The sequence below is a fragment of the Mustela lutreola genome, chromosome 5 (assembly GCF_030435805.1).
Source record: "Mustela lutreola isolate mMusLut2 chromosome 5, mMusLut2.pri, whole genome shotgun sequence".
Classification (NCBI taxonomy): domain Eukaryota; kingdom Metazoa; phylum Chordata; class Mammalia; order Carnivora; family Mustelidae; genus Mustela; species Mustela lutreola.
This window is the reverse complement of record NC_081294.1, coordinates 79454783-79525269: the sequence shown is the minus strand read 5'-3', so window position 1 is coordinate 79525269 and position 70487 is coordinate 79454783. Positions and strand designations below refer to the sequence as shown.

The window sequence follows — 70487 nt, the reverse complement described above, 5'->3', positions numbered from 1 at the left end:
CAAAGGCAAACAAATTAAATGTCCAAAGGAATAACCACATGGGAAAGAGCCACTTAATGGCATAATATTTAGTTCTTAAAAACTTATGAAATGGCTACAACTCAATTAAAACACTCATTACAGAATCCAGAAGGAATATTTAGGTTGTAAGTAGGTAAAAATGACACAAGTACAAATGACAAAGAACATAAAAGAAAGCTCCAGCTAGAGAAGTTGGACTTGGACAAGGTATCAGAATAAGAGGTCATCTTTTTTGTTGGTTCTGACTTATTAATATTGGCACGTTTGTGCAACTAGTAGCACAGTTTAAAAATGACATAGCTAAAAGACACAAAGGTGGAAAGAGACACTGATTCTCCACAAAGTCAGCATCATTCATCATATGACAATAACAAGCCCTACCAAATAAACAAAAGCATCTTTGGCTCAAGAGCAAAGACTGTTCAGTTCTGTAAGTTAAAAAAAAAAAGTCAGTGACTAAAATTTGCCACCCACAGGTACTGCCAAGTTCCTCCTGTCAACCCTTCCCCTGATATTCTTCAATCTCATGGTACTGTTCCATCGCTTAGCTCGGATGGAACGGGCAGCCATTCTCAAGGGCTTTACTTGGGGACAGAGGCTTTTGTTCACATTCTGTTAACTTAATTTTTCAACACCATTAATTGAAGACCTCTCTCAACACTGTCCTAGTTATTTTATTAGTTTACTCTCCTTGTATGAATTAGATGTCTGACTCCCTTTTTACGCTGTGGATCTTCTGTGGAAGATATCTTTGCACGGTGCACTTCCATGTTCCATCACCTCTACTTAGATGGAGCGGACATGTACCTTTTTATCCTGTCATTTTTATCGCTCTAAAAATTCAAAGCATGTTTGTGTCTCCAGATTTCTTAAGAACAAAGATTACTGCTCCAGCGTTCTCAAAATAATTGTTAGTATTTCATATACTTTATATAGTATCTAATATGTACATATATATATATACAGATATAGATATAGAAAGCAAGTTTTAATCTTGCTGAAGCCCCTAAGCTTCTTTGATTTCTTCCATAAATGCTATGAAACACGTGAGACGTACTTCAGCTTCTCAAGGGTAAGGTTATAGAAGTCTAAAGCAAAGACTTCTATTTTACCCTGGTGAATTCTCCACCCCATCTGACCATACCCACTACAAGACTCTGCTCTAGGCAACTGGAAGAATCTAGTTGTTCTCCTCTTAGGGTCACTTTGTTGGAGGTAATAACACTCTGCTAATGGGAACAATTAGCAACCATCCTAATAATGGCATTAATGGTTACCATTTTGCATTTTCCATAGATAAGCCCTTTGTTCTCAAACTATCCATGGTAAAGGACCAGTTTTTTCCCCCACCACTCTGTCAAAAACCAAAACTTCTGCAAAATACAATCAAATGAATTATTAGAAAAATTATAAAAAGACAAGAAACATAAGCTTTAATTTTTATTAGTTCACACATAAAATTACTGTGAAATCGCTGCAACTTTCTAGCCCTGTCTCTCCATTTCTTTATTTCTCTTGTCACAAATCAGTGTAACAAGGATATGAGCTCCGAGTAAGCACTAGATAGTTTACCTGAACCTTAAAACAACCCTATGAAATAGCTATTATCATTACCCCCTTAGTGTAAGAAGACTAAGCTATCAAAGTCCAGTAAAACTGAGGTCAGAGGCCTGATTTCTCAATCCTTATTTAGATCAGAGTTACGAACAGATTTCACCTCCTGTGCCTGCCTCAATAAATGGTGGCTTTCTGAAGCCCTGAGGGTGAAGGAAGATTCTGAGGCTTTCCTTGACCCAATGATAAAGAATTTGATGACTAATCAGACATACGTGCCATGAAAACAAGAGTGACAGCTAAGATGGTCTGCACTGGCCAAGTAGGAGCAGCATTATCCTAGGTTCCTAGACAGAAATTACCTTGCCATTCCTTCTTTGTCATGTCCCCCCTCCCCCAAGCTATCTCCATGGCTTGTTTCCTTAGTTCTTCCACGTCTTTATTGAAACCACTTTACCACTGAGGTCTTCCCCCTTTACTTCCCTAAGTAAAATCCTAAGCCACTTCCCCAACACAACATTTCATATCCTGTCCCCATTTTTTTTTTCCTCCATAGCTCTTATGACCATCTAATCTTGTTATGTTGTTTGCCTGTCTCTGCCATTAAAATTTAAGTTCCATGGGGGTATTTGGTCACTCCCGTATCTCCAGAGCCTAGCTAGGATAGTAACTGAAACAAAAAAGTATCTGTTAGACGAACACTTCCAAATAGCACGATTCAAGTGTTTAAGCTTTTTCTTGGGGCAGTGTGTGTGTGTGTGTGTGTGTATAAGTGTTTAAGCTTTTTCTTGGGGTGGGGTATGTGTGTGTGCGTGCAAAGGTACATGCGTGCAGAGGACAGGAGTATTGCGTTCACACAGTTACAACTCACCTGCAGTCACCTTACATGGAGAGACCCCGTGGTAAGTCAATCTGCACAAGGTACAAAAGGCAAAATTGCAACTGGAGCAGATGCCCATGGTGCAGCCAGGCTCCTGCATCACAGGCAGCTGGCAGCACGGGCGGGGGCAGTACACCACATCCGCCATCAGGTCCAAGGTGGACTGGAGGAGAAGACGGTCGTAACGGGCAAATAACTCTGTTTCCACTAGCTCTTTGACCTGAAGGGAAATAGAAAATACATAAATGTGAGGATTTCCCAACCAGTTCTGATTCTGAGGCGATCCTTAAAATGCCGGTGCTAACTAGACGCACCCAAACTCAAACTCTTTTACTTCAAAACCAAACCGAATGTGGCCAAGTCTATACCCTGACTGAGATGCGGGCTACATGGGTTTACACATGTGTCAAAGCTAAGTAAACTGTACACTTTAAATGGGTACATTTATGGGTTAATAAAGTCGATTTTAAAAAAAAAGGTCAAAGCGAGGATGTTGTCCCTGCTTCAGTTAACCATGCCAAGGAATGTGCTCTTCAGATCTCAACCTCACACAGAGGGAGGCTAGTGATTATGCAAGGTTGATGGGATCCCAGCAGATAAAGTAAATCACCAAAATGCTTCATAATTACTTTTATGACACTCATCCCTGCCAAGAATTGCCAAGAACTAGCCTAGGCCAGCAGAGGAAGCATTTACATTCACTTCAACAGCTGAGTAAGTTGAGGAAGATCAAGGCATTCCTGACAGATACATTGAAAGAACTTGAACCTGGCACCAAGGCCTCAGCCTGCCCAGAGGAGCCCCATCAAGGAAGTTCCTGAGAAGATGTCCCCCCTTGGTGAAAGAGAATCAGGAGGCAGCTCTCAGCAGAGTAGAGGATTACCTGACCAGGAGTGGCCACGGAAGGGCACTTGGGTTCTGGGCAGTTGAGGCACTGAACTTGGCCATCTCTGATCTGGATTTCAAAGTAGTCCTTTAGACAGGCTTTGCAGTACACATGCCTACATTCCAAGAAGTACATGCATTCACTCCCCAGCTTCTCACAGAAACAGATATTGCACAGGAACAATTTACTGTTAAAGCATTTTATCTGCTGAGCTTGATCAAAGTCCAAGATTTCCTGGATGAGACTCGACAAGGATTCCACATCCTGCACAGCTCTCTCATCCACAGCCTCCTCTTGCTCTGCATCTGATCCAGCAGCTCCTCCAAACTCTAGCTCCATGCTGGGAGAGGCCTGAGCCGTCCTTCTCTGCACCTTTTTCTGAGAACCCATCTTGAGCTCAAAAGGAGAGACAATATTCAGGTATGCTAGCGTTTCTTCCTTAAGAAACTGCATCCAAGCGAACAGGACCACGTTGCCACGGTGTTCTTCCCACAGGTTGTCTAAGTGCTTGCAGAGAGCAGAGAGCTAGAAGAGAGCACAGGAGGGTGCTGGTGAGTGTGGGAAGATGAGGATACCGTCAACTCCTCATTTCCCTTGAAATCTTTTTAACTTCTGAGTTAAGCCCTTACAATTCCTAACACGATCTTAGTGGAGCACTTCTTACACTATTCAACAATGTGAGTCACAGCAGAACACACAGTCAGAAGCTAAAAGAAGCTGAAAACGAGAGAAATGGCAAGACTACAGGTTTATGTATGAGCCACTGAAATGGAGGATCTTGTCTGTATTTGTTTTTTTAGTATTGCTACATATCTCATGTAGGAGAATGAAATGGAACTCTAAAATGCACTACTTCTATTCTTCTGGGGTCCTTGTCCTATAGGTACCCTGCATAATGGTAAGAAGGAGAGCAGTTTAAAAATATCATCCAAGTTATTAATTCTAACTTTTTCAGTCCCATCAAAAAGTCAACTCATGGGAAAGAATCACTAACAGAATCCAACCTCAGAAGCCTCCTTAGTCAGGTTTATAAGCCGGTTTTAACTAAGCGATCTGGGCTTACACGAGATCCTGATTAACGGAGGGAGACAGACTGATATGGAACCTGGACATGATTATAAGCCCTCAACATGGTTTCACACTTCCTAAGCTAAGCAACCAAAGTTTAAACTACTTTGACTTTTCCTCTTTAAAGGTGGTTTGTTCAATTTGAAAGGGAAATATAAGAGGATTTTCCATTAGAAATGTAGAATATTAGTAAGTAGAGCTCAGAATTATAAGCAGCTTTTCTTTTTAGCCAAACACAAAAAATAAGCCTTCCAGATGCAGACAAATTGTGTAAATTTAAATAACAAATGAAAAAGGGCCACATTTTCTATTCCTTGTTCTACATGATGCCATTCACTAAACCCTCCATAGGCACAAACATAAACACTTCCTGAACTTGAAAACTTATTATGTTAAATACCATGCAAAATGTTTTTTCACATTTACATGAATATGCCTCTAAGATAAATCATACTTCTGAGAAACCTGCTGAAATGTGTAAAATGTTATTAAATACTAAAAGGGGAGCTCTGAGTGCTATTTGAGCCACCAAGTCCAATGAAGAAGACATTCTCCTTCATCTTCTTTTCTTTTCCAGCCCCTTCTCAAAAGAGGCAGCTGGAATGCACATAAATGTGAGGTGGGGGGAACTGAGAGAGGAAAAGAGTAAGAGAGACTGTGTTTTTGTACATCTAGTGGGAGAAGCATAATGGAAAATACCATGAGGCTAAATTCATTTCCCTTCTCTGTACCAACCAATCCAGGGAAAGCCAGGACCATGTGTCAACTTCTCTATCAACAGGTGAGATTCACAATCACAAGAAATCAGGGCCCAGCAGGGGCGCCTGGGTGGCTCAGTGGGATAGGCCTCTGCCTTCAACTCAGGTCGTGATTCCAGGGTCCCAGGATCGAGCCCCACATCAGGCTTTCTGCTCAGAGGGAGCCTGCTTCCCCCCTCTCCCTGCCTGCCTCTCTGCCTACTTGTGATCTCACTCTGTCAAATAAATAAATAAAATCTTAAAAAAAAAAATCAATTAAAAAAAAAGAAATCAGGGCCCAGCAAACAAGAATTGAACCAAGAAGGGATATGAGGCCAATTAAAACATCAATCATATGCACAAGAATTTATCTGATAGAGAATCCTGATGTAATTTCAGCTGTAACACATTAAATAATGAACAACTCTCCTCTCCCCACACTCCCAAAAGCCAGAAGAAAAAGTAGATGCTAGTTGGATGGAATCTGAAACTGCAACCACACACTCACTGAATCCGTCCTTGTTTCCTACCTGTGTGTACGCATGTGCACACATGCATGGATATGAAATATCATGAGCTCTCTGGAGGAATGAGATTATTGGTATCTAAAGAATTCAGTCAACTCTCTGTGATCTAAATGTCAAACAGCCTTGATATTCTTGGGCAAATTATCCACTGTCTTGCATATATTGCCTCTGCCACAGATATCAGGATGTTAGGTAATATCCTTTTTTTATTCGACATGTATTACCCTTTTTTAAAACAGTTTTAAAATCATAAGCTCAATTTTACAAAAGCATTCTCATCTGAAAGATTAGACTAGTCCGTGGGGTGGAATGAAAACTCCATGGATCAAAAGAGAGAAACTGACAAGCTGTTCCTTGAGGTCAAGTAATTCTGACAGCTTTTGTCTCAATATACATCAGCCTATCAATCTTCATCACGAGTTCTAGAAAAGTAGCTGCTATTGATCCATTATCTATCCAGAGTACTTTATATTAGCTTCCAGTCCTATTTACATCTCAATCAAGAGCCAAGGTTGTTACTAGGAAAGGATATGTAAGCCCGAGGAAATGAAGATTTCACAATACGAGGTTCATGAGAAAGGAGATGTAGGAATCATACACATTTCTACTTGCGTGCATTTATATCCATGGCAGACCAGTCAACAAATATCTGTTATTAATACACAGATCTCTAAAAATAAAAGCACTTACTATGTTTACTTAGGAAATGTGTTTATTCTAAGTACATCAGCTCAATTTTAGTCCTCCTAATTACAGTTAAATCTTTTATTTAAGGACTGGATAAAAGTAAAGTAATACCAACATCTAAGGAAAAGGAGGAGGACCCTATTGTCTCTATTACAATGCAGATTAAATGCGTAAATAGCAAGATACAGAAAAATATATATATACTTGATTAAAAATTATTCTTACTGCAATTCAAAATGATTAGTCATCCTAATCATTGCCATTCCTTTCTAATACCCAACATTTTCAATTCATTAACATTAGGATTCATGAAGTCAAGGGGAAAAAATTACAAAATCAAAGCCATTTGTTCTTCATGCACTGAATCAAGATCATCAAGGTAGTCTTCAATTAAAGATGTTTTTTTAAGTTTCTAAAAATGGATAGGAGAAATTAAGTTTCGGGTCTAACCTGAGTTGGTGACAGCCATTTGCCACTAAGTGTGAATGAAGGTGGGGAGGAGGATGGATAATCTGGTGGCAGTTCAAAGTTCAGCACAAGTGGAGGCAGAAAGCAAATGGTGTATTCAAAGCCACCATTCTGGAGACACTCATTTGAATTGCCTGAACCAAAAACAAAGATTAGAAAGAATCAGTTGGTCAACACTTGAGTGTCCATCACTGTTGAGCGGTGCTCAAGAAAGACTAATGCTTTAGCTGAGGGGATAAAGACCCTCCCCCAAAGCATTTTCTATCGTAGCCACCACCTTAAAAAAAAGATCTTGTAAGCCCTTGAGAAATCTACTAAGCACCATGAAATTTCTAATGAAGGCACATAACTTATTATCACATATACTTTTGAGTACAAATTCCTAACACTAACTGAAAGCAAGTAATATACAATGTTTTCTTTTGTTGTTGTTTTACAGTAGATGATTACGGACACCATCTAGAGAAAAGGATGTTTATTTCTATTAAGAGCCATGACCTACTTAGAGCAGCACGTGCCAACTATCCATGAATCATAGCTAGGAGAATTTATGCCAATACAATGATCTCAGGCTCGAGGGCAAGATACAGCACACAACACTCTCACAATCAAAGTTTCATTTTAAATTATCACACTTACTTTCTTTACTCAATGCCTTTATAGTAGAAACTTTTTGAGAAAGTGTGCACCAAAGTCTTCTGTGAACGTTTCTATCAAAAGCAGCAGTTTTTTGTTTTTTTCTGAAGCAAAAGGTCACAGAGTAACAGCATATATCACAGGTTTATGGTAGTTGAAATGATTCTGGAAACCAAATAATATTAACAACCACCACGGTATTTTAAAGCTTTCCACGCATTTTCACATACATTATGTCATTTTCTCTTTTATTATCCCTATTTAACAGCCAATGACTCATAGCTGATAAACTGCTAGCTAGACGATTAGAACACACGAAATATGTAGGATAATATCCCAATTCAGTGGTCAAAAGGCGAATCAAATTGAGAACTATTTACCCTCTGTCCAATTTTCAATTAAAAGAGAAACATGCGTTCAATCTGTAATACTATCATTTACTACTAATGCCTGTGAACACAAGATGTCAAATAATTTAGGGTACACTAAGAAACTGAGAATAACCTTTATTTAGAAAAATCTGTTTAAGAGAATATTATTAACTAACCGCTCACAAATATCTTGAAATTTTGTGGCAAGTCCAAATAGATCCTGGTTTCTCCACCTTGGACAGACTCTGCTTTTCTAAATTCATCTCCATCATAAATACTCGCCAGGGCCAGCAATTCATCCTCCTGAGCTTCTCGATCTTCTGACGACATTTAATTTTCTGAGAAGCTGAAGACAATTATTCCAATTAGTTAAGAATAGAAAAGGCACAGAGTTTGGCACCAAAGAAAAAAAAAGTAAAGTTCCTCACAAACAACTGCAAAGAATCAATATTCTCACTTTTCTGCTCAACTAGAAATGATAAGAGATATCTAATACCCTAGTAACTTTGCAATAATAACAGCTTTTCTTTTTTAAACAGTGTATTTTTTTCTGAGATTTTATTTATTTATTTGACAGAGAGAGACACAGCAAGAGAGGGAACACAAGCAGGGGGAATGGGAGAGGGAGAAGCAGGATCCCTGCTGAGCAGGTAACCCGATTCGGGGCTCGATCCCAGGACCCTGGGATCATGACGAGAGCTGAGGGCAGCCGCTTAATGACTGAGCCACCCAGATGCCTCAATAATAACAGTTTTTTCAAAAATGATGGTTGTGGTGCTTCTTTTTTTTAAAGATTTATTTATTTATTTATTTATTTGACAGAGAGGGAAATCACAAGTAGGCAGCGAGGCAGGCAGATAGAGAGGGAGAAGCAGGCTCCCTACTGAGCAGAAAGCCTGATGTGGGGCTCAATCCCAGGACCCTGGGATCATGACCTGAGACAAAGGCAGAGGCTTAACCCACTGAAGCTTCCAGGAGCCCCAGCTGTGGTGCTTCTAATTGCCGACTTCATCAGCTATAGGTATCACTGATTTAGGGGGGAAAAAGCATGAATTTTAAAAAAAATTTTTAAAAAGGACAAATCATTAGGGCACCTGGGTGGCACAGTTGGTTAAGCTTCTGATTCTTTGTTTTGGGTCAGGTAGTGATCCCAGGATTGTGGGACTGAGCCCCGCATCAGGTCCAACGTCAGCGTGGAGTCAGCTTCAGTTTCTCCCTCCCTCACCCTCTGCCCCTCCTGCTCAAGCTCTCTCTCTAAAATAAATCTTAAAAAAAAAAAAAGAACAAATCACAAATTATTTTGACTTGCCACCCAAAACAAGCAAAGTGCCTTGCTCACAGAAAGATTAAAGTATATGTGATACACTTCCTAAAAATCAATAAATTTTTTTTTTTTAATGCATAGAAATCTCTAGGGCAGGTTTTCTCAACCTCAGTACTACTGACACTTTGGAACAAGTAATTCTTTGTGGTGGGAGGCTGTCCTGTGCCCTACAGGATGTACCAACATCCCTGGCTTCAACCTACTAGATGCCAACAGCATACCTCCCCCTCAACATAGCCAAATGTGCCCCCCCACAGGGGTGCAGCAGAGGGACTGCTCCCAGTTGAGAACACTCTGTTCTCAAGAATGTTACAGAGACAGATACTATAGGAGAGGTTAGATAACTTAGAGGCCAGCAAAGGAACACTAAATTTTTCAAGTACAACACTCTGTCACAACAATTATAAAATTCACCATTATTTTAGGCAAAACTAAGAATGAAAATACACTACAATTACAATGTAAAATCAAGGCTTTTCAAGTGCATCAGCTGAAAGATGCACAGTTTCAGGTAATGTATATGTGGAAAAATGTGTAATGAGAATCTAAGGAAATTACTTTATTAAGGCAACAATAAAAAATTACCATTCCATCAATTAAAATGTTGGACTATAACTGGATTTGCAAATATGCACCCTCTCAACTAAAAAAAAAATTTTAATTGAAATGTACACAACCAAAAAATTAGGACATTATAAAAAGTAACACTACAAAACCTGAACAAGTTCATTTAAAATGACTCTGTTTTCAAAAAATATTTTTTTGCCAGATGATGATCTCGGTTCTGCTTAAGCAGCATCCCTACCCCAAACAGAATAACAGTGACATGTTCCAGTTGAGGTGAGTTGGTACCTGTTGATAACAACCAGAAGAAAAGGATATTAGCAATGCAGCCTGTTTTCAGTTCAGAATTTAGAATTTATGCAAATCCCATTTATCCTCCAGAAGGTGGAGATGTGACTGTTGAAGTTGGATAAAAGGCCAAGATCTGGAACTCATACTAGATATACCATAGAAATCCTGCCATCTGCAGAAAAAAAAAAAATACAAAAGATGGTGTTAAGACACTCTCCAAATTTAAATTCTGAATTTCTGTTATTACCATTTAAGTCAAACACATCCTAACATAGTTGATGCCAATCTACAGCTGCATATTACTTTCCCTAGGAGAGCCTAACTGAGCCAAGTGGTTAAAGGGGTATTTGCATGTCCCCAGGGAGGAGACAAGCCTTATCTGACTGCCTTCAGCCCTGGGAGGAGCCAAGGTGGACTACCAAGGTCACACGTGACAGGAGCGCACTAAGTCCCATAACAAGCATCTAAACATCCTCTTGGGTTTTTGTTTTTGTTTCTTCTTTCCTCTTCAGCTTCTCCTCTTCTTCATTTCCTATCCCCCTCCAGTTTTTCCTCTCACCTACTAATGAATTACTCCTGCTAGGGACATTCAACATTAGGTCAATTTAACCATGACAGCAAGATATTTAAAACAAAACAACAAAAGCGTGCACATGCATGCACACATACACACTTCTAAGTTCAATTCTGGAAATTTGAGAGCCAGACTTCTTAACTACGAGTAAGGGGGAAGGAGAGGGTCGTTACAGAGAAACCTAAGAACACCATGAAGTTATGTGCAAAAATATTATATGAAGCAGAATTTTTAAACCAGATTCTCAGATGTGACTCCCAAATAAGAATGAAATTCAGAAATCAATTTGCATTTATTGAGCACCTTCTTTATGTTGTATTACGTCCTTTCACACTATCTTATTTAATCTTAAACAATTTTACCAGACATAGTGCGTGGGGATAACATAATTACGTTTCTGTTTGAACATTTATAAATAAGGTGAAAGATGAATTTATAATGATTCTGGTTTTAGGTTAGTGTTCTCCAGCTTGTCTGCACATTAGAATCACCTGGAGAACTGTGTTCTCTCAATAACCAGGCCATATTCTACAGCAATTAAATCAGCATTAGTAGTTATCCAACCTCTCCAGGTGATGAAGTGCAGCTAGGACTGAGAAGCTCTACTCCAAACACTGGCTCCCATAAACAGCTCCCAATAACCTATCCCACCTGACCCCACCATCTAAAGCTGCCACCTGGTCCCAGTCCCTTAACTCACAAGGCAGACCCACAGTTTCATTTTATCCACTCAGCTCTCAAGAGCCACGTCCAAAGTCCCTATTCTATGTAAAAATGTTCCAATTACATGTTAAGTCTTTAAAGATCCAGACAACATTTTTTTACTCTAACTTTCCCACATTACCACATCAACCCTTGGCACTATCGTAGTTTCTGAACTTGTATCATCAGACTGCATTAGCTCCTTAAGGGCAAATATCAGATCTTTTCCATCTGTGTGTTGTCCTCGCCATCTAGTAGTGCCCTGTGTCTGGCACTGGGGGAAAAAGTGTAACTGAACGGGTGTGAGATGCAGTGTGGTGAACTGGGGACCAGAACCTTAAGGTTGAATGACCGCTCTGTCACATCCCACTCGTAGCAGGATTCACAATAACACCAAGAAAGTAACACTGGGCTCTTAAGCGTGTATCAGGCGTTGTGCTAAGCCCTTTAAATGCATTACCTCCTGTTAGATTCCCACAACTCCATGAAACAAGTCCTCTTACCGCTTCCATTACACAAATGAGAAAAATGACCGTTTAAGTCCCTTTAGGGCCCAAGGTCACACCGCTAGTAGATAACTAAATCTGGGTTCAGACCACTCTGTTTCTTCATCTGGAACCCAGGAACTAGAATAAACCCTTGCGCCATCCGATGAGAGATGAACAGCAAGTTTAATATTAGCCTTGGCAACTACACCATGGAGGGAAGCCCTCCTCCGCCGGGTTTCCCTTCGGCCTGGGAAAATCCTACTCATTCTCCCAGGCCACACGGTGCAAACTGCAGAGCTGGGGTCAGCCCTGGCTCCGGAATCAGCACGCCGCCAAGGCACCACCAGGCGTGCTGAGTCGTTGTCTGTGCGACTCACCTACAACCAGGGAGCAAGCCCCAGCCTCGCCGCCGGCCCTAGCCCTTGGACACGGAGGGCGCTGTACGAACGTGGGAGGTGGGAGCCGGTCCCAGGCGTCCCCAACCAGCAGGGCCTGGACCTTCCCCTACCTCTTCGGAGCGCCCGGGGGTGGGTGGGATGTCAGCCGGCCCCGGCTGGGGACGCCCCGTCCGGGATTTCGGGGGCTCGGGCCCACTGTGCAGTCCCGGCCCGGCCGCTCTTCTCGGCCTCACGCGCCCGGAGCGCGGTCCACACCGTACGTTCCGGCCACCCCGCCGTTCCGGGCCCGAAAGTTCCGCCCTCCGCCCTAGCCCTGGTCTCCTCACCACCACCGCCGCGCCGGCCTACAGACGCCCGGCTCAACCAGCGCTCGGCACCGCCTCTTCCGTGTTTGGAGCTGTCAGCTGAGCCCGGCGGATCCGGCTGGGGCGGCCCGGCGAGGGGAGGGCTTTGCGCAGCCGCCATGACCGCCCCGGGCCCTCGGCCGCCCCCTGAAGGCTAACGGCGGCGCTGCCGGCGCGATCTGTGTCACCACCTCCGCATCCCCGCCTGGAAATTAAGTGTGCTTCTGGACGAGTTGACATATATACAGATTTTGTGCCCCGGGGGCTTCTTGCCGTAGTTCTGGGATGGGCCCGGGAATTAAAATTTTTGCCAGTCCCAAGAGGTGAACGAAAGGCAGTGGTCTATCCAAAACAGACACTCCAGTAACAATCCCACACCTGCTCCTTCAGGTAGACTAAGCAAGTCTCCCGCATCCCAATTTCTTTCTCAGAGATGCTGCCCATCTTTATGGTACCTCCTCCATGAAAGCATTTACTCATTGTTCATATTATAACAGTAATAACTACCACGTTTATGGAACGGTTAGGATGCTTCAAGGACTTTGCTAAGGGCTTTATGTACATTTTCTCTTTATCTTCACCGTAACCTCGAGATTTTAGGTACTATTTGTTATTTCCACTTTATTAATGAGGAAATTGAAACCTAGGGATGTTCAGGAACTTACCAAAGGGTACATGATTATTGAGAGGCAGAGCGGGAATTAAAATTGCATGCCCTCTACCCTACATCGTATGTATAAATTAACTCAAAATGGATCAAAGACCTAAATGTAAGAGCTAAAACTGTTAAACTCTTAGAAGAAAATGTGGGAGTAAATCTTCATGAATCTGGATTAGGCAACAGTTTCTTAGATAAGAAACCAAAAGCACAAGCAAAATAAAAAGAAATAGATAAATTGAACTCAACACAATTCAAAACGTTTTGTGCTTCAAATGCACTATCAAGAAAGTGAAAAGACAACCTACGGAATAGGAATATTTGCAAATCATTTATCTAATATTCAGGATATATAAAGAACTCCTGTAACTCAACAATAAAAAAAAAGATTTAAAAATCCCAACTTTAAATGTTTTTAAGTTTTAGACTTGTTGTAGCATGGGCAAAGGCTCTGAATAAACATTTCTCCAAAGAAGATATACAAATGGTCCAGAAGCACATGAAAAGACACTCAACATCATTAGCCATCAGGGAAAAGCACATCAAAACCACAAGGAGAAACCACCCTCACTAGGATGGCTATAATAAAAAGACAGATAATAACAAGTATTGATGAGACTGGGAGAAATTGGAACACTCATACATTTCTGGGAACATAAAATGGTGTAGCTGCTCTAGAACACAGTTTGACAGTTCCTCAAAAGGTTAAACATAGAGTTGCAGTAAGACACAGCAATTCTACTCCTAGGTGTATACCCAAGAGAGCTGAAAACTGCTCTTGGTCTAATGCTCTCCTATAGCCATCTTGAAATTCTTAATTTTCCAACAGGAAGCTCTCCATTTTCATTTTGCACTGGGTTCCACAAATTATATAGCTCATCCTGCACCCAGGAGAGAAGAAAACCAAGTGGGTGAATCAGGGCATTGAAGGTGCTTACATGACTTCCACAGAGGAAAAACTTTTGAGATTTAAATAATCACTCCTAATTTTCTGTACTGTCATAGATCATACCCAAACCAGAAACATATTCCTTAAAGACACAAAGATGGAGGAAGAGTCTCTGAAGCCATTCACTAATATCATTATTCATGTTAGGCCAAGGAAGTAAAACCAAAAGCAAAATGTATGGCAAACTTACCTCTGAGAGTTCACAGATGAGACCATGAATCCTGCCAGCAACCTCCCAGATGCAAGAAGTGAGGGAGCCTAAGAACCAGCTCGGGAAATTCTCACAAATTGGAGCAGGAGGTGAATTATGACATCACATCATGACATCATGCCAGAGGTCACAGGATGGAGGGACTAGAAAAGAGAATGTCAAAGCAGTGTTAATAATGTGGACTAAATATTTAGAGTCCAGTGTTGAGGTGAGGAATGGATAAAGAGCGTTTTCCAATCAATTTTGGTTTTAGACTCCATAAAAATAAGAGACTTTTGTGTCTTTCGTTTTATGTGCCTGTAGAGTTTTTTAAATTGAGCTTTCCCCGTGTGCCTAGCCTTCCACTGTGCTAAGCATTATCATGCATTATTTCATTTATTTACTTCCTTTAGGGTTTTTTTTTTTTTTAAGATTTATTTCTTTCTTTGAGAGAGAGAGAGCACAGAAGCGCACGCGTGAGTGGGGGGAGGTGCAGATGGAGAGAATCTTCAAGCAGACTCCCCACTGAGAGCAGAGCCCAAGATGGGGCTCAAACTCACAACCTTGAGATCATGACCTAAGCTGAAACCAAGAGTCAGATGCTCAACTGACTGAGCCACCCAGGCACTCCATGCATTATTGCATTTAAATACCCAGGATCTCAGAACGGAGGCAATTTTGTTTCCCCATTTTATAGTTAAGGAAATTGGGGCACTAATGGGTGAAGTTATCTGACCAATGTCTGTCATACGGTGGGGAAATACAGGATTAGGACCAGCTCCTCCAAGGTTCGACACTCTCCTGTAGACTCTAAAAGAATTGCGTTTGTTGTAGCAGAAATACAGAGAGAACAAAATCGTTCTTCCCTTAAGAATTAAAGGGGAGGGGCGCCTGGGTGGTTCAGTGTGTTAAGCATCTGCCTGGCTGCCTTCGGCCCAGGTCATGATCCTGGAGTCCTGGAATTGAGCCCCATGTTGGGCTCCATGCGGCAGGGAGTCTGCTTCCCCCCCTCTCCTTTTTTTTTTTTTTTTTTTTTAAGATTTTATTTATTCATTTGACAGCAATCACAAGTAGGCAGAGAGAGAGGAGGAAACAGGCTCCCCTCTGAGCAGAAAGCCAAATGCGGGGCTCCATCCCAGGACTCTGAGATCATGACCTGAGCCTAAGGCAGAGGCTTAACCCACTGAGCCACCCAGGCACCCCCCTCCCCTTCTTCTTCTGATCCTCCCCCCAATCATGCTCTCTCTCTTAAATTTAAAAAAAAAAAAAAAAAAAAAAAGAATTAAGGGGGAAAACCCTAAGGAAGTCAGCAATAGATTTTATGACTTTAGATTAGGTGAGAATGAGAATAGAGAGAAAAAGAAAGAGACTTACCTCCATCGCCTGTCCCCAAGCACAGAAGATGATGGAGCTGCAGGCTAGAAGAGGATGGGATGTGTGACCTAGAACAGAGGTCAGCACTCTGTCCTGCATGGCTGGACCATCGAGTAGAGAAGCAGGAGTGAGTCCGAATATGCTGGTGACTGGAAGGACGAGAAGGCTTCCATCAGTGCCTGTACCTCTCCCCATCCATCACTGGGGCATCCAGTGGTTGCTCCAGAGACTTTGCTGAGCTCTTCCCACCTGCCTGGTGTTAACAGTCACCTCTTCAATGGCTACCATTCCTGAGCAGCCCTGAAACAAGCCTTAACAACAGATGGGTAGCAGTGTAGAAGGAAAGACCCTGCCCCAACTCTGGGATAGGTCTGGATGGTGGTGAGCTCCACTCTAAGACAGGGGTATCACTGGATTCCTACTAGCATCTTGTCATTGTGTGTTCCCTCACCATGTAGATCTTAAATGGTTTCTTTCTTTTTTTTTTTTTTAAGATTTATTTATTTGACAGAGAGAGAGAGAGATCGCAAGTAGACAGAGAGGCAGGCAGAGAGAGAGGGGGAAGCAGGCTCCCTGCTGAGCAGAGAGCCCAATGTGGGGCTTGATCTCGGGACCCTGAGACCATGACCTGAGCCGAAAGCAGAGGCTTAGCCCACTGAGCCACCCAGATGCCCCTCCTAAAAGGTTTCCAGTCATCACATGGGAATCTGAAACATTGGTTTTTCTTTCAAATAGGGGCTTCAGGGTAAAAAACAAATGAGGAACCACTACCTTAAAAGCACAATTATAAATAACTAAACTTTAAAGGGCTACCCACATACCAGGCCTTGCTCTAAATGCTGTGTACTGACTACGCCAAACTTTACAGAACTTGAAAACATAATTACCAGCATCATTATCATTCCTGTTTTAAAACTAAGGAAACTAGGGAGCTTGGGTGGCTGCCTTTAGCTCAGATCGTGATCCCAGGGTGCTGGGATTGAGCCCTGCATCAGTCTCCCTGCTTGGCAGGAAGCCTGCTTCCCCTTCTCCCCTTCCCTCTGCTTGTGTTCCTGCCCTTGCTGTGTCTCTCTCTGGCAAATAAAAATAATCTCTTCAAAAAAAATTAAAAAATAAAACTAAGGAAACTGATGACAGAGAAGTGAAGTGACTTTTCACTGCCACACAAATGCTTTGGATCCAAGCAACTGCAGACTTGAGCCCACATCCTTAACCCCATTGCTATGCTCAGATCAAGTTAACGCTTTGCTTAAGGAAAATGATTAATTGGGTGTGTAAGGAGAAACGGATCACCTGTGTGACCAGCTTCCCTGGTCAAGGCAGCTCCAACAATACCTCAGGTCATCCCAGGGTTATATAAAAACAGATTCTTAAAGAGACTTGAGGTGGCTGACAGCATAAAATGTTTTCTGTGCTTCTGATGCAAGGTAAAATGTGATTTACAATAATAGGCACAGAATGATCATGTTTATACTTGCAACCTGGCATTTTATTATTATTCCCCTGAATAACAGGGAAAAGAGTTTTGTAACCCCAAGGTAACATGGCTCTGTAAGAAGGAAAAGGGGTAAGATTTAGCAGCAGCTGCCATCATAAATCAGTGTGTGGTTGTTTCTCTCAGAGCTCCAGGCTCAACTCCTGGCTGTCATAAACTTGTAAAGGGAAGCCCCATGAGAATTTATGTAATGACGGGAAGACTCATTTTCCTTCCTGCAAGAACCTTTCTGAAGCAACGCAAGAATTAGGTTGATTAGATTCTATGTGAAGAAAGAGAACCAAACCAGTGGTTGAGAGGAAAGAAAAATGTGGGTCAACTTCAGCTACTTCCCTTGCAAAAAAACAAAAAAACAAAACAAAAAAAACCCAAAAAAAACAAAAACAACTTGTAAATAAAGAAGAACATGCTAAATTCCACCAGATAAATGATTGGATGACCAAATAAGTTAATGAATGAGTGTGAGCCAGGTTTCCCCAAGGGTGGTTCTGTCAGTGTGAGAACAGTTCGATCCTGGAGTCACCCAGAAATGCTGAATACATAACAAGGCCAATCAACACAGTCAGCTTCTGAATATTCATGTACAGATGATGCTTCCAGTCAATGTGTTTGATTTTTGTGTTCGCTGATAGATTTTCAAATTCACAGTGTAAATCAAAATTCTAAAGAAGAAGGAAAAGGAGGAGGAGGAAGAGAAGGAGAAGGAGAGGAAGGAGGAAGAGGAGGAAAGAAAACAGAAAAACAGAAGAGAAACTCGTGTTGAGAGTATATACTACTTCTGAGTAGGATGGCCTGGTGAAAATATACTAAAAAAATTGTCATTGTTTACCTAAAATTAAAACTTAACTGGCACTTGTATTTTTATTTGCTAAATCTGACAAACAATTTCTGGGCTAATAACCCTATGGAGAAGAGAAGATTGAGGACAGTGTCTGGGGGCATGCCCATCCCTGGGAGTCAGAAGGAAGGAAAACCAAGGAAGAGTCTGTAGAAACATGGGGGGAGAACCGGCTATGGACAGACCTTAGCTGAACAGTGACACAGGCATGAGGGAGAAGGGGCGACCAGAAGGGTGCTCAGTAAGAAATCCTGATGGCTGTAGAGTTTTGGCCCTTACAAAGTTGCTAGTAGTTCTAAGAAGTTCTAAATCAGTGGTCCTCAATGACATTGAGGTGGAGATGGGGCATGTGTCAGACTGCATACAGAATTAAAATCTACATGCTAGAAGTGGCTCACTTTCCCTCCGAGGTTGGAGAGAAAGACAAAACATATGGGTAACCTTTATTAACTCAGAATTTATGGGGCCCGGTTATGGTTACTAAAGCACAAAATAAAGTCTGAGTCTCCTCTTGCATTTTTCTTGAAAATCATGAAGGAGATCCATAGTCCACAATGATTCATTGGCAAGTCCTCATGTTCACACTACTTCCTCTCACAGCCCCCCACCCTGTTCTCTCATGAACCCCCTCCATGGTCCCCTCAGCCTTCATCAATCCCCCTCTCCTATTTTCCTTTTATTATGTAGATCAATTAAGCCTCTCTTTCCAGAAAAAAAACTTCAAACCAACTTCCCCAACTCTGTCCCAAATGAAAAGGGAAGCCTTTTCGAAGGGAGCTGGCAGTTATGAAATTCTCTTTAGCAGGGTGGAAAGGGGAAGAGTATTAATTTTCTCCCCCTTTCCTTGGTATTCAGATAAGTGATTCTGATATTTGTCCCCTTTTGAGAGCTACTACTCTAATGCAAGACAATCAAAACACAACGCCTTTTCATTTCTTGAAAGATTCTATTATTTGGCAGATATCTACCTACAAAGTACATTTTTTTTTTCCTACTCTGGGCCAGAAAGAGGTGTTATTGTGTGGGAGTAGACAACTGTCATCTGTCCCAACAAAGAGCACAAAGTGTCACATCAAGAGCAGGTGACCCATCTACCTGAGTCTCCCAATCAAGATTCCTGTCCACACTGGCTCCAATTTCAACAAGGTCTCGCTCAAGAAAGAGGCTGACCTTGGGTGTTTCTGTCACCCTCCCAATGGGAACGATCCTAAGGAAGAGGAAGCATCTGAGCCTCACCAAGCAGCCTTGGTGACAGTGACTGTGACAGCTGCTCAGCATATTCACAAGGAGCCCCAAGGGTGGGCCACCAGCCATTCAACATGTTCATAGGGTGAGGCACGATCCTAGCCTTCACCCAGTGGACCTGGGAGTCCCCCAAGGGTCAGAGTCCCACCTTGCTGGTCTGACCCCCCAAGGATCCTCAGGACATCAGGCATTTTTTTTTTTAATTTTTATTTATTTATTTGACAGACAGAGGTCACAAGTAGGCAGAGAGGCAGGCAGAGAGAGAGGAAGGAAAGCAGACTCCCCGCTGAGCAGAGAGCCTGATGCAGGGCTCGATCCCAGGACCCTGAGATCATAACCTGAGCCGAAGGCAGAGGCTTTAACCCACTGAGCCACCCAGGTGCCCCGACATCAGGCATTTTGTAAAAAAATCCTGACCCACCCCCACACCTCCCACTTCATCCCCCAACACTGCCCCATAGCCAAGGGCCCAAGTGTGAATGACCTCAAGGTTGGTGGCAAGCCAGACTTCCAAACACCAGCCCTGATTCTTGCCCTCTTTAAAAAAATATTTCAGGCTTGAGGGAGGCATCCTTAGCGTTTCCAAACCAATTTCAGGGGACCTGTGCAACTTCACATCTATTTTCAAAACTCAGAGGGATAAAGGCTCTCCAGGCAAACTCCAGTGACATCTCCATTTGCCCCTTGACATGTGGCTGATCCCTGAAGCCAGAAAGGAGGAGAGAAAATTACTAAGCGGGACCTCATTCCCAGAGATTATCACCTTAAAAAAGTCTTATTTGCTGGCTTGGGATTCTGCCCCCAATATGAATAAAACAAACAAACCATAACCATAAAAACTGTCTGCGGAATCAAACTTTGTTGCGGGGTGCCTGGGTGGCTCAGTGGGTTAAGCATCTGCCTTTGGCTCAGGTCATGATCCCAAGGTCCTAGTGTCAGGCTGCCTGCTAGGTGGGAAGTAGGCTTCACTCTCTCCCTCTGCCCCTCCCCATCACTCCTGTGTGCTTTCTTTCTCTTAAAGAAATAAATAAAATCTTAAAAACAAAACAAAAACTTTCTTATTTTGTGACCTGGGAGTCCATTTTTTGCAACCAGGGTACAGTGAAGGCAACACATACACACAGAGCATGAACAGGACAATGTCCTTTCGAGAATATAAATGTTAACACTGGTAAAATCGTGAGTTCCATAAATCCTTCCGTGGGCAGTGGGTCACATTAGGTTTCTCATGATAAGTGACTGTCATCGTATGTAAGCTCCTTCCAGTGTGTTCTATGCAGGACAGGTCTAGAGCTGTGCCTATGTGTGAGCTCCAGGTACCCACCTCTCTGCCTTTGGGCCTTTTTCTCTGCCTTTGGCCACCAGATGGCATTCTGGAAACATTCTCAGCACCAGAGTTTTCTGCACCAAAGCTCCCCTGCATTATTCCCAATGGCCCTCCCCACTCCCTCCTCTGTTTTCTTCCATTCCATTTTCCAGAGTGCAGCCCAAGGGGCTTTATGGAGGTCCAGTCTGCGTGATCTTGGGCAAGTTAGCTACCCCTTATCCTGATGGCCTGGCAATGAGGGAGGAGCAGGAGGGTATAGGTAAAGCACTCGAGACAAGGCCTGGCATAGAGCTATTGTCTTCATCTTCCTTCTTGGGGCCATTTAAAAGCTCCGCATGGTCGGTAACACAAGGTCCAAATCCTAAACATGGGACTCCAGGACTTCCAGGAGGGTCTGGCAGCCCATTCTGACCTCCCCTGCCTACCTTCTTCCTCCTCACTCTCCACACAGACCTCTGGAGATACTGTAAGGAGCCAGCTCACTCACCTCCAGCCTTTGTCTACTCTGCTCCCTCTGCCTGTTTTGCCTCTCCTTTGCTTACTCACCTTCCTCTGGCTAACTCCTCTCTGTCTTCAGGATTTGGCCCAATACCCTCCGTGAGGAGCCGCCCATGACCACTAAGCCCAAACACAGAGCTACTGTGCCCCCTTCCTCCTTTTCCCCACTCCCTCCTTAGACTGCAAGCCACTTGTGGGACACCTTGTCTTGCTAGGTGCACTGCACATGATAGGACAAGTGAGGGCCAGAGAGTGAGGCTGCCATGCAGGCTGTCATCCAAGGGCAGTAAGCCTAGGGCCCATCTCTGAGCAACAGGGGCCTGGGGCCTGTGCTTGCTCCCTTTGAAGCACAGACAGCACCTGGCCCCAGCCTGGGCTGAGAAAGCCCTGGAAATTGAGCTTCCTTGGCCATGCAGGCAGAGAAAACAGCGAAGGGGCAGGGGCACCTGGATGGGTCAGTCGATTAAATGTCTGCCTTTGACTAAGGTCATGATCCCAGGGTCCTGGGTTTGAGCCCCACTACTTGCTCAGCAGGGGGCTCTGTTTCTCCCTCTCCCTCTGCCTGCTGTTCCCCTTGCTTGTTCTTTCCGTAAAATAAATAAATACAATTTTAAATTAAAAAAGAAAAAACAAAAAACAGTGAAGGGACAAATGCAAGGTCATCCTCACCATTTGCATCAGACCTGGAAAATAATACAAGCTACAGAAACATGGAATGGATGCTTTCTTTGGACCAGGCCCTCTGCTAGGCCCTTCTAGGTATCATCTCACTGAATCCTTACCATAATCTCCTGAGGAGGGTGACAGCCACACTCTACAGAGAAGGAAACCGAGGCGCAGAGAAGTTAAGTGACTCGTGCAATGTCTCCAAGCTTGTGGGTGTTCTGTCTGTAGGGCCACACTATAGGAGAAGGCCCCATGGATTCAGGCCCTTGCTGTGGTTCAACAAGTGACAAGGACAGGGAACCTCAAGGAGTGGAACATGGAGTAAAGGACAGAGCGTGGGAAAGAAAACATGGGGGCAGGGATGGGCACAGATGGCTCTGAGGCTTGAGACTCCCTCAGCGGCCCCTGTCCTAATGGCCACAGGCCTACAAGCCAACAAGCCCTGATGGAGGTCCCCTGTGTCCCAATGGGCACCTCCAGCCTCAAAGACTCAGTTGCAAACAGCCACCTAAAGGAAGCAGGCCTTAAATTCCCAATACTTCTAATGTTTTACAAACCTCTAGACTCAGCCGGAGTCAGGGTAGAAGACCAGGAGGGTGCTGGGTGCAGCAAGTGAGGAGGTAAATGAGAAGCCACAAGCCACCACAAATGCCACCCAGGTGATCCTGGGCCTTACCTCTGTGAGGAGGTAAATGAGGGGAGGGCACATCTGAAAACATCCACCTCCCTAGAAGTGGTGGTGATGGGGATGGAGTACTGTTGGTGGGAATCAGTCATAAACAGCAGGGGGGAGAGAAGAATCAGGGGAAGGGAGGGATAAGGAGAGGAAGGCGTGGGAGAGGGACAAGTATAAAAACCTCCCAAGAAAGGGGAGCGGGAGGCCCGGGGATTCCCCCAGATAGGGACTCAGGCTGGACCAGATGCAGAGAACAATGGGCTTCCAGGCTGGAGAGCAGGAAGGGAAGGGGGAGGGAAGCCACACGGTCAGGTCAGAGAGATCCCAGGGCTTCAGGAGCCAAGGCCATAGGCACCCTCGTGGGTCCTTGTGAGCAGGGACAGCCCTGGGGCCAGTGCAAGGGCCAGAGCTACAAGCTGAGACTAGCTATTCCATTCTAAACACCTACCACTCGCTACCACTCGCAAAACGTCATTGCCTGTCCTCTGAGCCAGGACCCAGCCCTTCATGCATCATTTCATTTGTCCTCACAATTTCCTGCTGTGAGGGCTACTATGCTTATTCCCATCCACACTCTAAGGATGAAGTGGAGGACGCCCAGAGAGGGTTAAGTGACTTGTCCCACACGACCCAGCTGGTAAATTGCAGAGTCAGAATCTGAACCTAAGCAGTTTGGCTCTGATGGCCACGCTCTTGATCATAGCTGCTTCCCAAGAGACAAAAATGGATGATCAGGGAAGAGTCAGGACTTAGAGGTAGGTGAGTGTGGAGAGAAGACTGGATTGGGGGAGGAATCATGGGGATATGAAGGAAAAAAAGAGAGCAGTGGAAAAGAGCATGACACACCCAGGAGGGGTACTGGGGTAGGCAGGGTCTCAGGCTCTTTGTCCACTTGCCTACACAGTGGCTCCCTTTCCCTCAGGGGCCACCTTGCGTGGATAGCACCTTGTTGCCCTGTCCCGGAGCTGCAGCCCATCCTCCTCCACCGCAGGCCCCTTGGGCTTCACGGGAAGCCCTCTTTCTCTAATTGGCACTGAAACTTACAGCCCTCCCTTTTCCTGTAGGTGGGGTTTCCATAGGAAAAAGCTGCTTCTCCATTTCCCCAGCCCAGCAACTGTTTGGAAGTCGGATCCCCACATCCTGCTTTACTGGGTCAAGTCCCTCTTGGACCGGCTTTTGCCCATCATTTACTGAAGGGGACCCGCGGGTGCCCCTGTGCAGGGTGCCCCTTGGCAATTTCACTTCGTCAGTGCTTGGACCTCTGATATCTCTTCAGATGAAAATGGCCTTGCCTGGGAATCCTGCTACTTCCATCATCATCTAATTATGGGACGAGGCTGTGACAGCAGGTCTGGGGGCAGGAGAACGGGGCTAATCAGGCCCCTCGGGAAAGCGTGGAGGACTTGCCTAGCCTTTGAAGGACTGTAGTGGTTTCTGAGTCTAGCCCATTCTGGCGGTAAGCATGATGCGACTTCTGCCACTTCTGCTGGGGCTTTTTGGGCCAGGTGGCTACTTTTTCCCTCCAGGGCATGGTCAGGAAGTGGCCACTCTCACTGTGAAATACCAAGTGGCAGAAGAGGTGCCGTCTGGGACGGTGATAGGGAAGCTGTCCCAGGAACTGGGCTGGGAGGAGGGGCGTGGGCAGATGAAGACTGCCTTCCAGGTCCTGCAGCTGTCTCAGGCACTCCCCATCCAGGTGGACCCTGAGGACGGCCTGCTTAGCACGGGGAGCCGGCTGGACCGGGAACAGCTCTGCCGGCAGCAGGACCCCTGCCTGGTTTCCTTTGACGTGCTTGCCACAGGGGACTTGGCTCTGATCCATGTGGAGATCCAGGTGCTGGACATCAATGACCATGAGCCACAGTTCCCCAAAGGTGAGCAAGAGCTGGAAATCTCTGAGAGTGCCTCTCTGCGCACCCGGATCCCCCTGGACAGAGCCCTGGACCCAGATACTGGCTCCAACACCTTGCACTCATACACACTGTCTCCCAGTGAGCACTTTGCCCTGGATGTCATCGTGGGGCCAGATGAAACCAAACATGCAGAACTCGTAGTGGTGAAAGAGCTAGACCGGGAAATCCACTCATTTTTTGATCTGGTGCTAACTGCCTATGACAGCGGGAGCCCCCCAAAGTCAGGCACCAGCTTGGTCAAGGTCAATGTCCTGGACTCCAATGACAATAGTCCTATGTTTGCGGAGAGCTCCCTGGCACTAGAAATCCAAGAAGATGCTGCTCCTGGTACTCTCCTCATAAACTTGACTGCCACAGACCCTGACCAAGGTCCCAATGGGGAGGTGGAATTCTTCCTCAGTAAACATGTGCCTCCAGAGGTTTTGGACACCTTCAGTATCGATGCAAAGACGGGGCAGGTGATTCTGCGTCAACGCCTAGACTATGAAAAGAATCCTGCCTATGAGGTGGACGTCCAGGCAAAGGACTTAGGTCCCAATCCCATCCCAGCCCACTGCAAAGTCCTCATCAAGGTCCTGGACGTCAATGACAATGCCCCAAGCATCCACATCACGTGGGCGTCTGAACCATCTCTGGTGTCAGAGGCTCTTCCAAAGGATAGTTTCATTGCTCTCGTCATGGCAGATGACTTGGACTCAGGAAATAATGGTCTGGTCCACTGTTGGCTGAGCCAAGAACTGGGCCATTTCAGGCTGAAAAGGACTAACGGCAATACATACATGCTATTAACCAACACGACACTGGACAGAGAGCAGTGGCCCGAATATACCCTCACTCTGCTGGCTCAAGACCAAGGACTCCAGCCATTATCAGCCAAGAAACAGCTCAGCATTCAGATCAGCGATGCCAATGACAACGCACCTGTGTTTGAGAGGAGCAGGTATGAGGTCTCTACTCGGGAGAACAACCTACCTTCTCTTCACCTCATTACTGTCAAGGCTCATGATGCAGACTTGGGCCTAAATGGACAAATCTCATACCGTATCCAGGACTCCCCAGTTTCTCACTTGGTAGCTATTGACTCAGACACAGGAGATGTCACTGCCCAGAGGTCACTAGACTATGAACAGATGACCAGTTTTGAGTTCCGCGTGATCGCAGAGGACAAGGGCCAGCCCCTACTTGCATCCAGCGTCTCTGTGTGGGTCAGCCTCTTGGATGTCAATGATAATACCCCAGAGGTGATCCACCCTATACTCAGTGATGGAAAAGCCAGCCTCTCAGTGCTCGTCAATGCCTCCACAGGCCACCTTCTGGTGCCTGTTGAAACTCCTAATGCCTTGGGACCAGCAGGGGCTGACACACTGCCACTGGCAACCCCCAGTTCCAGGCCATTCCTTTTGGTTGCCATTGTAGCAAGAGATGCAGACTCAGGGGCAAATGGAGAGCTCCTCTATAGCATTAGGCGTGGGAATGAAGCCCGTCTCTTTGTCCTCAGCCCCCACCTGGGCCAGCTGTTCATCAACATCACCAACGCCAGCAGCCTCATCGGGAGTGAGTGGGAGCTGGAGATAGTGGTGGAAGACCGTGGCAGCCCCTCCTTGCAGACACAAGCCCTGCTGAGGGTCTTGTTTGTCACCAGCGTGGATCACCTGAGGGACCGGGCCCGGGAGCCTGGGACCCTGAGCACATCGGTGCTGACAGTGATTTGCCTGGTTGTGCTGTTGGCCATCTTTGGGTTGATCTTGGCTCTGATTATGTCCATCTGCAGGACAGAGAAGAAGGACAATAGGGCCTACAACTGTCGGGAGGCTGAATCTACCTACCGCCACCAGCCCAAGAGGCCCCAGAAACACATTCAGAAGGCAGATATCCACCTTGTGCCTGTACTCCGGGGCCAGCCAGACGAGCCTGGTGAAGTGGGGCAGCCCCACAAGGAAGCAGGTCAGGAAGGGATGATGGAAGCGGGCTGGGACCCCTGCCTGCAGGCCCCCTTTCACCTCACACCAACGCTGTACAGAACCCTGCGTAACCAAGGCAACCAGGGAGCACAGGCTGAGAGCCGAGAGGTGCTGCAAGATACTGTCAACCTCCTTTTCAACCATCCCAGGCAGAGGAACGCCTCCCGGGAGAACCTGAACCTTCCTGAGCCCCAGTCTGTGATGGGACAGCCACGCTCAAGGCCCCCGAAGGTTACGGGCAGCCCCACAGGGAGGCTTCCAGGAGACCCAGGCAGCGAGGAGGCTCCACTGAGTCCACCGGCCTCCTCTGCAACCCTGAGGCGGCAGCCGAATCTCCATGGCAAAGTGACCCCCGAGAAAGAGTCAGGTCCCCGGCAGATCCTGCGGAGTCTGGTCCGGCTCTCTGTGGCTGCTTTTGCAGAGCGGAACCCCGTCGAGGAGCTCACGATGGATTCTCCTCCTGTTCAGGTACCCGGGTGTGGGCAGCTCTTTCTGTGGTCACCCTGGGACCACCACATCAGACACCCCCATTACCCTTATGTTTGTCACACTCGTTCCTTAGGCTCTCCAGGGACTTTATGGTACATTGGCGGCAGTGGGTGAGGGCACAGCTCTAGGGTTAACAAAATCTAGCTGTGTGATCCTGGGCAACTTATTGTCTTTGAGCCTTCGTTTCCCTGTCTATAAAACAGAGATGATGGTAAGAGCATCTGCCTTGCAGAGTGGTCCTGAGGATTTGATCAGTTAATTCCTATAAAGCAAGTACTCAATGTGCCTGGCACAAGTAGACACACAGCAAAAGGCACATTTGAGAATACAAGCTTTGGGATAAGGCCGCCTGAGTTCAAATCCTGCCTCCACCTCTTCCTCTCTGTGAACTACAGGAATGTTACTCAAACTTCTCTGTTGAAGATATCTATGTTAATAGCACCCATCTCCTAAATTTGCTTGAAGATGAAATGAGTGCACTTAAGGCCTGGAATAATGTCTGGCACACAGTCAGCACTCAGCAAATGGTTACAATGACTTCCGCAAAGCTCTTCATCTCCTCCTGCCCTCTTCTCATCTGGGCAGCTTTCCTATGAAGCTGGCCAGCACAGGCATCATTGACTCTGGGCTCAGGGACTGAATTTGACTTGCCTGAGACTAGAGTGTGATGGTGAAGCCTACGGCATGGGGTAATGGAAAAAAGTCTCAGAACTTGGAAATCTGATCTGGGTTTACATTTCAGTATAGGCACTCAGTCGCTGGTCAACCTTGGGCAAGTCTGTCCAATATTAGAGCCTCGTTTTCTTCAAATGGCAGTTATGATGCCAAATTTACCCTGTGTCTGCCTCCCAGGGGTTGAGGATTAAATGGCATAACAAAGGACAAAATAGCTAGTGACCTGGGATTTACTAGACAAAAATTGGAAATCTTTTTCAGGGACAGTACCCGATCTCATACCCACCTCTGTTTCTCTGCACTTAAGATAATTTTCCCCGTGCCAAGGATGCCTGGGTGGCTCAGTCATTAAGTGTCTGCCTTTGGCTCAGGTCATGATCCCAGGATCCTGGGATCCAGTCACACATCAGGCTCCTTGCTCAGCAGAGAACCTGTTTCTCCCTCCCCCACTCCCCCTGTTTGTGTTCCTTTCTTGCTATGCCTTTCTCTGTCAAATAAATACATAAAATTTAAAACAATTTGTTTAAAAAGAAAACATTTTCCCTGTGCCAGGCTGCCCACTCAAGACACATGTGTGTTTGGCCAGGCAATCGACTCAGGTTTCCTGTGGAGCAAGGACACAGTTTCCTTCCCCCATATCCTCCCCAGGAAGCCACCTGGAGAGCCCCACGGCTCTCTTAGAAGTCTTACCCTGAGCCCTCTGTAGCTCCAGACGCTGCCCAGAGCCATTCATTCATTCATTGATTCATTCTTTAAATGGATACTGAGTGAGCTTTTTGAATCAAACACTGTGCTGGTTATTGTTGAACAGAGACAGCAGAGAGCAGGCACTGGGGGTAAACCCACTGGGGTGATGGAAAGAAGGGTGCTCTGCTGAGATCAATGTGAGGTTAAGAGGCAGCTTGCCTAATGCTCATGTCTTTCCAGCAGCACAGTGCCACAGTGAGTCAGATCTGGGTTTAAATTCTAGCCCTTCCACTAACTGAATGTGTAGCCCCTCTGAGCCTCATATTACACATCTGCAAAATGGGTATGATAGTATATTTTCCCTAGGTTTATTATAAGAATTAAATGAGGGGCACCTGGGTGGCTCAGTGGGTTAAAGCCTCTGCCTTCGGCTCAGGACATGATCCCAGAGTCCTGGGATCGAGCCCCACATTGGGCTCTCTGCTCGGCGGGAAGCCTGCTTCCTCCTCTCTCTCTGCCTGCCTCTCTGCCTACTTGTGATCTCTGTCTGTCAAATAAATAAATAAATAAATCTTTAAAAAAAAAGAATTAAATGAGATTATATACCACACTAGAATTATTAAGTGCTTGTCAAAAGATCTATTAATAAATGAATCATATGGGTTCCTGGCTGGCTCTTGATCTTGGGGTCATGGGTTCGAGCCCCACAGTGAGCACAGAGATTACTTAGAAAAAAAATTTTTTTTAAATAAATAAATGAAAGATATACTTTCACTCTTTTGATCCTTATACTGCAACCCACATGGACCTTGATATTATTCCCTTTTTATTGCTGAGGAAACTGAGGCTCAAAATGCTGAAGGAATTTCTCAAAAAAAAAAAAAAAAAAAAAAATCCAGAGGGAATTGGGGCAGGGCAGATGTAGGATTTGAATCTGAGTCTGACTGATTCCAGAGTCTACACTCTTGACTATGAAGAGACCCTGAATGACAGCGCTATGTTCAGGCCGTGGCACTCAGGGAGTGTCCCTGAACTACCAGCTAACGCTTGGAAGAGTGGCAGGGACATTAGGAGGGCTTTGGGGCCTGGGTCAGGAGATGTGATCTGCCTTGAGGCAGGCAACTGGGCCCCAGCTCTCTTCCAACTATCCTCTGAGGTTGGCACTTTCTAGCTTGAGCTGCCCAGAGAGGCTGAGCTGGCCTTCTCAGAGAAGACAGGGAAGATTCAGGGAAGACTGGCTCCTGGTAGGTCCAAGAGCCAGAGGCAGTCTTTCTAAGAGAAACAGCATTTTATCTGAGCATTTTAAATTCTCATACCACTGCGTGAATTAATCCTGACTGCCCTGTGAAGAAGGCTGGATGGGTATTTTCAGCTCCAACTTAGAGACGAGGAAACTGAGGTATGAGCATGTCTAAAAACCTGCCTGACATTACACAAACTAGAAATGACCTTGAACTAGAACTTAGTCTCCTGAGACTTGGTGTATTGCCTTCGCCTTCAGAAGGCCCTGCAGGGTCTGGCCCTGACATCTCGGTCAGCACCCCCCCCCCCCCCACCGAGCCATTCCACAGCCTCCCTGAACCTCCACCCTCTCCTTCAGACTTTCAGCCTGCAGTGCCTTGTTTTCATTCACACTCTTGTTGAATGAATGATTGAATGATAGCCTTCTGCTTTCTCCACAGCAGAGCCTTGCATCTGGCCCCGCCAAAACTGGCTGAGTGTTTGAGTACCGCTGAAGGTGGGGAAGTAACTCCTTAAGATAATCCTCATCAAAGTAAGAATGAGTTTATGGTCAGGAAATGCCCTTTTCAGCCCCATCCCACAGATTCCAGCGGGAGCACGTTACTCAGAATGAGAACGAGGGGTGGGCCCAGGGGGTCCCTCTTCTTGCCCTCAGACTCCCAGGTCCTGCGGTGTCATGACAAAGCAAGGATCCTGCCTGTACAGTTCCCTGCCTCCGTCACCATTCACCATCCCCCATCTGATCACACAAACATCTGAAGCTGGAGGAAAGACTATAAAAAGAAAGCGCCGGCATTGAGGGAAACATCCGGCAAGGAAGTGTGCTGGGTCGGAATTGTGTGGAGTCAACAGATTTTTCCTGTCTTGCAGCAAATCTCCCAGCTGCTGTCCTTGCTGCATCAGGGCCAATTCCAGCCCAAACCAAACCACCGGGGAAATAAGTACTTGGCCAAGCCCAGCGGCGGCAGGTAAGCAACACATGGACCCACAGGTTTCTCAAGCCCCCCACTGGCTTGCCTTCACCCCTGGAGCCTCTGTGATCTGAGGAAGGGTGAGCACATCCCAGACAGCAGGCCCCTGGGAGAGCAGCGGACAGCATCCTTCCCCCCATCCCAGGCAGCATGGTCCCGGAGCAACTGTATTTATAGTTTTTACAGGACCCAGAGTCTCTAAGGAAATGACTTCATCCCTGAGGCTCTATCTGTCCCCTGATTGCAGAGGTGCTAGGCTATGGGCTTTAAATGTGTAAGTTTCAGCATTCTTTGTCTTGAATCTTAAACATAATATGAAGTTTCCCTGGCTAAGGACATGAGTGTGTGGGTGTGTTCTTTTGGGCAGTCCTGGAATTAAAGAGAGCTCAAGAGGACATCAAATCTAACTCCTTTTTGTTACAGATGTAGAAACTGGGGCTCTAAGTATTTTGGTACAACCCAGCTATGCTCAACTTGAGGAAGCCAGGTAAATCCTTGGGGCCTCAGTTTCTTACCTGTATTTATGGTAATCATCACACATCCTTGGAGATCATCACACATCCTTGCCAAGAAGGGGTAAGGATTTGATGAGCAAATGTATTTTAAACCCATAGCCCAGTGACTGGCACATAGAAGGTATACAACTGATGCTAAAATCCTTTCCTCCCAAAGTGACTTTGTTCATGGTCACATAGCCAGTGAGTGGCCAAGCTAAGACCAGCTCAGGGGACCTCACTGACTCCAGGTTCGGTGCTCTTGTCCTGCCAACTCGTAGCTTCCTTTTTGCAAATATGGTGGGAGGTAGAGTAGAGTAGCAGTGAGTGCACACACTCCATAGCCACATCAGCCTGGATTTGAATTTTTGCAAGATCTTGGGCAAGGTGCATAATTTTCACAAGTCTTAGTTTTCTTATTCACAACATAGGAATGATAACAAGAGAACTCCTTTATAGATATGAAAAGTTTAAGGATAAGGTGCCTATACCTTGCAAAGCAAAAGGCCTGATTCAGAGTGATTGCTTTATAAACATTTGTTGTTTTCATCATTACTTGCAAACTTGCTGTCTCCCTACTGATCCCTTCATGACGGCAGAAACCATCACAGAAAAAAAAAGCAGAAAGGACCCCAGACCTTAAAGCCCTTTAAGGAGCCCTCCCACCTGCTGGAATGTGGGGCCAGACTTGGCTACCCATACTGAGGCAGTCCCAGGAACTGGCCTGTTCCAGGGGGCAGGCAGGGTCTGTGGGAGGGAGGGGCCAGGATGGAGACCACAGGGGTCAGGGAGAGTCTCAGTGGCTTTCTGTGGCCTCACCCCAGCTTCGTCCTCTTCTGCCCTGCTATTCTGGTCTGGGATTGGACCTCAAATAGGAAGGAGGGAACATTCAGTCGCTTTGTCCACAAAGTATTTATGAAGCACCTACTATGTGCCAGGCCCTGTTCTGAGCTCTGGTGACCAGGATACGAGACAGACAAAAATTTCTGCTCTCACTGGAGCGGATGGATGGAGGTGGATGGATGGGTGGAAGGACGGATGACTGCGTTATCTCAAGCTGAGTTACTACACTCCTACTCTGGGCTGCGCACTGTGAAGGAATGGGAGGGATGATGGCGAATAATGATATCAATGCATTCATTGTTTCTTCTATTTGCTCAGTGCTTACAAGGGGCCGGGTACCACTTTCTTTACATACACTGTCTCATTTTGCCTGCCCCTTGAGGTGGGTGTTATTTATTACCTCCATTTCACGGATGAGGCAACAGAGGCCAAGTAGGCAGGAGGCCTGGGACCAAGTAACCCAGGTCGATCTGACTCTGAAGGCCAGGCTGTGTATCCACCTCCTTATGTGGATGGATGAATGCTGGCATGAGTAGAAGAAGGCTCATGAGCAGGAATGAATAAATCTGTGTGTGAATTTCCTCCCTTGTGAACTGGCTGGCTTCCTTTACAGGAGCACAATCCCAGACCCAGATGGCACAGGTGCCAGGGCTGGTGGCCAGGCAGAACCAGACCAGGAGGAAGGGTGCATGGATCCTGAAGAGGACCTTTCTGTGAAACAGCTGCTAGAAGAAGAGCTATCAAGCCTGTTGGACCCACACACAGGTAGGGACTCCTCAGGATTGCCCTGAGCCTGCTTCTGCACTCATGGTCCCGCCAGCATGTCTAGGTATCAGCCTTCTCCACAGGAGAACACAGACATTCTCCTTCTGGGCAGGAATATCAGGAAAATTTTACTTTCCCTAACGCTTCAGACAGTCTTCATTTGTTTAAAGACCAGATTCTACTTTGGTTGTCCATTTTAAAAATCCTAAGAATAGTAAATGAGCTCTTGGTGTGTGCCAGATACTAGGAAGTATCTTATACACATTAGCTCAGTTAAGCTTCCAGAGAGTCTTTGGAAGTAGATGTTATGAACTCCAATTTAGAGATAAGCAAACTGAGGCTAAGAGAAGTACCACAGCCTGCCCAGAGTCACTTAGCTCATCAGGGACTGATGGGGAACCAGTCTGGGTCTGCCTGCCATCAGGAGACCTCTCCCCACTTCCTAAACCACCCATTTGTGTTTCTTTGGTGGGTTTAAATATCCTTCCATCCTGAGAACTGAGTCAACTCTTTAATGTGTTAACATTTCTAATTGAAATAAAAATAATATTTTCTAGAGAAACAATTTATTTTCACAGTTAAGTCCATAGTATGGACTTTAATTCAAGAATATGCTAGCTGGGGCACCTGGGTGGCTCAGTCAGTTAAGCATCTGACTTTGGCTCAGGTCATGATCTCAGGATCCTGGGATCAAGCCTTTCCCCCTATCCCCCTGTCCTTCTGCCCCTCCCCCACTCCTCAAACTCTCTCTGTCTCTCTGTTTCTCTCTCAAATAAATAAAATCTTTTTAAAAAGTAAAATAAAATATTAAAATAAAATTTAAAAAATTAAAAAAGAATGTGCTAACTGGACACTGGTGAGCCTCCTTTGGGTTACACACCATACTCTGTCCATCCCTACACTGCGGTGTTCTGTTTCTTTAGTTTAATAATCCATTTCTCAACTGGAGGTATCCTATGTGCTCCATCTGGCTGCAAACACATTGAAAGCATGGCAGGGGCTTCCTTTTCCTTGGTTAAAAAAACAGAGCTAACATTTATTGAGAGCTTTCTATGCGCTAGTCCCTGTTCTATGTTCCTTGTGAGAAAATCTGATGAGATAGGAATTATTCATTATCACCATCTCATAAAGGCAAAACCAAGGGGCAAGTTTGTTTAATAATTTTCCCAAGGTTGTGCAGAAAATGGTTACTAACATTGGCTATATGGCTCTAAATTAAAAGTAAGTAAAATTAAATCTAATTAAAATGAAGTCAAATGAAAAATTCAGTTCCTCAGTCATACCAGTCACATTTCAAGCACTCATCAGCCCCATATGGTTAGCAGATATTGCTTTGGACAGCACACATATAGAAAGTTCTATAGGACAGCACTGTCTAGACTCTATAGCTGTGAGGTCCAATACAGTAGCCACTAGCCACATACGAAAATGGCAGTTACAGTCAAGATGTGATAGATGGGGGGCCCTGCCCAGCTCAGTGCGCAAAGCATGCAACCCCTGATCTCAGGTTTGTGAGTTGAAGCTGCACATTGGGCATAGAGATTACTTAAAAAGGAAAAATATATATATAAATAAAATCATCCAGGCGCCTGGGTGGCTCAGTGGGTTAAAGCCTCTGCCTTCAGCTCAGGTCATGATCCCAGGGTCCTGGGATCAAGCCCCGCATCGGGCTCTCTGTTCAGCAGGGAGTCTGCTTCCCCTCCTCTCTCTCTCTCTGCCTGCCTCTCTGCCTACTTGTGATCTCTCTCTGTCAAATAAATAAATAAAATCTTTAAAAAAAAATCATCCATTCTCAAGCCCCATATTGGGCATAGAGTTTGCTTAATAAAAATAAAAAGCATAAAAAAAGTATACCTTACTATTTTTTTAAAAAGATGTGATAAACATATAAAACACACTTTCAGACTTTGAAGACTTAAGAATGTAAAAAATCTCATTAATTTAAAAAATATTCATGACATGATAAAACGATATTAAGTTTAAAAATGTTTTACAATTTGATTTTACCTTTTCTTTTTACTTTTTTAACCTGCCTCCTAGAAAATTGAAAATGACCTCTATGGCTCACATTACATCTGTTCCAGCCAGCTCTGGGCTGGAACCTGTGGGCTCAGCTGCCACATGGTCCTGCTTCTCTATGGCAAAGAGGGCATGGAGGATGCGGGGGGATGCTGAGGGCAGCAGGGATAGAAAAACCTGTGCTGCTCACAGGACAGGACTGCCAGGGGCTTTTGGTGAGCATCCAAAAGCATCCATGGATGCATCCATCTTATGATGTGATGGGGACATTTTAATGGTTGTATGAGCTCAGTGAATGCTCATGGAATCCTGACAAGATGAGTATTACTATTTCACCACTTTATGAGAGATGAAGGAGGCTCAGAGAGGTTAAGCAATTTTCCCAAGGTCACACTGGTCATAAATGGCAGAGATGAGAAATCAAGCCCAGGCCTGCCCAGCACCCACCTGCCTCCAGGTGGACTCCCCATTGCTTTTCAGCTATTCTCACACACTCTAGCGATTTTCTAATTCCAAGCTTCATAAGCTCTCTGACCCTGGTACAAAGGCCTGATTCTGTAGCCAAAAGAGTTTCAACCTTATTACCCCTGAGGCTCAGGGAACTAAGGTTTACATTCCCCAAATGCCCAGGGTTAATATTTATGTTCACTGAGTCATTCAAGAAATGCTCACTAAGTCCCAGGCGTGGCTGGACCAGGTAGGAAGACGCCTGCCCTGCCTCATAGCCTTCAAGACTCTGCCCTGACAAGGCATGATGGAGACTCATTTATCAATATTAGCTGTATTTTGGAATAACATTCCCAAATTACAATAGTAACATTTGGTTAAGGTAGAAAAATGTAGGTAAATGAGAAGAAAATAAATCACTTCTGTCCAGGGGTAATTCCAGTTAACATTTGACATACTTCCTTTTAGTCTTTTATTATATGCACAGATTCACATTTGACATACTTCCTTTTAGTCTTTTATTATATGCACAGATTCTAAAGTAGCTCACCTTAAGCAAACATTAAACACATGCTAAAGTGTATGTTGGGCTTGTTTTTTTTGTTTTTTTTTTTTAAGATTTTATTTATTTATTTGACAGAGAGATCACAAGTAGGCAGAGAGGCAGGCAGAGAGAGAGAGGAGGAAGCAGGCTCCCCGCTGAGCGGAGAGCCCGATGCGGGGCTCGATCCCAGGACCCTGAGATCATGACCTGAGCAGAAGGCAGCGGCCCAACCCACTGAGCCACACAGGCGCCCCGGGCTTGTTTTTTTTTTTTTAAAGGCACAGTTTCTTAACCATAATACAGACTTTCTTTCTTTGGCTTGGCCTCTACCATCCGGTCTAGGGCTAGTTTTTTGAGATAGCGATTTTGTTGAAGAGATGGGAAAAGGAAAAGTGTGATGGGGATATTAAGGATCTAGGGGACAGTTTCTCACTGCTCCCCTTCCCTTTCCTGGGACAGTGCTTAGCAGACAACCCCATCTCAGCCTGCCTCTAAGCCTGTTTCCTGCGGCCTGAGAAGCAAAGGTGGGGAGTTTAGGGCATGGTGACTGGACAAACCTTCACAGGCCTGGGGAACCCAGAGGCCACAGGTGCACACCCTCAGCGCCCTGGGGGAAATGGGGGGGAAGCTACTCAGAGAGTGGGTAGGATAGTACAGGCATATGGGGGTTGAAGTCATCAGATATGGGGTCAAATCTGGGTTTGGTTGTCTAGTAGGATGGGTGATTCAACTTCTTGGAACTTCGTTAAAAGGAATAGCACTCTTCCCTTCAAAGGTTTATGCGGAGGTTAAATAAGAGGATTCCATAAATTGCTTGGTGGGGAAGAACCTAATAAATGGTCACTATTACTATGAATACAAACAGAGGGCAGCACCAAGCCAGGAACTCCACCCCTGCCTAAGAAAAGGGGTGTCCCCTCCATCCGCAGCTGCTCCAGCTACTCACAGCCTGAGGGAGTGAAAAGCCTGGCTGAAGACACCTAGCTTGAAATACAGCAGGATCGGGAAATTCTTTAGAAAAGGGCCAATTTCTAATTCTAGGCCTCCTTCCTCCTCCTGCCTCCTCCCCACTCAGCTCCTGTGGGTACTTCAGTCGGCAGCCTTCCTGCCCAACAAGCTTCCCTGTCAGGGCCTCTTCCTTCCCGTCCCCCTCGGGGCTCCCTGTCTGTGCCCCCCCCCCGCCATTTCCCTTCCCTCCTTTGTCCGGAGCCCTGGCCCACAGCCCCGCCCTGGGCTGCCTGGCCCTGCCCCGGGGCGGGCCCTCACTGGCTCCCCTCCTCCCCGCATAGGCCTGGCCCTGGACCGCCTGAGCGCCCCCGACCCGGCCTGGATGGCGAGGCTCTCTTTGCCCCTCACCACGAACTACCGCGACAACGTGTTCTCACCGGACACTCCGGCCGTGGAGGAGCCGAGGACCTTCCAGACGTTCGGCAAGGCGCCAGGGCCGGAGCTGAGCCTGACGGGCACGCGGCTGGCCAGCACCTTCCTCTCAGAGATGAGCTCGCTGTTGGAAATGCTGCTGGAACAGCGCTCCGGTGTGCCCATGGAGGCCGCCTCCGAGGTGCTGCGGCGGCTGTCTGTCTGTGGGAGGACCCTCAGTCTGGACCTGGCCACCAGCGGGGCCTCGGGCATGGAGGAACAGGGGGGTCCGGGGGGAACTAAGGGGGCCGGGGGCAGGACTGGCAGCAGCAGCAGCAGCAGCAGCAGGGGCCTGTGGATCCAGGAACCAGGGGCCCTGGGGGACAGCAGGGAGCTCAGGCCCTGAGGATGCTGGGACATGAGCTGCTTTCTAGAATCTTTGAACTCGAGGTCCAGAGGTGGCCCAAGAACTTTAGGGTGACCGATGGTGCCCCACAGAGGAGGCAAGGGCCCCACAACTAATGGATGGCTGATCAGAGCAGCCCCTTGTTAGGGGCTGACTCTGCCTGTGAATTTTTTGGAGGATGGAGACATTTGTGGCTGAAATGAGTGTTTGCAGGCAAAACACATGTAGAGCACGGAGGGTCAGTCCTCCCCGTGGGACAGATGCCAAGGAGTGTCCTAAGCAAGAAAAGCTGGCCTCATCATATACTTAAGGGTGGGGGCTGGATCCTGGGGTACCAGGTGAAGCTCTCTGACCTCCTAATAAAAGAAAAGTGCTGGCTTATTCTCCTGTGTGCACCTGTCAAGAGTGGGAGGGAAGGGTAACAGAGTGAGGGCTCCTTGTTGCCTGTTCCCTGGCAAGAAGGTAAGCTGGACCTGGACATGAGTAGGGCATATGGGTACACAGAGGTCAATACACAGTGATGAACACGTGGACCCTTGACCTCACTTCTCTATTGCTACATTATCAAATAATCTGCTTCTCGGCTGCAAAATTAGGGCTAAGAAAAGCATGACTATTTATAGAATGTTTATGTGAAGCAGGCCCCAGGCTTTACACTAGGATTTAATTTAATTTTCCAACAACCCTGAGAGGGAGGTGTTATCCCCATTTCACAGACAAGGACAGGAGGTTTGGAGAAATAGAGGGTCTTGCCCAAGATTAAGGGTAGAGGCAGGGGGGCACCTGAATGGGTCAGTTGGTTAAGCGTCTAACTCTTGATTTTGGCTCAGGTCAAGATTTCAGGGTCATGAGATCAAGCCCAGGTCAGGCTACTCCTGCTCAGCAGGATGTCGCTTCTTTCCCTCTCTCTCTGTCCCTCCCCCAGCACATGCACACTCTCTCACTCTCTGTCTCTAAAATAAATAAATACATCTTAAAAAGAAAGAGAGAAAGAAAGAATAGAGGCAGAGCCAAGACTTGGAACTAGGCTTGACCAACACCAAAGCCTGTACCCTTGAACTTAATTCTAGACTGCCAACCAAGAAGAAGAAAGGAAAAGACCCCACAGGTGATCTTTTGCCAGTAGTGAACTTGTCTGTGTTCCCCTCATGAAACACTTGAACATTTCTAAAGCTGCTCAGGCCGGAAGGGCTCTGCATTTCCAAGCATAGAATAAGAGGGACTTCGATCTGATCTGACGCAGGCCTGGGCCTCTGCAGGCTCCTGTCCTTTCCCAGCGATTAGCCCCTCAGGTATAGTAGTCATCTTCATGGACCCAGCATTTGTGGGTAAACCTTCCTCTGTCGTAGCAGGTTTGGGCCCATGAATTCAGGCCCTAGAAGACAGTGTACAAATGGGGTCTATGAAATCGATACTGACAGCAGCAAAACTTCCAGAGCAAGAGGGAGCAAAGAAATAGCCCATATTTTTCCAAGGCTCAGCCTTATAATTTTCCTGGAAATTTCCAAGCAGTCATTCAGCTAGCCATTCAGGCCTCTCAGTAGCATAGGGCTGTCCTTGACACTGAAGGCAAAAATTCCTCTCTGTGCTCTTCCTTCCATCCCTCTTGGAGGCCAATACTCATGTTCATTGTCCAAAGAAATGGGCCAATCATACTCCTCACCAAGGATAATGAAAGCCATGTAAACTTGAAATCCAATGTGGCACCATTATCCTGTTATTCCACGTTACAGATGATAAAAATGAGGCTCCCCAAAGTTAAGGGCTTAAAGAGCAGAGTCTCTGGGGCTCTGATTACGTCACTTCAGGCGCCAGTGACTTCCTTCCAAGATCTGTGATTTTCAAGCTGTTGGGCTCCCCAAGCCAATGAGAGAGGCCAGGGGAGACTCAGCAGGCACTGAGACCAGCCTGACCAGCCAGGAGACTGACCCAAAGCAACACCTGATGCATACTTACTTGTTGAAGGCAGGAATGGACGGATAAATGAATAAATCAGTGTTTCAAAGTCCCTTTTTATCTGTACTGGAGCTCTAGCTAAGATGTCATTATAAAGAAAAAAAAGTTTCCGTTATTTGAAAAAGTCTAAAAACCACAGAACTGGAGTAGACAATGTTGACTGCCACCACCCCCCTCCTCAATTACTAGTGGATTTTTGACACAGGGCTGGTGTTGGGAGGGTAGAGAGAAGAGATGAGGGAAGAGGCAACCTAAGAAACCTGGCACCTAGTGAATTAATTAATTAAAAACAAACCTGGAAGCATGGCTGTCAGCTGGATTGTTGGATACCGTGGATCACTGCTTCACTCTAGGTCAGAAGTCCTGAATCTGTAGTCCTTAGACCTCATGATTACTAGGGAATCATTGTGTACAGAGATTTTTCTAGGCAGAGGATAGGAAATCCTTATCAGATTCTCTAAGGCACATACTGACCTATGAAAGGTTATGCTGCACTGGTTTAAGGCAAGGCCTCGATCTCCACAAACACAGGCAATTTTAGTCATAAGGAGCTAGAACATTTTATCGCCAAGGAAAAGGCGAGACTGAAAAATCTGCCTTGCGCAAAGCCGTCATGACAGGTGTGTGGCAGGGCCAGGATCTGAATCTGGGATTCATAGGATTTTATTTTATTTTTTTAAAGATTGTATTTATTTATTTGCGAGACAGAGAGAGCATGAGCGGGGGTAGGGGGGGCAGAGAGAGAAGGAGAAGCTGGCTCCCCGCTGAGCAGGAAGCCCAACTCAGGTGTCCATCCCCGGATCCTAGGTTCATGACCTGAGCCAAAGACAGCCGCTTAGCCAACTGAGCCACTCGGGTGCCCTTAACATTCTTTTTAGTATATCAACAGTTCCTGAGCTGGGGTCCATGGTTGGCCTTCAGGATCCCAGAATCAGCTCAATTGCGTGCACAGTTGGGAGGATGCCCACTTTTCTATGGGAAGGAGTCGGTGCTTTCACCACATTGTCAAAGGGGTCTGTGACCTACAGAAGATGGAGGACCCCTGTGATCCTCTCTGTTGGTCCTCGGTTCTGCCTTGCCCACAGACCCTGGAGAACACCTGGCTAGAGTAGTTTCCGTTCTAGGGCAACTGATGTCCAGTCAGCATGGGGACGTATGTACATGAGGTCAGCGCTCTTGCGGCCCCATGCAACCCCCTCCTAGTCTGGGGACACTCAGCCTTTTCCCAGCAATAGGCTGAGAGTGACAGGGGGGATGCTGACAGAATGGGGCATGCTGAACGTCTTTGCATCAGCCCAGATGTCAAAGCTGAGACTTCGGACATGCTCAGAACAGTTTTCACCAAGATGGGCTCTCTCCCCTGGGAGACTGAGGGAGCAGGCAAGCCAGCCAGCACTCAGTTAAATGTCGTCTTAATTTGGAAAGCGCAGAGGGACTTTTTTTTTTTATCAATAGTCAGCCATTCTTCAGCACGAGGCGTGCGCTGCAGTGCTCACTTGGAGCCTGGGGGCAGCTCAGAGATTGATAGCAGCCTCCTGTCTGTCACCCAACTTCAGCTTGGCAGCTCACTGACCCTGCCTCTCCTCCGGCTGAAACAAGCATGAGATGGCAACCACTACCCAGGGGACTCTGGAGAGAACCCAATCCCCACAGGAAAAGAGGAGAGGGAGGGAGGTTGTCTTAGCACAGGCTTGGCTGGGCACGTAGTATGCACCTAGAAAATAGGCCAGCCTTTTCCAGCTCCTACTAAGGAGGGAGTACAATGTAATGGGTAGGGAGAGGAGAGAGGCATGATCAGAAACATTCATTCAACAAACACTTTGTGTTTATTGAGTGATTGCTGTGTCAGAAATAGCAGTGGGGAATATAGAGAAACACTGGTACAACATTTAAAGCACCTACTATGTGTTAGCTAGGCTTGGTGCTAGGTATTGCATGGAGAGGGGGACAATGCATAAAACCACACATTCTTTGAATAAATATTTATTTATTATAAATTTATTTATTATAAATATTTATTCAGTGTATTAGCACTGAAGATATAATGACTTAAACAGCCTTGTTCTGACTATAGCATCAGGACTCCCTGAAAACAGCATCTCTAGATAAGGAAACTGAGGCAGCAGAGAATTGCACAAAAGTCTCATCACTGAGGCCCCAGACTTGAGTCGCCCAGTATTTTAACCCAGGCTAGGGCCACTTCCCTGTCCTCCCCCTTAGTATGTCCTTTCAGGGCAATGATGATGAGTCATTAATAATGGAATTTTAATGGCAAAGCACAGCAGGGCCCCATCTGTGGAAGAAGCCCATCCCCTGGGGCCATGTGGAGCCTGCAGAGACTGAACAGCCAAGGATTTTTGGTCCCTTGACAACACCTCTCTCATGACTCTTCCATCCTCCCTTTCCACCAGGAGAGCTTAAAAATATCCTACCTCCATGGCTGGTACCCCAAATTGAATCAGTACTTAACTTATAATGACTGGAAGGGAGAGTGGCCTCTGATCATCAGCACAGGACACCCACTGTCCCAGGGCTGTGTGAACTGCCCCTCCTTCCCTGGAAGGAATCAGGAACCCAGAATGACAACAGGAAGGGAAGAGGCTGAAGAGCTGGGCTCTGCAGGAGGGCATGAAATGACAGTCTCCAGAAGGTGCCTTGGGAGGGTTGATGGGCAGTCTGCATGGAGCCAGGGCTCTGTGCTCAGCTCAGGCTGGGAAAGGGTTAACCAAGTTCTTCACTGCAGGACTTCTTGGAACCTTAAAGATGCTGATGTGCATTGTGAATCTATAAAAAAGGGATGTCTGGTACAGCATTTCCCAAACTTATTTGACCACAGAAACCCTTTTTTTTTTTTTTTTTTGCAGAGAGATTAGTGCATTGCACAATGTAAAAACCTGAGCTTTAACCAATGTGTATATGGAGCCCATAACAGCAAGGGGCCTTGTGCTAAGTGCTGAGGATTCCAGATTACAAAGACAACAAGGTCCTAGATCCCAAGGAGCCATTTGTGGGAGGCAACTGCATAGGTTTGGAAGGTGGTGGGGGTGGGGCGGGGGTGGTGGTGGCCAGTGTGCAAGACAGCCCTGGAAAGGGAACAGCAGTCAGGGGGAGGTGCTGGAGCTGGAGGAAGCCAGTAGTGAGAGGAAATGCTAGAAGAGTATGGTAGGATCCACTAGAGGTTGGCAGGGTTGGGCGGTGGGGGAGAGATGGGGGAAACATGGACAACCCTCTCCTGCCCAATTCCTCCCACCTCTCAAATAGCAGAGCTGGGTGGTCTTTCCCATTTGAACAGTTACTAGAGGGTTTGGTCCTCAGTCCTTCCCCCACCCCCACCCCCACCCCACCACATCTATGCTATTGAACTTGGGCTAACATCCAGAAGCCAGGGAACAGCTATGCACAAATTCAGTAATTGGAGTCATTAGCGTTGACTCAGAAATCATTTTTTCCTAAGTCTCTCTCTTGGAGAAGCTTTTAAGACCCTTCAAATTGGTTAATGGAGAGTTTAGAAATGAGGCTGGAGCCTCAGCTTTCAGCTCCCCCTGCCCAACCCCCAGGTCTCCCCAACATACTCAAGGGCAAGAGTGATGAGATAATCCAATATCTATTTTATTAAACTCTAATCCATTTCTGGCATACCTTTCACAAACAAGGATCTCTAAATCTACACTTCCCTGCTGCAAACCTCCAGGCGCTCAGTCTCCACTTCCTCCCTCACATTGGCCAGATGACAAGAACACTTTCAGGTAAATCTACAGTGTGAAAGGCACAAAAGAGCCCTGGGCTATGAGTCAGGGGGCCTGGGTCTTCTCCTGGTAACCATGGGCACCACTCCGCCTCCCTGGGCTTCAGTGAGGACCAAGGTCCTTTCTGCCACAAAATGCCCCACATAGGCTCAGTAGGGTAGAAGGGCAGACACCAGTGCCTTTGGTTTACAACTGAGAAAACAGTGTAGTGGGTCAGGTCACTGCTTCAAGCGGACATGGCCCGGACCTGGGTCTTCACACACTTTCTTCTTTACTGTGCTGGGGCAGGTACTTAAGGTTCTTTAGGAAGTTGAGAACAACTGGCCTCTGCTCTGGGGCTCAAGTTGTGGTATCTCTCTGAGAACCTACAGGCTCCCTTCTTTAGGGCTGAAGTGAGAGGATCTGAAAAAGTCAAGCAGATACGGTAAGCATGTAGGCAAGAAACTCGTTCCTTCCAAATCAAAGGTGAAATGGGAGATGATCATGAATTCATAGGGGATGAATAAAAGCGAATGTTGGGGCTTATCTTGAGAATGGCCTGATTAAGTGTTCTCTGAGTTTTAGCCATTCATGGAACCACCCTCATGGTTTTTGCCACCTCTCCAGATCTGTGTTCCCCTTTATCCAATTTCACAATGTTTTTCTTTAAATGGATTATTTTTAATATCTGTGAAACCATGATGTGCTAGTCACATTTTTACATTATTAATTATCCATTTATTAAATATCCAACTAGTAAGATAGAAAATATTGAGTACCTAAAATCCTCTCATGAACCACCAGAGGCACATACATCAGATGTTGGCAAAAACTGATATAGTCGGAGCCTGAGGAAACTGAGGCATGGGAGGAAACAGGTAAGGGTTTTACTCAAGGTCATAGGCTAAGGTGAGGTCCAGGGTCTCTGGACCCTTCAGGAGAGTTTTTCACAGGTCACTGAATGAATCCCTTTTGTGCACAGAACCAGAAATCACTGTGGATGTTTCCACTTCTCATCTGGGAGGCTACCAATTGGGGGAAAGGTCAAAGTCATTCATGGGCCACGTACTTGAAATTGCTTGAGACCCTCAGCTCCCACTGGCATGTCCACCTTTGGAAAAGGACACTGACACCATTTTTTCTTACCAGCCAACCTCTCTGCCCTGCCCCCCAACACCAGTAAGAGGCACCAGTGACTAGGTCTTATCTCACCTTAGCCAAAACCCAGTCTGACGAGACTCCTTTCCAAGGGATAGCTGAACGGGGGGAGAGTCATGTTGGGGGCTCCAGGGCTGGCTCTGAGACACCCACTCCTACAGAGGAGGCCAAGGTTCCCTGTGGTCGAGGCATGTGGGAGGTGGGAGGCCCCTGCCAGCAGAGTGTTGAAGCTGTGGAGGGAGGGACTGGAGAAGGACTTCAATCCTTTAACTGCCAGGTTGCTGGTCCCCAGGGCTGTGAGGAGAAACGAGAGCAGCTCTTACTCATACTGTGGGTTCTTACTTCAGAGCAAGGACTTCTTCAAAGACTTAGTGGGCTCTAGCGTTGTTAACCCAGGCCAGCCCGAGTGACTCATGAGTGAACAGGACTCTCAGAGGACTTGAAGGGTAATTCAGGGCAATGAGGCAGTATCTTGGGAGACCGTCTCTCCTGAAAAATTATCAGATTAGCTCCCACTTATTCAATATCTGCTCTGTGCTAGGTTGTGCTGAACCCTCTAGAGTCATCCCATTTAATCCTTACAACCCAGTGACAGAGGTACCAGTAGTACCCTCACTTTCAGAAGTGAAGAACCTAAGGCTCAAAGACACCAAGTCCAAGTTCAGTGACAGAGCAGTAGTTAAAACTCAGGCATGTCTGACTCAAAAAGCTATACTCTTACCCGTTACTGGGGCAGGAAACAGCAAGCGGACCAAGCCACCCCCTTCTCTGTCACAGGGTAATTAGCTCATGGGAGAGAACCTGCTGGCTTCAACACGCACCTTTACCTGCCGCCTCCATGGAAAAGAGGGTCTGCAACCTCTCCTGGGCAGGTTCATTGCCCAGAGCCGCGGACTGCTGGTAACATCTTACAGCCTCTCCCAGGCTCCTCCGCACACCAAGGCCCTTCTCAAAGCAAATTCCCAAGTGGTACCTGCTCTGTGAGTCCTAAAGGGGAAGATGGACAGACACACAGATGTGTACACCTGCAGGAGTGAAGAACTGAAATTCAAAGGCAGGAGGAAGGTGGAGCAGTCAGACAAGCCGGGGCTTCATCTGTGCAGGTTCAAGGTCCAGTCCTGTCCCTCTCTGGACCAAGGGATCGCAAGTACAAAAAGCCGGAGGCCTGGAGTGTGCCCAACACAGAGGAGTTGGGGATCCTTCTGCCCAGGGAGATTCGAGCCAGAGCAGCATGGCTGCTTCTCTGGCCGAGGCTGGTGCAGAAGGCGGGCAGACATGAGGGCCACGGGGAGCAGCCAGCCCAAGTATGGGGAACCCGGGAGTCAGGCTCCTACTTCAGCAGAAAGAGCCAGGAGCGAGAGGGGAGGCTAAGCTTCCCAAAAGCCCTGCATGTCTTCTGAACCTCTACTGAAGCCCCGCAAAACATACGGTCCAGAGAATGTTCCCCGTTTGAAAGATTAAAAGGTTTTGAACCCTCTCTCCCCTGACAATTAGGAGCAGGTAGGGCTGCAGAGCACAACCTATAGAGGCAGACTGCCTGGGTTCCAATCCCAGCTCCACCAATTACAGTGGAGGAACCTTAGGCAAGTACTCCACACCTCTGTGCCTCAGTCTCCTCATCTATAAAGTGTGAAATAGTAACAGTACCTACCTTACTGCATTGTTACAAGGATAACATACATTAATACATGAATAATGCTTAAATTACTGTTATTATTATTTTCATACCTTTATTTGCCCCCATCATTAATCTCGCCCTCTGTGGTGGAATATTATCGTTATATTCAAGCCCCCAACTTAAAAAAAAAACCAAAATACTCTGTATTCCCAACCACGGTCCCAATTCTCTTCTACCTTCTAGTGTCAAATTTCTGGACCGAGTTTCTATAACATGCGCATCAAAGTCTACGTCATAAATATGGTGGGCTCACAGCCAGCACCGGACACTCTTAAGTCCAAAACTCCCACCCTGCCACACTGCTCAACACAAACCTACAGGGACCCAGTTCCTGCTGGAGTGGGTGAGTGTGAGGACTGTGCCCAGCACACTTTGTGCACATCTCCTAGCATTCTGGGTGACTAAAGCAGGCCAAGGGGCCCCTAGGCTTGTCCAGCTCGTGAAGGATGTGAGGCACCCTCAGCCCGAGAAGGTCCTGGGGCTCTCTCAAGGAAGCAGGCACAGAGGCAGTACTGGTGAGTGACACTGCCCCCCTTTCGACGGCAACGACAGATAACACCAAGTAAAAATAAGAAAGTATTCTGATGCTCAAGAGTTTGATGAAGCTATCATTGTGCTGGCCCCAAAACACAGAGGGGCCCCTCTGCAGGGCAATTCTCATCCAAGGCCATGGCTCGTGTTAATCCAGTACTCCTGGTCCTCCAAGAGGCCACACCAAAAAAAGAAAAATCCTGGTCAAGTACACTTGAGGAGTACAGCAAACCAGAGATGCTCTTTTGGTGATCAGCACAGAGAGAAAGCTCTGAGATCTCCTGCATTGAAGACAGTTGGTTGGCTCAGTATTTCCAAACCCCTCGGACCATGTTTTCCCTGGGATTACTAACAAACACCACTCCAGAGGATATACTCTGGGCCCTACAGGCTGGGCAGCAATACCCCCCTACATGTGCCGCCACCCCCAAACTGCTCTGTGTCTTCTGACTTCCCTGAACCGCACAGCTCGTGAGGATGCACCTTCCTTGTGCACCACTTACCAAGTGCTCGCTCACACACCTGTTACCTTAGGTACACTGGGCTCCTCACAACAACAACAACAACAACAACAACTTTGCGAAGCAGCAGACAGGTGAGGCAGTCTGAGACAAGGGAAACAGGAAGCCACCAGCCTAGTTGTGTACTGATAAATGTAATCACGGCTGTCCAGCCAGTCCAACCAGCAGTCCAACCAGCCCTGCTTTGTATTCCTGAGTCCCTTCTGTATGGCACACACTACTCCCACAGCTGATTTTAAGGCCCCCCCAGCACCTCTTGCAGACTGGTGTAAGCCAGCTCCCGTGTGCCACTAGACCTGCCCAGGAGTCACACAGTTAAGTCAGTGACAGTTAAGAGTTGAAGCCAGCCCAACCCATGTGTCCCTGTCAACCATATCCTGTGCATCCTGGAGCTCGGTACCAGTTCCCAAATCCCCTCCTTCCTCAAACTTGATCCCCCAACATGGTGGGACGCTGCAGATGTCCTACCCCATTGTTGGCTGCAAGCCAAAAGTATTTCACAGCGCTCTGCTCATCCAGGTGTGGCTCCTTGGTGAAAAGCACCCCGAGGAAAGCTTGAGCCTGTAGCCAGGGAGGAAGGAGAAATGTTATCTTGGTTCCTTCCTGGCCCCACGTGCTCCAGAAGACACCCCGCCTGGGCACTCACCTCTCTCAAGCCCGAATCAGCAGCCTGCTTCAGCATGGACACTGCCCTCTGACGCTTAGGTGCCCCCTCGGAGGCCGGACCTTGCAGCAGACACCTGGCGTAGCGGTACTGAGCCAGCCTGTGGCCCTGACTGGCAGCCAGCTGGTAGGAAAGGACTGCCTGGGACAAAGGGAGAGACCCCCCTCCCTAAGTTAGCAGGTACCCCTGCAAGCCAGCTTTCCCTTCGAATGAAATTTGTAAAAATTATTTTAATTAAATAGAACCTAATCCATACAGATTAGTCAGGAAATACAGATAAGCCCAAATTTCAAAATACAGATAAACTGAAAATAGAAACATGAAATCCCAAGAGATTCTGCCTTCTAAAGATCATTCTCGGCTCACCTTTTAGTTCACAGCTTTGCAAATTTCTTCCCCCACACACGTGTTTATACCTACACGCATACACATTCACACACACAGACGTATATAAATGTATGTGTGTATAACAGGGAAAAATAAACAGAGAGACAAAGAACAACATTCACAATTTTGTAACCTATTTTTTCAATACAATACACAGAGAATGTCTTTCCCTGCCAGTTAATATAGACCTAGCCCGTTATTTGTAAGACCCACATAGATATTATAAACCAATGCACTATGGAAGGAACTTCAAATTGCTTCCCTCTTCTTTTGCCATCATACACAATTCTAAGAAATTCACTCTTGTATAGAACATCTTTGTCTACTTTCCTACTTGTTTAGAATGAATTAATTCATTTCCCAAGGTAAGGTTCTAGGTCCCGACGATACAGCTGCAAAGACCAACAAGGTCCCTGACTCCTTTTGAGTCTAAATTCCTAGAAGTTAGGAGCTTCTTCTTCTTCCCTTGTGGCTGAGAATCAGAAGCTGAACTCTCCCCAAGCCCTGCCCACTACTCATTTCTGGAGGTCACCTCTCGACAGTGCAACATGGTGGACAGGCCTAGGACAGAGAGAAGGTCTGGTACCTTGCCCAGGTCCTTGGGGGTGCCTCTGCCATGCTCGTGACACAAGCCCACGTTGTATTGTGCTTTGCTGTAGCCGTAGTCTGCTGCTTTCTGGAAGTAAGAAAAGGCTGCCACGTAGTCCCCATTCCTCATGTTCTCTGTGCCTGTGAGAAAAAAAAGGGCGGAAATACAGCTTTCTCTGTGAACGTCCCCACATCCTTGGCCAACTCATAGGCTGCTTCCTTGCTTTTTGGTGCTAGACACTTTGCATGTTTCCATCCTCCAAATGTTCCACTGGTTTGCCAAAGACCTCAGTGGCTTCTGTCCTCCTATACAGCATCCTCCTCTTGGTGACAGCATCCCAATCTCCCTTTGGGAGGAGACCCTCCCCCTTCCCCCACTCCCCATGCTACCAATCGATGTACTGTGCTCTTTCCCACCAGTAAGTCCCTCTCTCAGGAACTGGAATCTTTACCTGGTTGAGGCATGAGAGAAACAGTTTTGTAGGTTTATTCTAAAAGCAGCACTCTGAAGACACTGTCCCTAAGTCACTGCCCCCCTCATTCTTGTTCTTTCTGACACATGGCAAGTCAACAGATCCCAACGGATTCCTTCTGTGCTTAAGCTAGCCAGAGGGGGTTTGAGCTGCTTGTAACGATCTAAATGTAACTGATAACAGCTGATACTGTTAATCCTGCTTTAGGAGGAACTCATCAGAGAGAATATAAGAACTACAAGACAGATGAACTCAGGGATGTCCGACAACCAAGCCCATGTGCTTTGTTTCATCCAAAAAAACAAACAAACAAATGAAAAACAGAGACAGGGCTGGGTGCAGTCAAGTCCCTGAGTTCCCATTCAAACCTTTTCCTGAGCTGTCTCTCCTGCCTGGGGTATCTCTCTGCCTCCACCATCAGGCCTTCCCATCCTGTATCTCTGGAACCTTCAGACCACACTCAGGCTTTAAACACTCTTTTGGCATTTACTTAATATACCAGCCTTTTTCTCTGAACTAGACTGTTTCCAGAGTACAAGCCCTGTCTCCTCAATTAGACTGCAAAATCCTGGAGGCAGAAGCAGAAAAAGAATGTAGAAGAAATAACTTTGCATTGGGTGAAAGCTCTATACAAATGCAAAATATGATTAGGGCTTATGCTCCCTTTGTGTTCTGCCACACTGCTTAGCATTGCTGAATAAATGAATATATGAATGAAGGAATGGGCAAGAAAATTCTCAGAAGAGACTGTCTGCCCATCAAAATCACAAAAAGCTAATGAGGTAGAAGCCAGGTTCCATTCAGCCCACAGTGAATTAAAGTCACCTCCCTGCTCCCTGAAAATTCGCTGTCCAGGATTCAGAGCCCTCTGTCCTTGAGAAGACTAGAGAGGGCGAAGGATACCACCCTGAGCCCATTCCCCCCACCCCACTGGCTCCCTGATCCATCTCTCTTCTCCTTCTCTTCTGCCCCTAACCAAAACCAAGCCACCATGAGGCTTTGCTATGCTATCAGCAACAGCTCCAATCTAGCCTCCTGTTTCCTCTGACATCTCTGCAATCCACGACTGCCCATATAATAACCAGAGAAATCTGAAAAAGTAATTCAGATCATGTGATGGTCCCTCCTCCTGCTCCAGGGTAAAACCTCCATTGGTTTATCTTGCTTCAAAAAACCACACTCCTCTGTGGCTCGGAAGGCCTTGCCTGATCTGGCCCCTCCTTGCTTCTTGACTTCATCTTTTTCTAAACTCCTGGTCCTAAGTCCCAGCCACACTCACCTTTCTTTTGTTCCTTTAACAAGCAAAACTCAATCCTGTCTCAGGACCTTTGTACTTGCTGTTCCCTCCGTTTGGATAGCTCTTTCTCTGGATGGAAACAAGACTAGCTTGTGTTGTCAGTCAGGCCTTAGCACAAAGTTCTTCCCATCGGTGAGGACTTTCCCAAGTCACTGACACACTCCCCTATTTACCTTTCTCTATAACATTTACCACCACTGGAAATCCTCTTGTTTGCCCACTTATTTACCCCCACCCCCTCCCCGCCACCACCTTGATTCACATGTCAGATCCATCAGAGTAAGGACTCTGTCTTATGAATCACTGTATCCCTAAATCCTAAAATAGGGCCTAGCAAAAGGTGAAATTTGTACTGAATGAATCCCAGCTTCTCACCCATCTGCCAATTATCTGAGTCGCCACATTAAAAGGCCTGAAACTTAAGCCAAGTCACCGTGGAGAACAGGACAGACATTGGAAAGGCACCTGGAGTCTCCAGATGTGGGTAAAGTGCTCCTGTCTGTGTACTTGAGGGCCTGCTCCAGACCTCAGGAGCTTGTTCTTGCCTAGATGTGTTAGAAGATGAAAGGTATCCTCCAAGATTTCTCTTCTCCTTCTTACATGGTAACAGAATTTTCAGATAAGCACCTGGTCATTCAGTTACAGACTACATTTCCCAGTCTCCTCTGCAAGTAGGCATGGCCATAAGCCTATACTCTGGACAATGATTTATACAACTTGCAGGTTGCAAAGGGTGATCCTTTAGCTTGCGCACCTTTCCCCTTCCAGAAAAAAGCCAGAACAGCCAAACTGGCCTTGAGCTGGAAGCCAGTTTTAAGAATGGCAGAATCAAGAGGATGGGTCCCTGACTTGACTGTGCCACCATGCCAGATTTGGTCTACCTACCTGGGCGAAAATAAACTCTTTCTTGTTTGAAGCACTCCCTACCGTAACTCTGTTTGACCAGCCCCAAAGCCTTTCCATTTTCCCATCCACCCGCCTTGAAGCAAGGTCCACCCAATTACCCAGGAAGTTGAAAGCAATGGAAATGGTGAGCTGGAAGAGCTGCTGAATGGACGTCACAGCCTCCTCAAGGGAAAGAGTTTTTGACTTCTCTTGTTCCTGGGGAAGAAATAAAGACTCACCGTGGGACAGTTTGTTGGAACTGCCACCCGCCCCGGGGGAATGTTACGAGGATCTGGAGGCCAAATCTGAACAATACCTGCTTTTCTCCAGTGGACTGAAGCTGGGCTGGCTCTGCCCTGGGTTGAAAGTTACCACTGGTGGACAGGAAGCTGAGATCACTGGGATCTGCAAGGAAAATGGGTGGCACCCAGTCAGGGCAAAGCAGAATGTGTGGTTTCTCCTTTTCTCTCCCTGTCCCAGTCTCCCCAACCCCTCCAGCCAGCGCCACTACCAGGTAACAGATTCATTCTGAAGTGCCCCAAAAAGCAGGTGCCCTACACAAACGACAATCCCCTCATCCGGCATACGCACCAACAATGGTCTATCTGCCCTATTCCCCCCCACACCCCCACCTTTGGCTGATTATAGGAGGTGGAAACATACCTTCCTCACAAGGGCCCTGAGGACCAGACGCCCTCAAGGAGCTGTGTGAAGAGAGGTTCTCGGGCTGAGTGGAGCATTCTTCCTGGCCCAGCCTGGGTTCCCTGGGATCAGTATGCCTGGGAGCTGGGACATCAGGGCTGGGGAGGATATGTCTCCGAAGTGCTGGAAAGGCCCAATAAGAGCAGTCCCTTCAGGAGGGGATCAGCTTGGTCTGCCTGAGCTGGCCTAAGGGTTCCCCGAGGTTTGGGGGAAGAACATGGAATCTCCCTCCTGTCACCTCCTTCACACACCCTGACCTCCCTCCTCCATTTCGTTTGCTGGTTTCTATCTGTAGGGGTCCAGACGGGTCACCATTTATGCTGATCACCTGCTCTGGGTATAAATCATTCCTCTGCCTAGAGTTTTCCAGTAGCATGGAGGCATCTACCTTAGTCACTATTGTAGCCCCAGCACCTAGCACTTTGATGATAATATGGATCATGATTGTAATCTTAAGAACAAGAACTTAAACTAATACTTTCTGGGTACTTACTATGTGCAAAACACTGTTCTAATTCTTTGATATATATTAACTCATTTACTTCTCCCAAGAAACCTATGAGGTAGATTTTTATTATTATCCCATCTTATAGATGACAAAACTGAGGCACAAGGAAGTTAAAAGTGACTTGTTCAGGGACATAAGACTAGTATGCGACAGCTCTGGGGCTTGAACCCTGGCACTAACTCCAGGGTCTTAACCACTTAGGTTGTACTGCCTGGGTACCATACTACATGACAGCTATTCAATGAAGATTCACTTATTCATGAAGGACTAACCAGAGAATGACCCAACTAGCTCAGGGGTAAGCAGGAAGCCACACCCAGGATCTGAAGTAGCCTGGATCCCTGTGGGGCTCCCTCTATGGAAGGTGAGGGGAGGACATGGGAGGACACTGAAGAGCAGGTGTGGCCCACACCCTGGGCGGATAGAACTTCCTCACATTCCCTTTCCTCTGACTTCAGATAGGAAAGGCAAGGAGCTGCTGATGGCTCTTTTCCTGAGGTGTGTCCAGAGACGCTTCCTGGCCCAGAGAAACTCCCAGCCTAGCCCTGCTATCCCTGGGACTGAGAACTCACAGGAGCACGGATGCCACAAGGAAGATGAGAGGAAACGGTCCAGGGGACTGTGCCAAGAGCAGCACCCTGCTTGCCGAGGTCCTGCTGGCAGGGACGACTGGAAGTGGATCTGCCTTGCCAGCTGCAGGGCCAGCACAGCCAGAGTGCCCTGGAAAAGACAGCACATCAGGGACCCAGCTCTGCACCAGTCACCTCCTTCAGTCTCACCCTTCAGCTCAAACATCACTTCCTTAAGAAGTCTTTCCAGACTCCCGGCTGAGGCCAACTAATCTCCCAGTGCCCAAACTTCCCCTATAGAGCCCTGGTTACACTGGGGCTTCAACAATCACCTCGATAATTATTTACCTAAGCGCTGTCTCTCCTGTTAGTATCTAAGCCCCATGAGGGCAGGAATCGTGTGTGTTTTGCTCACCGATGTATCCCCAGAGCCTAAGAGAGTACTAAGATATAATACTAATAAATATACACATGTATTTATCAAATGCATGATAAGTTAATGAATAAATAAAGCCTAAGCAGGCAAAAGGATAATGTGGTAAGCTGGGGCTTGGCCACAATTATAGTGACAGGTCAGAGTTCCCCATCAGGTTCACTCTCCTTCTGTAGCCTGAGGCACAAGTCTTCCCTTCCCTCTGTCCAAGCCACCCCACCAGAGACACAGTCACAGGTACAGGCCTGCTGAAAGTGTCTCGGTGTCTCTTCTCTGTCAGGTCTGTGGAAGACCTAAGTTAGCTCCTAGCCCAGTGACTGCTTGGTTTTCCCCTTCCCTTCCCTTCCCTTCCTGTGAACACCCAAATAGTTATTTATTACAACAGGCACTGAGTACACTGGCTGAGGTAAGTTATAGTCTCTGTCCTCATAGAGTTTACATTTTCACTGAGGGAGAAAGACAGATTTTGAGTACACAAAAATATAAACACAATAACTACAAGTTATGCTAAATGCCAACAAAACAAATCAGGAGTTTTCACAGAGCATAAGAGGGAGGTCTGAGAAAATACGGCATCAAAGAAAGCCTCTCTTGGAGGCGTGATGTGTGAACTGAGACCAGAAGGAAGAGAAGGTGCCAGTATGTAATAACAAGGACATGTATCCATGGCAATGGGGACAGCTTGTACCCAGGCCCTTTCACATGGTCAACAGTGACAGAGCTGAGGGACAGCATCAGGACCCCTGGAATCCAGACACAGTTTCCAAAGGGACTCACTGTGGAATTGCTCTAGGGCTCAGGTCTTCAACAAATTGGGAAAATGCTCTGCTCTCCAGGGTATGCTATGCCCCTAGTCCACAGCTCCACAGAGAGAAGTGGCCTTGCCACAGAGGCATTCCAGGCTCCATTCTGCTGATAAAACCAATTTACAACGAGACAACTAAGGCTCAGGTAAGTCAAGTTACTTGCCCAAAGTATACAGCATGAAAGTGATAGGGATAAGATGTGACAGATACGAAAGTGATGTGTGCAGAACCTGGATGGCAAACATTCTGCCTTGTTGGACTGCGTATTTGCTACTGAGCACCTGACTTTATAGGTCAGAGTCAACTGACCTATGGGAGAGTCAACAAATATTTTCCTTTTCTCTCTCTCTTTTTTTTTTTAAAGATTTTATTTATTTATTTGGCAGAGAGAGACACAGTGAGAGAGGGAACACAAGCAGGGGGAGTGGAAGAGGGAGAAGCATGCTCCCCCATGGAGCAGGGAGCCCAATGCAGGGCTTGATGTGGGGCTCGATCCCAGGACCCGATACCAGGACCCGGAGATCATGACCTGAGCCGAAGGCAGACGCTTAACAACTGAGCCACCCAGGCACCCCAACAAATATTTTCTGAGAAATTATCATATACGAAGATCTGTACTAGCATTTCCCTGTCCCTTTCTGTGCACAAATACTTCTTTATTACAACAGGTGCTGCGTACACTGGCAAAGACAAGTTACAGTCTCTGTTCCCATGGAGTTTACATCTTCATTAAGGGAGAAAGACAAAATTAAAGTACACAGAGAAATAAACAATAAGCTCTAGAGCCTTGGAGCTAAGATCATGAGCTTCAGAATAAATATGGTTTCTTTATTTCATAGCTGTATGACCTTAAGCATGTTACCTAAAGTTTCAGAGCCCGAGTTCCCTTATCTATAAAACGAAGACTATATTTCTTTGCAAGATTTTTATAAGGATTAAAAATGATAATGCAGGGGCGCCTGGGTGGCTCAGTGGGTTGAGCCGCTGCCTTCAGCTCAGGTCATGATCGGGGTCCTGGGATCGAGCCCCGCATCAGGCTCCTTGCTGGGCGGGGAGCCTGCTTCTCTCTCTGCCTCTGCCTGCCTCTCTGCCTGCTTGTGATCTCTGTCTCTCTCTCTCTCTCAATCTCTGTCAAATAAATAAATAAAACCTTTAAAAAAATGATAATGCATATATAATATTTCATTAATACATAAAATGTCAGCGATTTAGTATTGTTCATTGTAAGCTTCATCAAGGTAAGAATCGTATCTACCTTGCTCTCCATTGCATCACTAGTGCCTAACAAAAATGCTCAGAGGTGTTAAACACATTTTTACTGAATGAAAGGAGGAAGAAGGCAGGGAGAAGGGGAGCAGCAATACCTCACACCAAATATGCTCCAATGCCATGGGTTACTCAAATTTTGAGTGTGGGAACATTGATGCCCTAGCTCTTATATTTCCATGTAGGATCATTCTCATCCACACAGAAGGGCAAGGACAGGACTGGGGAAGCCTTACCCATGATACAGCATCCCACAAGGTGTTTGGGGAAATACGGGAAGACATCCACTGGAAGGCATCCTTCCACCCATGGGACCTTGGGCCCCTATTTGTGCCTGGGCCTGGGCCATGGGGGCCTGACCTAGACGAGGCAAGAAAGACTATCAAGTTCTAGCCCAAGTGGGAGGAGAAGGAGGCCAGAGGAAGAGATGGTGACAGAATGGGAGTATCTCACCTGTCAAAGCTGGGCACAGGGACCAGCAGGTTGGAGGATGCAGCCTGCGGCCCAGCTGGGTTAGTGGACTTGGGGGTCACCCCCCAGAGGCCAGGTCCCAGCAGACGGGGAAGAGCTGTGTAGAACAACAAAAATCAGTCACCTTGACAGGAACAGAACTCGGGCAGTGAAGGCCCCACCCATCTTTCCTCTGTCCGCTTGACAGAGCCACACCCCAGGAACCCAGGAATCACTGGCGGGCTGCATCTACTGTTCTTAGACAAGGACATATGGTGACTCTTGCTTAGTGCAGTTTCTAAGGTGCCATCCAAAACCAATAAATCAGGATCATTCAGGGCATATTTTGAAAATGCTCCCCAGGTGACTCTGAAATCCTCCCAGGGCTGACGATCACTGTCATAATAAATTACCGGGCAGTTACACACAACCTCGCTCAGTGTTTGAAGGCTCCGTCTCTAAATCCCACCTCTTTTCATTGGCTCCGCCTACTCCCCGGGCCGTACTGGTCTTTCGGACTCCAAGGCCCGGCTATTTGACTCCTCCCCTTTTCCAATAGCCCCACCCATTTCCGTGGCTCTACGTTCCACCCTCTTCCCATGAGCCCCACCTACACCTCGAATTCCGCAGCCCTGACAGGCGGGTGTAGCCCCGCCCATTTAGACTCCGCCTTCCCCCAACTTCAACCCCTCCTGCTAAGGCTTCGGTTCAGTCTTCATGGTCAGTCTTCCTTCTCCAGTTCAGCATCTCAGCTGCCTCACGACCCGCGGCTCCGACGCCTCTTACCGCGGCCCAGGAGTCCCGGTAGGCGCCACATGCCGTCGCCAACAGCATAGAGAACTCGCAGTCCCAAGACCGAGGGCCGGCCACGGGGCGGCGGCTAGAGGGACCGCTGTGGCGCCCTCCGAATGGCCGAGTCCTGAGGAAGTACTCAGTCAGCCAATTAGAAAGGGGCACAGCCGGAAGGCCGAGCGCTGCACGAAAGGAAGTGGGGGGTGTGTAGGCGTCTTCAGGGCTGGCGAGGAGGTGAAATGCAGCAAGGACATGGACGTGGGCCCGACCTCCCCCTGGAAGAGGCGTCGCTCGCCGCCCGCCCGAGAGAGGGGAGAGCGCGCAGCCGCGGGGCTTCGCAGGTGGCGGAGCCGAACCACGTCAGAAACGGGACTGTGGAGAGGCGGGGCTGGGGGTCTCCGTTGCGCAGGTCGGTCGCGCCTGTGCCGGACAACTTTGTAGACACCAGCCCTTCACTGGACGAGTAACCAGGGCCAGTGGCTGAAGGAGAGGAGCTCAAGGGTCCAACGAGAGAAGCTCGTACTCCGAGCTCTCCCGTCCAAGGCCCGCTGCTAGAGATGCGGCCCGGACCAAAGGGGTAGGCGATTGAAAAAAGGCAGCGTTCTGATTCCGGGGTTCCAGTTGTGGCTCAGTTTTGTGTCACCGTGTAGCTTCCGCACGACCCCTTTTCCTGTCGGGGCTCAGCCTGCGCCATGATAGGATCTGATGGAGTGATCTCGACTAGTCCTTGCTGGCTCAACAGGAACCGCGGAAGTTGCTTGCCAAATACTTAAGAGAAGACTCCCCCACCCCCCACCGCACACACACACACCTGTTAATCAAAGCCTGCCACAGACCCACCCAGTGTTATCTGTGCGTTATTCTGTGTGGAAGAGAATGGTTCTGCTTTCACACGGATCTATAAAGGAACTCATTCAAATGTAAGATGCTTGGACTTCCACCCTCCTTTCCCCCAGGTACATGACTTATGGTTGGGTGGAAGTCCACAGCTGGGGTAACAGTTTACTGGGATCACCTACTTTTAGACCTTGGCATGACAAGACACTTGTATTTATTCAACAATATTTAAGCCATATGGCAGCCACCATCCTAGAATCTGAGAAGACAGTTAAGTAAAGAGCATTTGTGACCTCCCTGAATACACCATCCTGTGTTTTAAGAATAGCCTCTGGAATTCCGCAAATGGTTTGAACCCTAGCTTTCTTACTTCCTAGCTATGTGTTCTTGGGCAGTTTACTTAGGCACGTTAAGCTTCAGGTTCTTCATCTATAACATAGAAAAGATACCCTCTGAAATTGAAGATTACATAATCCATTTAAAATGTTTAGCATAGCCCCTAGCACATAGTAAGAGCCTAATGCAATTTGCTGTTAATTGCAATGGTGGAGGAGGTGAGTAGACAAGAACAATAGATATGTCCCAATAGAAGTATGAGCACTGGTGACACTGAGAAAGGATTCAAGAAAGTAGTCGCATTCAAGCTGGACCTTTACATATGAGTAAAGAGTTGGTTAGGCAGAGAAAGGAGAGCCATTACAAGCAGAAGAAACAAAAAATAAAGGCCCAGGAGTGCAAATATTGGGAAACTATTCAGAGATATCCTTGCTTTGGGATTTGGGACAGCCACCTTTCACATTCCTTGTGTTGCTGCCTCAAAATAACCAGCGCGCTGGTTTGGCTCTGTTCTTCCTCCAGGGACTTCTGCAACTTTCTTCTTGTCAGCCTATCTGCAATCCTTTTCATGCCCCCGGGCTCGGCCACATCCAGCTCTTCAGTGAAAACTCCCCAATTGTTTGAGCCCTCACTGCTCTCTGCTTTTCCCAATTCCTGTAGCACTTAATTTCTTACCACACAATTTAGCAGTAATTATATGTTGTCCTGTTATTTAATTATCTCATTTGTGTAAGTCTACTCTCCCCAGTTCTTTCCCTCAGGGGAGGGATGGCATTTTCCCATTTTGTGTCCCACATAGAACTTGACAAGAACTGTCAAACAGTGTCTCTTGACTGGACACCTTGTGTTGAAGATAATTACAGACAAGAGCACCAGACCCCAATCAGGGATTTATTGATTTGGGTATTAACATATTCATTCCACATATAAATCCTGAGGATCCTTCATGTTTGAAGCTAGCTGAAACATTGTGATGATAACGTATGTTGTTTTCATATGTAAAATGACACCATCTCTTATCTCTAGAAATCTAAACACTGACCACTTATGTGCCATGGCAAGGGCAGCTGGAGTCCTCAGTGGCACACCAGATCACCTGCTCAGTGTTGCCTAGAGGAGCACCATCAGAACAACAACTTTGTTCCCTTGCCTTTACCTTTGCTAAAGCCATTGACTATTTTCTTCTTAGCTCCCAAAGTTGCTGTCTGTTGTTGGCTTGTGGCCCAGTCAATTTGACTCAATCCTTCTACAGAGATAAGCTATCTAACTTAACATTGGAAACCTACTTCCCCGGGGAGGCCTGGGTGGCTCAGTCAGTTAGGTGTCTGCCTTCAACTCAGGTCATGATCCCAAGGGTCCCGGGATTGGCATCGGGCTCCTTGCTCAAAATGGGGAGGCTGCTTCTCCCTCTGCCTGCCATTCCCCTTGCCTATGCTCTCTCTCTCTGAAAAATAAATGAATAAAATATTTACAAAGGAAACTACTGGGGAGCCTGGGTGGCTCAGTGGGTTAAAGCCTCTGCCTTCACCTCAGGTCATGATCCCAGGGGCCTGGAATCAAGCCCTACATCGGGCTCTCTGCTCAACGGGGAGCCTGCTTCCTCTCCTCTCTCTCTCTGCCTGCCTCTCTGCCTACTTGTGATCTGTCATATAAATAAATTAAAAATCTTAAAAAAAAAAAAAAAAAAAGGAAGCTACTGCCCAGTTATCCAGTTATCCAGGCCTCACCTCTTGTTGATGACACTTTATACTCCTCAGAGTAAATATTCTAGACATTTTTTATTGTCTGTTTTTGTAAAGATTCTTAATTTACATTAATCAAATAAATTAGTGCTTATTCTACAGAGAATGTCCTGAGTATATTACAACTTTTTAAAAAATGGTTGTGGTCGGGGCATCTGTATGGCTCAGTCAGGTAAGCGACTGCCTTCAGCTCAGGTCATGATCCCAGTTGTTCTGGGATCGAGCCCCCCTTGGGCTCCCTGCTCACTGGGGAGTCTGATTATGTCTCTCTCCCTCTCTTCCTTCTGCCTCTCCCCCTGTTCATACTCTCTTTCTCTCACATAAATAAATAAAATATTAAAAAAAAGAATGGATGTGGTCCCTGTCCTTACAGAGAAAATAGTCTAGCAGGGCAGACACACTCAGTAGACAAGTAAAATACAGCATGGTGTTTTAGTTAGTGCAGCATAACAAATGCTCTGAAATTTAGCAGTTTAAAACAATTATTTTATTACCTCTCACAGTTCTGTGGATTGACTGGGCTCAGCTGGGTAATTCTGCTGGTCTCCCTTCTGGTCTCTCATGAGAGGGCAGTCAGCTGGCAGCTGCAGCTGGAGTCCTATGAAGGCTCAACTAGGACACTGGAATGGCTGAGCCTCTTTCCTTCTCCACATAGTCTCAAGGTCTCTCTAGCTGAGCAGCTGAGCTTACATGGTGGCTCAGACCTTCTCAATGTACAAAAGTGCAAGCGCCCAGGCTTCTTAAGCCTTAGGCCTAGAACCTGCACCTATACTCTGCTGGCTAAAGCAGTTCATACAGTCAGCCCACAATCAGTGCAGAGGGGAAGACATGTGAGCACAAATACTAGAAAGTGTGGTTTAGTGGGGAAAGTACAGGTTGCTAGCAAGGAGAACATCTAGGTATGGAAGTCAGGAAGACTTCCTGGAAACAGCAACATCTTAACTAATGAACCTGAATGATGGGAAATAAGCAGATGAGGAAGGAAAGGGGAAGTAGTTCAGGCAAGGAAAACATCTGGTGCAAAGTCCCAGAGAGGCAAAGAGAGCACAATTTAAGATCAGTGTGGCTGTAGCTGGATGGGGAGTAAAGTGGGAGGTAGGGGGGAGAAGTAATAGAGAGGATGGTATGGGATAGTGATAGTCCTTTAGTCTAGAGAGATAAACAGGGCCAGATCATAAAGTCTTATAAGTCCCACAAGAGGTCTAGACTCTGTCCTGAGGGCATGGTACTCCAAGGAAAGAAGCAGGGGCATGATCAGGCCAGAGGGACCCTACACAGGCCCTTGGCTCTGTGTGGGGCACAGATTGCAGGGGGTTAAATCTTCATTTTCACCCAAACCCTTCTATCCAGAGACCAACCTCACTTTTGTCACCGAGAGGACTGAGTCATCACCTTAGCACTGATACCAGTTCTTTTCACTTTTTACTAGTGGGAATTTTTCTTTAAAAGATTTTACTTTTGGGGCGCCTGGGTGGCTCAGTGGGTTAAAGCCTCTGCTTTCGGCTCAGGTCATGATCCCAGGGTCCTGGGATCGAGCCCCACATTGGGCTCAGCAGGAGCCTGCTTCCTCCTCTCTCTCTGCCTGCCTCTCTGCCTACTTGTGATCTCTGTCTGTCAAATAAATAAATAAAATCTTTAAAAAAAAAAAAAAGATTTTACTTTTAAGTACTCTCTACACTCAACATGAGGCTTGAACTCATGACCCTGAGATCAAGAGTGGCATTCTCAGGGGGCACCTGAGTGGCTCAGTGGGTTAAAGCCTCTGCCTTTGGCTCAGGACATGATCCCAGGGTCCTGGGATAGAGCCCCACATCGGCCTGCCTCTCTGCCTACTTGTGATCTCTGCCTGTCAAATAAATAAATAAAAGCTTAAAAAAAAAAAAAAAGAGTGGCATTCTCAAGATGCCTGGGTAAATGCGTCTGCCTTCAGTTCAAGTCATGATCCCAGGGTTTTGGAACTGAATCTTGTATAGGACTCCTTGCTCAGTGGGGAGCCTGCTTCTCCCTCTACCTGCCACTCCCTTTGGTTGTTCTCAGTCTCTCCCTAATAAATTAATAAAATCTCAAAAAAAAAAAAAAAAAAAAAAGACATGCTCTACTAACTGAACCAGCCAGGCACCCCATTAGTGGGGTGCAAGCTCCTTTGTAAAACTCTTCTTGGTTTTGTTTTTATTTTAAAGAGAGCACAACAGGAGCACCTGGATGGCTCAGGGCATGACCTTCCAGGGTTGTGGGATGAAGCCCTGAGTTGGGCTCCACACTCAGCAGGGAGTCTGCTGGAGAGTCTCTCCCTCTGACCCTCCCTAAATAAATAAAAAAATAAATAAATATTTTTAAAAATAAAAAGAACATGGCATAGGAAGCCTGCTACCTGGTAGGATTTGGACGTGACCTTGGCTAGGTGGCCAAACAATTTGTAGCTAAGTGTAAGTGTAAAGTGTGTTAAGGAAGAGCCTGCCTACCAAGAACAGGGAACAGACCAGGCTCAGTGGATTTTACCCTTCAGTTAAGTAACAGATTGGTTAAAGGAGTCCCTAGTCTAGGAAAAAGTCAAACAGTACTAAAAGGCTTAGAACAAATTATAAAATCTTTTCCCTCACTTTCCTCACCAGGAAGATGGGAATGACAATCATAGTCTCCTTGTGAGATATCAGTAGATAAACTGCCTGGCACACACATGGTCAATAAATGGTGACGATGAAGAAGGTTCTAACTTGAGAGCTGCTGTGAGTATAGCTGTGGATGTTTAGTTGCACACTATACAAATAAATGTAAGGCATAAAGAGGATTTAGAGGAAATGACAAGAACATAGACTCATTTGGAGATGTCCGTCTCTTCCCTTTGTTCTAAGGCCAAACTCTGTGTTTGCTCTTACTCCTATTCTCTTCCTGTCTCTTCTAGAACCTTGTCTCTATAATTATCCTGACCCTCATGCCAAAGCATGTCTCTCTACTAGTTGTTTTCTTTCTGCCTATGAAATACACAAGAACGTTTCCTATCTTGGGGAGAAGATCCTTTATTTGATCCTCCTGCCCTTTTCAGCTACCATTCTGTTTCATTCTCTCTACTGCCAGATTTCTTAATTAAGTAGCACATACTGCCTCCCTTGACTTCACGACTCCTTTGCTTTTCAGGTTTGTCTCCCAGCTTCCATCACTGTTCTTCTGACACAGCTGTCAGTGCGGTCATCAAAGACCACCTCATTAACCACCAGTGGGCCTTTGCTCAATCTCCTTGGCCCAGAGCACTTGACTCAGTTGACTGTCCACTCCTTAATTCTACATACAAAACCGCCTCATCATCCCACGTCCTTATTTCTGTCAAGTGTATCATTTCCCCAAGCCATTCAGGAAAGAAACCCTGAACTCAGGGTTGGCTCAACTCCTTTCTCTGTCCTCCCCACACTGGTTTTTACTTTTAGTGTGAATATTGGAAATTCACTGAAGCTACCTTTTTGGAAAAGTTTTATCAGGATATGGAGGAGTGGAGGGAAATTGGCTACAGGCAGAACCCAGGAAAGACCAGGACCATGGAACTAGGACTCAATCAAGTCAGTCTCCTCTCTCTAGCTTTCTTTCTGGATTTCTCATGATCTGCACAGATATCCTGAAGGTGCTAAATACTCCCACACTTAAGACCCATAAAAAATCACCATCTTTTGCATCAGGTCCTTGAATCTGTCTCCTCTCTGCATCTCCCCTGTTTGTTTACCTCCTGATCAGTCTGTGTCTGCCGTTGCCTCTTCCTCCTCCTGATCTGGGTCCTCCTGACCCAGAGCATTGCCCATGTTTCAGTTCTCTGTCCATTGACCTCTTCTCAAACTCTCTTCTGTGTTGTTGACTCCTGAAGGAGAGCGGAGTGGTTGAGAGTTTGAATTCCAGAGTCCTAACGGCCTGGATTCTAATCTCCCGCCACTTACTAGCTGTGTGAACTTGGGAGTCTAAATTCCTCATCTGTAAAATGGGGATAGTACCAGTACCTTCCTGACAGGGCTGATGAGAAGATTCACTGAGCAATCACATGTAAAGTGCTTAGTTAGCACAGCACCTGGCACACAGAAAGAACTCAATAAATGGCAACAATTATTAGCCTTACCCTTGTTCTTTTTCCTGAGTTCTAGCCTGACATCATCTGCTAGACTTTTCCATTAGATGTCCTGTTGTGACCTCAGATCCACCTGTCAGAATTCACCAGATACTCCTGGAAGATGCAGATTTCTGAGCCCTGGAGGGTGGAGGGGACCAGAACAAAGAAGGGTGGTCTCATTGAATCTTCGAAGGAACCCCCACATCACTTCAGCCAAGCTTCAGCAGAGAAAACTCTGAGGAACCATTCCCCTGTAAGCCTCCAAACCCTTTGCTGGCTGACTCTTAGAATCCAGGAGAGCAGGCAGGACTGCCATTAAGAGAGCAAATGAAGGGATGTGAATCCAACCTTAAAAAAAAAAAAAAAAAAAAGGCCCCAGGGGTAGTGAGAGGAGCTGTAGCAGGATCAGTGGAGCTTTGAGGTGGGTGTGAAAGGCGAGCACAGCACTCTCAGGGCGCTGAGGCTGCTTAGGCAGGGGCTTCCCGCCAGTACCTGGGATATGACTGCACAGAAGCCAGAGGCACTCCTGTTTCTAGCTGAGCCATTGCAGGTCTCCTTTGCCACCCTCGAGAACATTCTTCATTAAGCTCAATGTGTGGAGCAGAGTGTACAGCTTTCACCTGGCCCTCAGCCCCTTGTTCCCACCTGCCTCTCTGCTTCTGGGTGGCTGGATTCCTACTGGCAGCAACGTGCTGAGGGTAATTCAGAGCTCTTTGCTCTGAGCCAGAGTGGCCAAAGACACAGGAGCTCTGACTTTAAAGCAGAAGGTGCCCCTGTTTGAACGTGGGAAGGAACATCGGAAGGAACTGGTGAAACAGTATGGAAGACTCCAGATTCCCTCTGGCCTCAGGGTCTCACCACCAACTGTGGGTCATTTACAACAGATAGAGGACCCAGGCCAGGCACTGTTCGGGGGTGGGGGATGCCAGATGATTGCAATAGGATGGACTTCTGGCCTCATGGAACAAACTCTTCAGGAGGTGGTGGACATTAAGCATGACAAAACTGATGATATATTTTAAGTAGGAGCAGTGCTAGCAAGAAGCCCAGGCTGCTATAAGAACATAGAGAAGAGGCTACATCAGGGGGAGGGGAAAATCAGGGAGAATTTCCTGGATAATGTGACAAGTAAATTCAGGCTCAAAGGAAGGTCAGGCTGGTTTGAAGCAGAGGGTGGAAAAGAGCCTTCCAAGCAGATGAAACAGTACATGCAAAGGTCCTGAGGCAGAAGGGAACTAGGCTGGCAGGTGATTAAATGCAGCCAGAGAAGGTGAATGCAGTCAAAGCTCAGGGATGAAGGTAGGCAGTAGCCTCTGGAATGCCACAGAGCTGGCAGCACGGGTTATGCAAAGTCTTGCAGGCTATGAGAATTTGAGCCTTTATCCTAATGATAATAGTGAACATTCAATGTTATGTATATGAGGGCTGTACTAAGTACTTTACATAAGTTTTCTTATTTACTTTTCACAAGTTCCCTAGGACACTGGTGCTATTATTCCCATTTTACAGATAATGAAACCCTGGCCCAGGAAAAGTTAAGTTGCTCAAGGTCACACAATTGGTCTGGCAGAGCTGGAAGTTGAACCCAAACGTCAGGACCCTCACAACGCCTGCCAAGTGCCATCCAAGAGTGGTGTGCGGCCTTTCATCCGAGCCGCGTGTTCCTCAGGCCTGGGCTCCTCTTTCACCAGATGCGTGTGCGCGTTTCTCCGCGGAAACCTACGCAGAGGTGGCTCTGGCCACAGGAGCAGCGAGGGCAGGCGGGTGGCCGGCTCTGCGTCGTCCCCGGCCCGGCCCCCACCTACGCGCCGAGCGCCGAGCGCCGGGAAGCTGAGCGCGGCCGCAGTGCGGAGGGCCGCAGCGGGTGTCTGTTCGCGCCGCCCGGCAGCTGTGACATCTGGAAGTAATGGACTCCGGAGAGGAGCGGGGGCCCGGGAGCGAGGGGCGCCCCTCGGCATCCGGCAGGGGGCTCTGTCTGCCCGCCATCCTGGGGCTGAGCGCCGCACCCCCGCTGTCTGGATCACGTTCCCTCCAGCCTTGGCGGGGGGGGGGGGGGGGGGGGGGGGGCTGTGTTCACTCCTGATTAAAAAATGGCTATTTTTTAAATGGGCTCCATTCTTTATTTCTTTCTGTCCTCTCCCAGGGCCAGAAAGAGGCGGAAAGCGACACTGAGAATCCATTCCGAGCGAGCAGCCAAGAGGAGACTCGGCAGCTCCCAGATGTTGATGTTTTGTTTTTTGACATAAATCTTCACACTCATATGGGAGTTTTCATTGATTCATGTTCCCATCTGCTGAAGTTCCCTTTATTTATTTAATATGGCTTTTTGGGGAAATCTTGCTCCGAAGCTCTAGAGGAGCATAAACTGTGGCAACGGCCTGCACGGCAACCTCCCTCCTCTAAACCTTGGCTCAAGGGGTGGGGTGGGGGGGTGGCGCGCGGGGGCGGGGGGGGGGGCGGTCAGCGGCACCCTGCAGAAAAGGCCTGCTCCACGTTCTCATCCTGGGGGACAGGCGCCCTAGGCACGTGCTAATGTGACTCTTCCCCTGCTTGGGGCCTGCCTGAGGCTGTAAACCCAAGAAAGAAACAGCATGAGACAGTCAAATCACATAGGGTCTCCATTCCTTCTCCTTCCTGCCCACCCACAATACCGTGCGTTCCCTTCAAGCTAAAACACTTACGCTCGGTTTAACCATTTGGAAGCCAGGAAACATTTAACAGCGGAGGTCCGCATGAAATAGTTACAGTATTTCCTCCTCCTCCGAACTCACCCTGCACAGCCCCTACCCCAGTGGTAAGTCTTAGTAAGGAAGAGCTTCAACTTTAGAGTCAGACTACCTGAGTGCGAATCCTGAGTCTATGAATTCTTGAGCAATTTAGCATCTCTGAGCCTCCGATCCATCATCTATAAAATGGGGATGACTTCTTTTTCAGATACATTTTACAAATGAGGAAACTGCAGCCGAGAGTAGTGAAGAGATTTGCTGAAATACAACAGAACCAAAACACACTTCTTGGCCTTTCTCATCCTCATCCCGTCTCACCCTCACCCCTTGTCCAGCTGCTCCTTCAAGCTTCCCAGGATCAGCCATCTGCCTGGCAGAAAGGGTGTACCCTCTTTTCCATGAGGCAGAAGAAAAGACTAGAAATTAGTGGTTCAGAAGGTCTGACACCTTGAAACAGTATCCATTTAAACTTAGAACATAGGCCCAGATATGGAAAGGATCCTAAGGTCATCACATCCTGTCTCCTACCTAATCCCTGCAGACTTCCCTGAGAATTGCAGAAAACTCACCCACTTACAGAGCTACCTGTTCTATTTGAGGATGTCTCTAGATATTAGGAGACCCACAGACCCCTGAATGGGATCATCTGAATGTAAGAAACCAAGCCCCATAAGACCTACTGTTGCGAAGGCCCAAGGCTGTATCTCCAGTCCAGAGTAGAATGGAGGGATTACTCCAAGTGTGAGACTGATTGCACAGCACCATCCTTTGTGAAGCACATACTGAACACACATTCCTTCCTGATGTCTATCCCACCCAGTCCAAGCTTCTCTGCAGATGTGATATGGGACTCTCCTTGCAGGGTGGGGTGGAGCTGCAAATCTTGGGCTCCATGGTTTGGTTCTAAACTTGCCCTAGAAATGTACATGCCCTTCACCCTTCATCCATACATGCTGTTTTCTGGAACTCCCATGAGCGCTAAGAAGGTGTGATGATATGATTCACAGTCATAAATTTAGCAGAGTCAGAAAATTTGACTTCCACTCCGATAAGACACAGAGGGGAGGAGGACACTGGAGACACGGATGAGAGGGCTAAGAGCAGTGAGGAGACGATTGCACCTGTGCAGGCCTGACGTGGGAGGCCGAGGCATCAGGCTCCAGCCAGTCCCTGAGATGTCTCACCTACATCCTCATGGCTACGTCACTCTTCCTGCAGTGTGGATGTGGCCTCAGAAGTCAGCACAGGACACAGTAGGGTGGCCCAGGCCCAGCTTAGTGACTGAGAGGAGCCATTCTGCTGACTGTGGGCTCTAAGACACCGTGGAAACGGCCAAGCATAAGAATTGTCACCCAGCCAAAAGGCACTGGGATTAGCCAGGAAGCCAAGAAAACCTGACCGGGGTCTTCCAGCCAGAACTCCAGCACTCAGAACAGAGACTGGTACCCAGGCTGTACAGACACTCCCTAGAGGTACCTCCCGTGAAGAGCCCAGCATGGGGTGCTATGGAAGGCCTTTCCCGACCAGAGTGTGCTGATCTCCACACCAAGGGCTGATAGGGTTTGTCATGCGGTAGATATCCCAGAGAGAAAGGAGTTCAAAGATTGGACTTACCACACAGACTCTGGGTTCCTGGGCTAGAGACACCTTAGGATTTTCCCCCTTTACCTTCACCCCTTCTCGTGAATTCAGTTTAGTAATTCAATTCACTCTCTCTTGGCTGAGAACATTCAATGTCCAGGTGCTTTTCAAATGCTGGGGATCTTGTGGTGAATGAGGGAGACATGGGCCCTGCCTCAAGGAGTTTACAATCTAGGGGAAAAGAAGCTCAAGATAATTGCAATTACGAGGTGTGTTACAAAAGGAGAGGCTCGGGGATCTACGTAAGAGGCTCAAATAAGGTTTAACGTAATTTAGTGAAGTTTCTCAAAATATGGTAGGTGGGCCCACCTGCATCAAAGGCACCCGAGGTACTTGTACAAAATTCAGATTCCTAGGCCTCGTGCCAAATGCAATGAGTCAAAAGTTCTGAAGCTGGGGCCAGAAAAAAAATTGAAGCAAAATTAGCTAACATGCAATTAGCCATCTAAAAGTATATGCTTCTCTGGCATTTAGTACATTCTCAATGTTGTGCTGTCATTACCTCTGTCTAGTTCCAAAATGTTGCCATAATCCCCAAAAGAAACCCCATGCCCATCAAGCAGTCACACCCCATTCCTCTTCCTGACATCTCTTGGTAACCCTAATTTGTTTTCTGTCCCTATGGATTTACCTATCCTGCACATTTCATAAGAATGAAATCACATGGGAGTCTGGGTGACTCAGTTGGTTAAGCAACTGCCTTCGACTCAGATCATGATCCTGGAGTCCTGGGATTGAGTCCATCATTGGGCTCCCTGCTTGGTGGGGAGTGTGCTTCTCCCTCTGACCCTCTTCTCTCTCAAATAAATAAATTAAATCTTAAAAAACAAATAAAGAATGAAGTCATACTACCTGACCCTTTCGTGTCTTCCTTTTTTCAGTAAGCATATGTTTTTGAGGCTCATTCATGTTGTAGCCTGTGTCAGTACTTCATTTCTTCTTATTGATGAATAATATTCCATTATATGGATATACCACATTTTGTTTATCCATTTATCCATCAGTAGAGATTTGTGTTGTTTCTGCCTTTTGGCTATTGTGAGTATTGTTACTGTGAGTATTCTTGTATGAGCATTTGTTTGAGTACCTGTTCTCAATTCTCTTGGATATATACCTGGGAGTCAAACTGCTGGGTCATATGGTAATTCCATGTTTAACTCTTTAAGAAAACACAAAACTGTATTTGGCAGCAGCTACACAATTTTACAAGCTGACTAAAAGTGTATGAGGACTCCAATGCCCTTAAGTTTTCTTCTAAGAGTTTTATAGTTTTAACTCTGTTCAAATGGAATTAATTTTTGTATATAATGTGAAGTAGGGATCCAGCTTCTTTTTTTGCTTTTTATTTTTCCATTTTGTTTTGTTTGTTCATTTCGTTATGTGGCTATCCAGTCGTTCTAGCACTATTTGTTGCACTATTTGTCCCATTGGGTGGTCTTGTCAGGTTTTTTTTTTTTTTTAAGATTTTATTTATTTATTTGACAGACAGAGATCACAAGTAGGCAGAGAGGCAGGCAGAGAGAGAAGGAAGCAGGCTCCCTGCATTTGCCATACTATTGGCAAATAGTATGGTGGTTTCCCCAAAAATTAAAAATGGAATTACCATATGATCCAGCAATTTCATTTCTGGTTATATACCCAGAAGAATTGAAAACAGGATCTCAGAGATCATTGTACACCCATGTTCATAGCAGCACTATTCACAACAGCCAAAAAAGTAGACACAAATGTTCATTGATGGATGAATAACAAAACAAAACGTGGTCTATACATCTAATGGAATATTACTCAACCTTAAAAAGGAAGGAAGTTCTGACATTTGCTACAACATGGATGAACCTAAGTGAAATAAGCCAGTCACAGAATGAAGAATACTGCATGATATTATCTATATAAGGGATCTAGAATAGACAAATTTATATAGACTGAAAATAGAAGGGTAGATGTCAGGGGTTGTGGGGAGGGAAAAATAGGGAGTTTTTGCTTATTGGATATAGAGTTTCTGTTTTGCAAGACAAAAAATTTACTTACACTATTGAACTGTAAACTTAGAAATGATTAAGATGATAAATTTTATATGTGTTTACCATAATAAAAAAAATTTAAAGGGGTGCCTGACTGGCTCAGTCAGTGGAGCATCTGGCTGTTGATCTCACAGTTGTGAGTTCAAGCCCCACATGGGATATAGAGATTACTTAACAAAAATGAAATCTTAGGGGCACCTGGGTGGCTCAGTGGGTTAAGCTTCTGCCTTCGGCTCGGGTCATGATCCAGGGTCCTGGGATCAAGCCCGGCATCAGGCTCTCTGCTCAGCAGGTAGCCTGCTCCCCCACCCACCTGCCTCTCTGCCTACTTGTGATCTCTGTCAAATAAATTTTTAAAAAAATGTATAAAATGAAATCGTAAAAAAATTTAAACAACAGATTTTTGGACTTCAACTTCAGAGCTTTAGACTCAGTGAAGAAATGGAAAAGCTGA

At 46.7% G+C, this 70487-nt stretch overlaps 3 protein-coding genes across 17 annotated transcripts in view; 1 reads left to right on the top strand and 2 right to left on the bottom strand.

The window, feature by feature from the left end:
- Window positions 1–14378, bottom strand: part of RNF14 (ring finger protein 14) — a 19263-nt gene extending 4885 nt beyond the window's left edge. Inside the window, exons 1-6 of one of the 9 annotated variants that reach the window (XM_059174903.1) lie at window positions 14318–14378; window positions 10012–10186; window positions 8012–8181; window positions 6811–6962; window positions 3339–3866; window positions 2447–2675 (exon numbers count right to left, since the gene is read on the bottom strand). In XM_059174903.1, the coding sequence (XP_059030886.1) occupies window positions 2447–2675; window positions 3339–3866; window positions 6811–6962; window positions 8012–8165 (1063 nt within the window). In that variant the 5' untranslated portion in view covers window positions 8166–8181; window positions 10012–10186; window positions 14318–14378. Of the gene's footprint in view, window positions 1–2446; window positions 2676–3338; window positions 3867–6810; window positions 6963–7467; window positions 7630–8011; window positions 8193–10011; window positions 10187–12155; window positions 12603–14317 lie in introns of those variants that run through there. The other 8 variants (XM_059174900.1, XM_059174902.1, XM_059174898.1 and 5 more) reach the window with 8 other exon arrangements.
- An 8512-nt stretch (window positions 14379–22890) lies between these two features.
- PCDH12 (protocadherin 12) lies at window positions 22891–37634 on the top strand. Its single transcript, XM_059174889.1, has 5 exons — window positions 22891–23042; window positions 23501–26778; window positions 30274–30371; window positions 32325–32476; window positions 36776–37634. Exons 2-5 carry the CDS (start codon window positions 23899–23901, stop codon window positions 37249–37251), a joined length of 3606 nt encoding a protein of 1201 aa, XP_059030872.1. The 5' UTR covers window positions 22891–23042; window positions 23501–23898; the 3' UTR covers window positions 37252–37634.
- A 3540-nt stretch (window positions 37635–41174) lies between these two features.
- On the bottom strand, window positions 41175–56792 carry DELE1 (DAP3 binding cell death enhancer 1). Of its 7 annotated transcripts, none has more exons than XM_059174893.1 (13): window positions 56635–56792; window positions 55852–55966; window positions 55635–55758; window positions 52897–53044; window positions 51778–51939; window positions 51431–51519; window positions 51234–51330; window positions 48458–48600; window positions 47467–47625; window positions 47289–47381; window positions 44912–45077; window positions 44145–44384; window positions 41175–41991 (listed from the first exon to the last, which is right to left on the bottom strand). In XM_059174893.1, exons 1-12 carry the CDS (start codon window positions 56663–56665, stop codon window positions 44146–44148), a joined length of 1566 nt encoding a protein of 521 aa, XP_059030876.1. In that variant the 5' UTR covers window positions 56666–56792; the 3' UTR covers window positions 41175–41991; window position 44145. The 7 variants fall into 7 exon arrangements, with proteins under 7 accessions (XP_059030876.1, XP_059030874.1, XP_059030877.1 ...); XM_059174891.1 differs by lacking the exon at window positions 41175–41991 and adding an exon at window positions 42796–43355; XM_059174894.1 differs by lacking the exon at window positions 41175–41991 and adding an exon at window positions 42796–43355 and having other exon boundaries at window positions 44918–45077.
- Between the last annotated feature and the right edge of the window lie 13695 nt (window positions 56793–70487).

Bases quoted from the DNA above. Each gene is read 5' to 3' on its own strand.
- DELE1 (XM_059174893.1), bottom strand. From the start codon at position 56,665: ATGTGGCGCCTACCGGGACTCCTGGGCCGCG. The intron at 53,045-55,634 runs GTAAGGCTTCCC...TGTCTTTTCCAG, and splicing joins TGTGGGATGCTGTATCATGG to GGCACTCTGGCTGTGCTGGC. The intron at 47,626-48,457 runs GTACCAGACCTT...CCTTTGTCCCAG, and splicing joins CCCCCAAGGACCTGGGCAAG to GCAGTCCTTTCCTACCAGCT.
- PCDH12 (XM_059174889.1), top strand. From the start codon at position 23,899: ATGATGCGACTTCTGCCACTTCTGCTGGGGCTTTTTGGGCCAGGTGGC. The intron at 26,779-30,273 runs GTACCCGGGTGT...CCTGTCTTGCAG, and splicing joins TGGATTCTCCTCCTGTTCAG to CAAATCTCCCAGCTGCTGTC. The intron at 32,477-36,775 runs GTAGGGACTCCT...CTCCCCGCATAG, and splicing joins CCTGTTGGACCCACACACAG to GCCTGGCCCTGGACCGCCTG.